Genomic DNA, 72,089 nt, shown 5'->3' on the forward strand with positions numbered 1-72,089 from the left:
GGAAAAATTGTTGTATTGTTATTTTGTTTTTGTTTTTTTCATTTTCACTTTGACATGCAACATATAAAAGAAATATGAGTAAAGTAAATGTTTTGTTAGGATAATGCAAATTTAACATAAGGATAATGCCAGTTACACCAAAACACATAACAGGTCTAGATTTCTAAAAATATATACTTTAAAAAAATGTATTTAATTTAAATTGACTTTTGAAAAGTAAGCCATCATGGGATAAGAGGGAAGTCCTCCCATGCATCAGTAACTGGTTAAAAGATGGGAAACAAAGGGTAGGAATAAATTATCAATTATCAGAATGGAAAGACATAAATAGTGGTATCCCTGAGGGGTCAGTACTGGGACCATTAGTGTTCAACATATTAGTAAATGATCTGGAAAAATGGGTAAACAGTGAGGTGGCAAAAGTTGCAGATGATACAAAACTATGCAAGATAGTTAAGTCCCAGGCAGACTGCAAAGAGTTACAAATGGATCTCACAAAACTGGGTGACTGGGCAACAAAATGGCAGATGAAATTCAATGTTGATAAATGCAAAGTAATGCACATTGGAAAACAATCTCAACTATACATACAAAATGATGGAGTCTGAATTAGCTGCTAACACTCAAGAAAGAGATCTTGGAGTCATTGTGGATAGTTCTCTGAAAACATCCACTCAATGTGCAGCGGCAGTCAAAAAAGCAAACAGAATGTTGGGAATCATTAAGAAAGGGATAGATAATAAGACAGAAAATATCATATTGCCTCTATATAAATCCATGGTACATGCACACCTTGAATACTGTGTGCAGATCTGGTCACCCCATCCCAAAAAAGATATATTGGAATTGGAAAAGGTACAGAGATGGGCAACTAAAATGATTAGGGTTATGAAACAGGAAGAGAGATTAAAATGACTGAGAATTTTCAGCTTAGAAAAGAGATGACTAAGGGGGGATATGATAGATGTCTATAAAATCTTGACTGGTGTGAAGAAAGTGAATAAGGAAATGTTATTTAATCCTTCACATAACACAAGAACTAGCAGTCACCCAATGAAATTAATAGGCAGCAGGTTTAAAAAAAATGAAAAGAAGTACTTCTTCACACAACATAAAGTCAACCCGTGGAATTCTTTGCCAAGGGATGCTGTAAAGACCAAAACTATAACAGGATTTTAAAAAGAACTAGATACATTCCTGGAGAATAGGTCCATCAGTGGCTATTAGCCAGGATGGGGAGGGATGCAACACCATGCTGTGTCCGTGAGTGTCCCTAGCCTGTTTGCCAGAAGCTGGGAATGGGCAACAGGGGATGGATCACTTGATGATTACCTGTTCTGTTCATTCCCTCTGAAGCACTCGGCCTTGACTGGGCTATATGGACCATTGGTCTGACCCAGTATGCCCATTCTCATGTAAACATTAATTAAAATAATAAAAATGTTTAGTACAGAAACTCCCCAACATAATGACCTCTCAAGATAGCAACAATGTGAGACAAGAACCTTGGCAAATAATGCATTTTAAAAATCTTGGCCTACTAGGAAACATATTTATAGACGTTTCCATTCCCAGTCACAAATCTAGAATTCTGGAGCAAAGTCACTAAAATATAGTCCAACAAACAAATGTTTATTTAACTTTTCCCTCCACTGCACCCCAATTACCGGTGTTGTCCTTGGTCAGTGGAGACTCAGAGTTCAGAGGTGCTTTCACGTGAGTTCACCTCCGAGGTGGGGGGCAAGAAGGGACCTTGCTCATTCCTCCAGCTGGTCACTGTTCGCTCTGGCCACTGCTGTTTGTTGTGCCACCGTTCACTCCATCGCTCTGTTACCAATGGCCCTGCACAGTCACCTTCTGCTGCCACCTGCCACTGTGACCTCTGTGAGTTGGTCTCTTGAGGTTCCACCCAGCTCTCAGTGATTTCAGCTGAGCTCTCAGTGAGGGAGCCTTGCTGCTAGGGCAGTCTGGGCTGTCTCTTCCACAGAAACACTGTCCCCACAGCAGGACTAAACACTTAGACCTGATTATCAGTGATTTCAGCTGTAGTGGTCACTTAACAGAACAAAAGACTCTCTATGGAGCCTAATCAGCTCTGTCTTTAAACAGTGGAGAGGGACAGGTCCCCACCCTTTCTCTTGATGCCTTCAATCAGCACAGGCTAAGTACAGTTCTACTGCCCTTTACTCATACAATACATTTTGATTCCTGAACTCTGGCTCCTCATACGCACGGACTTCCTGCTGGCTCTCTTGGCTTTCATGGATTTCAGTTAGCAGTCAACGTTGCCAACTAGCTGTCAGGCCTCCTTTCCCAGTGTAAAACTGTATCCTTCAACAAGTGCATCCTCCAGATGTTCTTTTCCCACCACAAAGTCATTTTTTCTTGTGGGGATTGTGTAAGATAAAATTCCTTCCCATCCCCAAATATGGTAATCAGTTAGATCATTCACCTCTATGTCTTAATTACTTTCTCTTTCAAAATGTGTTCCAAAACCTAACATACAATTGAGGTCAAACTAACAGGCTTGTAGTTTCTTGGATCACTTTTCCCCCCTTTCTTAAAAGTAGGAACTGTATTAGCAATTCTCCACTCATAGGGTATGACCCCTGAGTTTATAGATTCATTAAAAATCCTGGTTGAAGATATTTGTTCATCCAGTGTGGTCTGCAACCCTTCCCAGTTCATTAGTTTGTTTGTTTGTTAAAAAATTTCTTGGGAACTTTTTGGAGGTGTCATAACTATAAAGGGAAGGGAACAGCCCTCCTGTGTACAATACTATAAAATGCTTCCTGGCCAGAGACACCAAAATCCTTTTATCTGTAAAGGGTTAAGAAGCTCAGGTAATCTGGCTGACCCAAAGGACCAATAAGGGGACAAGATACTTTGAAATCTTGGTGGTGGGGGGGAGGCTTTTGTTTGTGTGCTCTTTGTTTTGGGGGTTGTTCGCTCTTGAGACTAAGAGGGACCGGACATCAGTCCAGGCTCTCCAAATCTTTCTGAACAAGTCTTGCATATTTCAAACTTGTAAGTAACAGCAAGGCGTGTTAGTTTTATCTTTGTTTCCTCAACTTGTAAATGTTCCTTTTGCTAAGAAGATTTACCTCTGTTTGCTGTAACTTTGAACCTAAGGCTAGAGGGGGTTCCTCTGGGCTCTTTGAATCTGATTACCCTGTAAAGTTATTTTCCATCCTGATTTTACAGAGATGATTTTTATCTTTCTTTCTTTAATTAAAAAGCCTTATTTTTAAGAACCTGATTGATTTTTCCTTGTTTTAAGATCCAAGGGGGTTGGATCTGGACTCACCAGGAATTGGTGGGGGAAAAGAGGGGGAATGGTTAATTTATCCTTGTTTTAAGATCCAAGCGTTTGGATCGGTGTTTACCAGGAACTTGGTGGAGAAGTCTCTCAAGGCTACCCAGGGAAGGGTTACAGTACTTGGGAGGAAGATATTCTGACGGGGAGGTAGACAGACTTTCCCAAATGACTCATAAATAATTTGGGTGGTGGCAGCAAAACCAGATCTAAGCTGGTAGTTAAGCTAAAAGGTTCTTATGCAGGTCCCCAAATCTGTACCCTAGAGTTCAGAGTGGGGAACGAACCTTGACAGGAGGTTGCTTCAAAAAGTCTAAAGACAAATAATAATAAATAAATAAACCAAACCAAAACCTGTATATATATTACAAAAAACCCAAAAAATGAATTAGAGGGAGTTCACTTGAGAATGGAAGGGACTTCCGTGAACGTAATCAGTACAGTGACATCTGGTCTGATTCTGCAGAGAACCTGAGAATCATTCTGAGAGGGAGAAGCTGCCCCATGCATCTCAATGGGAGTGTTAATTCCCAGACACTCTGCCCCCAGGATCTGCACCGATCCCACCCCAGCCTGGGGCCCTGTGGGTGGCAGGCAGTGAATAGCACAGCAACCCTAACACCCCACCCAATCAGGACACACCAGATATCAGGGCAGGTAACCCGGCAAGAACAGGGGCCCTTAGGGAAAGAGCCATGGCATGGGGGGTTAGCCAAAGAGCAGGGACACAGCCTCAGTGGGTCCATGGTTGTGGCAATTGCTCTATTCCAGCCCTGATATTCACAATGCTTCCTGGACTTTAAACAGCACTGAAGTTTCAGTGTCTCCCAACAGATGAATTATGGATTTTCCCCACTGATGATAAACTTCGAGTGGGACGTTTCTGTTTCTGTTTCAGGTTTTGCTGCCTGCTTCAAGATCACCCAAGCTTCCCGTTGGAGTTAGTGACATGGAGCAATCCAGAACTCGGCCATGTAAGTGTGACATTATCAGGTGTCCATTCCCATACACTACTTGGCTGTCTAACGGAAGATGGAAATGCCAATTACTTCATTCCATCAGAAATTCCTGCTAGAGGCAGGATGGAGGGAAAGGGCTCCTCTGCACATCAATCTGCAGCACTGGGGGCTCTCAGAGGTGTGAGGAGGCAATCACCTCAATGTGATGGTCTCTGTTGAATGAGAACACCCCAGGTACAGTCTATGACAATAGCTCTGAGACATGGGAAATGCTCCCGTCACCTCAGTGGCTCTTATCAGCCCCCTGATGAGTGCAGGAGGTTTCCCTGTTCTCAGCTTTCCACACAAAGGAGCGGGGCTCTGTAAATTATGTATATGATAGATAAAAGCACAATGTGAGATTAGATAGATAGGCAGACGGATAGGAGTATACAATGTCCTAACACAACCTCATCTTTTAATAATAATATGTCTGTTTGATTATGAATTATGATAGATAGATAGATAGATAGATAGATAGATAGATAGATAGATAGATAGATAGATAGATAGATGCGATTTATTGTGACTCTTCTCCTGTTCATGGTTCTCTATGTCTGGATAATAATTCTCTTGCAGTATTCATTGTTAAAAATTATTCACCAGATCATTTCTATGAATGTTTCTTCTCCACAGCTCATTTATAACCTAGCTCTCTCTCTGCTCCTCAGATCTCTGAGCATTGGAGCACTTCCAGGCTCACCTCAGACTCTAGGCCTCTCTGAAAAGATCTCTGCTAGGTCTCTACTACCCACTGGATCAGGCTGTCTCATGTGATACATGGTCCACTGACTCAAGCACAAGCATATGAGAAAAACCCATCAGCTGGGATCAGATGACGACCACAGGTGTGGGTAAACCCACCTTGTCTTACAGGGCCAGCCCACTCTGCAGCAATGGCAGCTAGCCCCATGCGGATCTGAAATCATAGGTCCTTGGGAGTTAAGTGGAGCAGTTTGCTCACCAAAAGATGTACTTGCTAGCCACAGCCTGCATTCATCTTCCCTCAAAACAGATTTCTTTTTGGTGGCTGTGTTACTAACAGGGATGGTTTTAATGAACACACAATGAAGCAAGGATGTAAAAAAAATATCCTAACTAAGGCCTGGTCTACACTAGGAGTTTATGTCAAATTTAGCAGCGTTAATTCGAATTAACCATGCACCCGTCCACACCAGGAAGCTAATTAGTTCGACCTAGAGGGCTCTTTAGTTCGAATTCTGTACTCCTCCCCGACGAGGGGAGTAGCACCAAATTCGACATGGCTATGTCGAATTAGGCTAGGTGTGGATGGAAATCGACCTTAGTAGCTCCGGGAGCTATCCCACAGTGCACCACTCTGTTGATGCTCTGGACAGCAGTCCGAGCTTGGATGTTCTGACCAGCCACACAGGAAAAGCCCCGGGAAAATTTGAATTCCTTTTCCTGTCTGGCCAGTTTGAATCTCATTTCCTGGTTGGACATCGGGGTGAGCTCAGCAGCACTTGCAATGATGCAGAGCTCTCCAGCAGAGGAGTCCATGCAATCTCTGAATAGAAAGAGGGCCCCAGCATGGACTGACCGGGAAGTCTTAGATCTGATCGGTGTGTGGGGCGAGGAGTCTGTGCTTTCGGAGCTGCGCTTTAAAAAACGGAATGCAAAGACCTACGAGAAGGTCTCCAAAGCCATGACAGACAGAGGATACAGCCGGGATGCAACGCAGTGCCGTGTGAAAATCAAGGACCTGAGACAAGGCTACCAGAAGACCAAAGTGGCAAATGGACACTCTGGAGCCCAGCCCCAGACATGCCGCTTCTACGAGGCACTGCATGCCATTCTCGGTGGGTCTGCCACAACTGCCCCACCAGTGACCGTGGACTCCGATGATGGGATAGTGTCGACGGCCAGTTCCTCGGCGATGTTCGCGGACGGGGAAGATGAGGAAGGAGATGAGGAGAAGGAGGCAGGCGACAGCGCTTACAACGCTGGTTTCCCCGACAGCCAGGATCTCTTCATCACCCTCACGGAGTTCCCCTATCAACCCTCCCCAGCCGTTAACCCGGACCCTGAATCAGGGGAAGGATCAGTCGGTAAGTGCTTTAAACATGTAAACTTTTATTATTAATGGAACAGGAATCTGAACTATGTGAAAAGGAGGTCTATATATATGGGGATAGAACAGAAATCCTCCTGGGAGATCTCCACGAAGCTCTCCTGGAGGTAATCGAAAAGCCTCCGCAGGAGGTTCCTGGGGAGAGCTGCCTTATTGGGTGCTCCGTGGTAGCACACTTTTCTGCGCCAGGCTTTCATGAGGTATTCTGGGAGCATTGTCTCCACGAGCATGGCAGCATAGGCCCCTGGTTTGTGCTGGCTTTCACGCAGCATGCGCTCTCTATCTCCTTCAGTGACCCTCCTCAGGGTGATCTCGCTCGGCGACTCCTGCATCTAATTAGGGGAATTACTGTAATGTTACACCTGGTCCAAAGTATTTTTAAAAAATCTCCAGACAGACGGCGTAGCAGAGACTCAGCATGCTGCTGCGTGACAAGCGTAATGGAAAGCCAAAGAATCAAATGGACGCTCATGGAGGGAGGGAGGGGGGACTGAGGACGCAAGCTATCCCACAGTTCCTGCAGTCTCCGAAAAGCATTTGCATTCTTGGCTGAGCTCCCAATACCTGTACGGTCAAACACATTGTCTGCGGTGGTTCAGGGCATAGCTCGTCAATGTACCCCCACCCCCAGAAGGAAAAGGGAAAAAAATCGTCTCTTGACTCTTTTAAATGTCACCCTATGTATACTGAATGCTGCTGGTAGACGTGATGCTGCGGCACTGTACTGTAGCATCCTCCCCCCCCCACCTCACGGGTGGCTGACAGTACAATACGACTGATATCCATCATCCTCATCAGCCTTGTGGCAGATGGTGTAGTGCTGTAGGACTGCACTCCCATCCTCATCATCAGCCTTGTGGCAGATGGTGTAGTGCAGTAGGACTGCTATCCGTCCTCGTCATCAGCCCATAAGTAGACGGCCTGCTAACCGTCTTCATCATAGCAACAGGGGGCTAAGCTCCATCAGCCCCCGCCCTTCATGTGTAAAGAAAAGATTCTGTACTGCCTGGACTATCATAGCAGCAGGATGCTGGTCTCCTCTCCCCCACACTGCTTAATGTCCTGTCTGGAGTATCATAGCAGCTGGAGGCTGCCTTCCCCTCATTTCATTTCACTAACAAGTCACTGTTTCTTATTCCTGCATTCTTTATTACTTCAGCACACAAATGTGGGGACACTGCAATGGTAGCCCAGGAAGGCTGGGGAAGGAGGGAAGCAACAGGTGGGGTTGTTGCAGGAGCACTCCCTGTGAATGGCATGCAGCTCATCATTCCTGCATGATCTGACACGGAGTGGCTGTGCTCTCTAGTTCTCTGATACACTGCAACCCTAGTACACTTGCCCCATATTCTAGGCAGAACTGATTCTATTTTTAGATACCATAAAGGAGGGATTGACTCGGGGAGTCATTCCCAGTTTTGTCTTTTGCGCCCCCGGCTGATCTCAGCCAGGGGCACCTATGACAGCAGCAGAAGGTATAGTGCAGTAGGACTGGTAACCGTCATCACATTGCCAATTTACAATGGCATGGTAGACGGTACAGAACGGCTGCTAACCATCTCTGCTGTCATGCAAAAGCAAATGAATGCTGCTGTGTAGCGCTGCTGAATCGCCTCTGTCCGCGGCATCTAGTACACATACGGTGACAGTGACAAAAGGCAAAACAGGCTTCATGGTTGCCACGCTATGGCGTCTGCCAGGGTAATCCAGGGAAAAAGGCCACAAAATGATTCTCTGCCGTTGCTTTCCCGGAGGAAGGAATGACTGACAACATTTACCCAGAACCACCCGCAACAATGATTTTTGCCCCATCAGGCACTGGGATCTCAACCCAGAATTCCAAGGGTCGGGGGAGACTGCGATGGGGTGGAACAGGGGCAGAGTTTATGCTTTCAGGATTGCCTGCAGCAGGACTGCACACGAGATAGGTTCTGTGCATGGTCTTGTTCACAGACACAGACTAGACTGTGTTCATTGTTCGCAAAAATGTATCTTTGCAAGGAATTCACTCCCTTTTTCCCATCACACAGCTTCGACTGTCTCCAGACCTGCCCCCGCATCCCCCTCACAGAGGCTGGCGCAGATTAGGCGGCGAAAGAAAAAGACACGGGACGAGATGTTCGCTGAACTTATGGGCTGCTCCTGAGCCGAGGCAGCCCAGCAGAGCCAGTGGAGGGAGACCCTCTCTCTGTACCAGCGCTCACACAGCGAACGGGAGGAGAGGTGGCATGAGGAAGACAAGCAGGCGACTCAAATGCTGCTTGGACTAATGAGGGAGCAAACGGACACGCTCCGGCGCCTTGTGGATGTTCTGCAGGACCGCAGGCAGGAGGACAGAGCCCCCCTGCAGTGTATCTGCAACCGCCCTCCCCCGCCACAAAGTCCCATACCCCCCTCACCCAAAATAACAAGAAGGAGGGGCGCCAGGGGCCGTGAAAACTGTCACCGCACCCCAGCAGAGTGCTCAAGTACCCAAAAGCTCTCATACCCTCAATTTTGAGAAGTCCTTCCCTTCCTGACTCACCCAAGCCCCAATCCAAGTTTCATCCCCTAACTGTCTAGTTAATTATTAAAAATACTTTGCTGTTAATTACTGTTTCCGTCATGTTTTTTTACAGAAGACTGTGTTTGAAGGGGGGGTGGGGAAGGGGGTTGGTAATTGCATAGGACAGTCACCTTTACCAGGGTACAGACACGGGGGCAGGATCTGCAGCAGGTCACACACACAGTGCAGTCAGTAGGCACCCTGGTTGGTATGGGAGGTGGTTTCCAGCTTCTGTGTGGGTGGGGGGGTACGTGACTTTGTAGCGGGGGAGGGCGGTTACAGATCTTATGTAGCGGTCCTTGTCCTGGACCACAGAGCCACGCAGCAGGGGAATCTGTATCCGTCCTCCTCCGCAACAAGGTCACATAGCCCCCGCACACAGAGTCCCGAAAAGGAGGGGTGGCAGGCTCCGTTGAAACAACCAGTCTGGCACTGCGGACCGCTTTAGGAGCAGGAGCCTGTCATTCCTCGAGTTTAGAGGCGGTCTTTACATCACCGCACATCCTACCCAGCACAGTCTGTGTCCCAGTTTCAACCCTTTAACGCAAAGTCATTAATAAAGAAACCTTTGTTAAGTAACAATGGAACATGTATTTTATTTTTACACGTGTGTTGGAAGGGGGGAAACGGGGTGAACGGGGTATGTAACTGCAGAGGATAGTCAACAGTAACTGGGTAAAGAAACAGGGGCAGGTTCAGCTTCTCTGTAAAAAAACTGAACAGTCACAGGTCACGCTGCTCGCTGAGGAACCTAGGTTTCAAAGCCTTCCGGATGCACAGCGCTTCCCGCTGGGCTCTTCTAATCGCACGGCTGTCAGGCTGAGCGTAATCAGCAGCCAGGCGATTTGCCTCAACCTCCCATCCCGCCATAAAGGTCTCCTCCTTGCTCTCACAGAGATTGTGGAGCACACAGCAAGCTGCAATAACAATGGGGATATTGGTTTCGCTGAGATCCGAGCGAGTCAGTAAGCTTTGCCATCTCCCCTTGAGACGTCCGAAAGCACACTCCACCACCATTCTGCACTTGCTCAGCTGGTAGTTAAAGAGTTCCTTGTCACTGTCCAAGGCGCCTGTATAGGGTTTCATGAGCCAGGGCATTAGCGGGTAGGCTGGGTCCCCGAGGATCACTATAGGCATGTGCACATCCCCAACAGTTATTTTGTGGTCCGGGAAGAAACTACCTTCCTGCAGGCATCTAAACAGACCAGAGTTCCTGAAAACATGCGCGTCATGAACCTTGCCCGGCCACCCGATGTTGATGTTGGTAAAACGTCCCCTATGGTCCACCAGTGCTTGCAGCACCATTGAAAAGTAGCCCGATTTCTCAACAGCTGACTGTGGAAGAGGTGGACGATAAGGTGCGAGGAGTTGACAACAGCCATAACTGCAGCGGGCTCCATGCTCGCAGTGCTGTGGCGTCCGCGCTGTCACTGACCAGAAAAGTGCGTGAACAGATTGCCCGCAGGCGCTTTCAGGGAGGGAGGGCGGGAGTGACGGTTGAATGATGACAGTTACCCAAAACCACCCTCGACACATTTTTTTCCCCCAGCAGGCATTGGGGGCTCTACCCAGCATTCCAATGGGCAGCGGGGACTGCGGGAACTGTGGGATAGCTGCCCACAGTGCACCGCTTCCAAAGTCGACGCTTGCCCCGTTAGTGTGGACTCACAAAGTCGAATTAGTGTCCTTAGTGTGGATACACAAATTCGACTTCATAAGGTCGATTCCACAAATTCTACTTAAGTTGAATCGAACTACTCTTGTAGTGTAGACGTATCCTAAGAGTCAATGAAATTAACGTTTCAAATGAAATTGATCAGGGTTCCTTCATATTGCCAGCTGTCACTCCAGATCTTGGATCAGACATATAGAAACAGTGGCATCCTTAAGGTCAAGAACCTTACACCCTATAGACAGATTCTTCATTGCCATGATCAGCCAGCAGGGTCCAAAATAACTGTTGTTAAAGTTTATCCCTTTGCCAAGGTTGCCCTTAGTAGAGTGTTATAGTCATACTGAAAGCCTCTTGTCAGCGCCAATTCCCATCTACTTTGACTATGATATAAGCTGCAAATGGAGTGAGAAGGAATATATTTCACTTACCAAAAATCATGATAGATTTTTCAGTTGAATTTAATGTCTCTGAGACTGTGAAATGTACCCATTCAGTATCCTCTGCCAGCAGTGCCAGATGGGTCAGAGGGACTTGAACAGAACAGAGACATCGAGAGCATGAGGTTGCATCCCTGACCATCTTGGATAATAGCCATAATGGTCCTATCCTCCATGAACTTATCTAATTATTTTTGGAACTCAGTTATACTTTTGGCCTTCATCACATTCCCTGCAACAAGTTCCATGGGTTGATTGTGCATTGTGTGAAGAAGTCCTTTGTTTGTTGTAAATCTGCTGCCTATGAATTTCTTTGAATGATCCCTGATTTTTGTGTTATGTGCAGGGGTAAATAAAACTTCTTGATTCACTTTCTTCTCATCATTCACAATTTTATAGATCTCTATCATATCCCCCCATAGTACGCTCTTTTCCAAGCTGAAAAGCCCCAGTCTTTTTTTAACTTCTCCTCATATGGAAGCTCTTTCATACCCCTAATCATTTTTGTTTCCCATCTCTGTACCTTTTCCCATTATAAAATAGATTTTTTGATATGGGTGTGACAATGGCAGACCAGGTGCCAGCTCATGTCCAAGCCTCAGGTCAATTCACTTGTGTGTTAGTATAGATCAAAGTAATTGTTAAATCTACCAGAATGTATTTGATGTTTAAGCTTCATGAAAACGAATGGGATGTTACATGCATTGTTTTCACTTATCTGAATCCTGTTATCATGTAGTAGAGTTGTGGAAAATTGCCCACACGGTTGATTTTGGATCAGACAGCCTGAGGCTCCTTTATTGATCACGCAAACATGCATGCATGGCGGAGTCAGCCAAGGCAGCCAACGCCCTCCCATCCCCCCGCCCCCGACAGATAAAATGAGAGAGCTTCTATAGGATAAAAACCACAAAAATTACATATACTTCCTTAAAGTTTTACATCCATACAAGGAATAAACCAAAGCAAGCCTTTTCTGTTTTTCCTTACTTTTGCCCTTTGCTGTTTCTTGCTCTGTCACCTGGCAGCTATTAATCATAAACTGTTACAAAAAGTTAATTCTACTTTTCTAATTTCTACAGTTAGTTCTGCTTTAGTAGTTTCTGTCTACCCTTCTCCTTTTACCCCCTTCCTCCTTCCTCCAGGCCACACACATACAGGTCACCTGACCATACATACAGTTCACTTGACCAAAGTTTAAGCCTTAGGCCATTTTCCTCCACAGTAGCAAACACTTACACTGTGTCAACCCCTGTAACTAAATAACCTATCAAGCAAGAAAGAAGCCTTGTGGAATGCAAATGATGACCTTTAATAGAAGGTAACTTGGAGTTATCGTGGATAGTTCTCTGAAGATGTCCACGCAGTGTGCAGAGGCGGTCAAAAAAGCAAACAGGATGTTAGGAATCATTAAAAAGGGGATATAGAATAAGACTGAGAATATATTATTGCCCTTATATAAATCCATGGTATGCCCACATCTCGAATACTGTGTACAGATGTGGTCTCCTCACCTCAAAAAAGATATTCTAGCACTAGAAAAGGTTCAGAAAAGAGCAACTAAAATGATTAGGGGTTTAGAGAGGGTCTCATATGAGGAAAGATTAAAGAGGCTAGGACTCTTCAATTTGGAAAAGAGGAGACTAAGGGGGGACATGATAGAGGTATATAAAATCATGAGTGATGTTGAGAAAGTGGATAAGGAAAAGTTATTTACTTATTCCCATAATACAAGAACTAGGGGTCATCAAATGAAATTAATAGGCAGCAGGTTTAAAACTAATAAAAGGAAGTTCTTCTTCACGCAGCGCACAGTCAACTTGTGGAACTCCTTACCTGAGGAGGTTGTGAAGGCTAGGACTATAACAATGTTTAAAAGGGGACTGGATAAATTCATGGTGGCTAAGTCCATAAATGGCTATTAGCCAGGATGGGTAAGAATGGTGTCCCTAGCCTCTGTTCGTCAGAGGATGGAGATGGATGGCAGGAGAGAGATCACTTGATCATTGCCTGTTAGGTTCACTCCCTCAGGGGCACCTGGCATTGGCCACTGTCGGTAGACAGATACTGGGCTAGATGTACCTTTGGTCTGACCCGGTCCGGCCTTTCTTATGTAAAAGTGCTTATTTTTGCTGTGGTCATTGTGTGTAAAGATTGGAGATCAAAGACTCAAAATGCATTCCTCACTCTCTGTTATCAGAGGAAAAGCCCACACTTTCAGCTTCTTTTCTGTGAAAAGAAACTATAAGAGTGGATTAAAGGAAAGATCCTTCATCTCTGACCTATTTGGATTCTAAGATGGCGGAATAACTGAACAAGAAGACAGAGATTATTCTGAGTAGCCCCAAGAACCTTTTTGGAAACTTGCAGATTACTAAATCTCTGCTACCATTTGGAATTACAAACTGTGACTCACCTGTGCCTATATTTTTACCTACTTTAACCTCTCAATAATTCTCATTCTTCTTTCTTAGCTAGTAAACCTTTAGTTAGTTTACTATAGAGTTGGCTACCAGCATTGTCTTTGGTATGATCTCTAGAGAACTAACTGATCTGTGCTAAGTGACTGGTCTCTTGGGACTGGGAGCAACCTGAATATTTTGTGTGTTTTGGTTTAAGTGACCATTTATCTCTAAGTCCAGTTTGTTTGGGTGGCAAGATAGACTGGGGGAGGGATAGCTCAGTGGTTTGTGCATTGGCCTGTTAAACCCAGGATTGTGAGCTCAACCCTTGAGGGGCCCATTTGGGGATTTAATTGGGGATTGGTCCTGTATTGAGCAGGTGGTTGGACCAGATGATCTCCTGAGGTCCCTTCCAACGCTGATAGTCTAAGTCTATGACTGGAGCATCTAAAGAGACTATCTGTGACTCCATGGTAAGACCGGCATAATGATCAAGGTGTTCGTATTTGTTAAAGGCTTGGTGAAATCTAATTATAGATCACACCACCAGTTTGGGGCCTCTGACCTGTTTTCTGATAGTCTGCCCAGTGGTAGGCACTCGCACTTGTGAGCCATTCCAGACATTGTGACAATGGGGAAACAAGAACTGCACATAGTATGCAAGGTAATGGGATATCATTGATTTGTATAGTGGCACTATAATATTTACTGTCTTATCCCTTTCCTAATCGTTATTAACATTATTTTCAATTTTTTTTACTGTTGTTGCACATTGAGCAGATGTTTTCACCCAACTATTCACAATGACTCCAAGTTCTCTTTCATGACTGCCAGCCTAGCAACTGGCAGGCAAGCTGCCAGGCACAATACCTGTCCAGGTCCCAGGAAACTTGCTGGAAATTAAGCCTCACTGGCTTCACAGCACCCCACATTTTGGGCAGACACTCCCCAACTCTCTGGATAGCCACCTCCTTGACTACCTGGGTAGCCATCAATTTGACTTCTTGGACTACCTGGACAGCTCAGTGAGGCAGTGGGGAATTTCCCCTTAGTTTTCCCGAAGAGGAATTTTTTTGATACTTTCCCTCCTGTGAACACTTTTTGTTCCTGGTCCCTGTTGACTTGGGATGCAAAATTGTTCAAACAACCACAGGAGGAAAATTCTGTTTTCCAGGCAGCTCTAATCCCTGCCTTGTTCAGTGCAGAAGCTGGAAAGAATGTAGTCAATGGTGCATAGGCCTACTGGAAGAGAAGGGATGGTCTGGTGGTGTCAGACCAAGGAAAATTGGCTTCCAGTCCTGGTTCTGCTACAGATTTCAGAATGTCTGCTGAGTCACTTCCATCAGAATTTTCCTGGGTGACCATTAACCATGTGCGCCTCGTTTCCTAGGTACCCCACGTGAAAAACAGAAGGGCTGAGTACTGATAACAACAGCAGAGGACACTGGTAGTACCAAGGCACCCTCAGAAATCAAGCCCTAGGAGTCTCAGCTCAGTTACTAAGGCACCCAAAACTAATGGGTGCTTCTGCAAATTCCCCCCACCCCACCCTCCGAGCAGTGTGATTATTCAAAAGTCACATTCTCAGAGGCAGAAGAGTCTGGAAAAGCTGTTTGCCACTCAGCGATAGCAAGGAACCATTTTGTGCCACATATGTCTCCTCAAGGCTGTTTGGATTTCCCTGTTCCTTAGGCTGTAGATAAAAGGATTCAACATGGCAGGCAAAACAGTGTAAAACAGGGAGAGAAGTTTACCACTGTCTGGAAACTCACTGGACCTGGGTTGTAAATAAAGGATAATGCCAGAACCATAGAATAAAGCCACAACGATGAGGTGGGAGGAGCAGGTGGAGAAGATTTTCCTCTTGTCCTCAGCTGATGTCATCTTGATGATGGTGGCGATGATCTGGATGTAGGACAGCAGGATCAGGGCAAAGGGCACCATTCCAAAGAAAGTGACCACCATGTAAGTCAAGGTTTCATTCATGGAGGTGTCAGCACAGGCCAGCAATAGCAGAGGGGCTGAGTCACAGAAGAAATGGTTGATCTTTTTGGAGCTACAGAAGGGTAAGGTGAACACCAAACTGGTCTGGACTGCCTGGGCCGGGATGCCGATAGTCCAGGAAGTGGCTGCTAGCAGGACACACACCTTCTTGTTCATAATCATGGGATAACACAGGGGGTTGCATATTGCCACGTAGCGGTCATATGCCATGGTGGCCAGAAAAGAAGATTCTGTGATCCCAAAACAAAGGAAGAAGAACATTTGCACAGCACAGCTAGTGAAGGAGATGCGTTTGTCCCCTGAGATGAGGCTCAGCAGCATTTTTGGGACAGTGACTGAGGTGTAACCAACCTCTAAGGCAGATAAATTAGAGAGGAAAAAGTACATGGAGGTATGAAGGGTGGAATCCAGCAATGTTACAAGGATAATGAGGAGGTTTCCCACCACAGTAACCAGATAAATGGCTAACACTGCAACAAAGAGTAAAATCCGCCTCTCTGGGGAGGTAGAAAATCCTAGGAGAAGGAACTCAGTCATCACTGTTTGATTCAAGCTCATTGTTTCTTCATAGGTTTTCAACTGGAAGACAAACAGAGACAAGCAAAACATAGTGTATCTCTAGCTCTTATGTCAATAAAGACTGGATGCCTTTCTGGAAGATAGATGGGCTGATGGGAAACCTAGATTTCAAGGGGCTGTCGCTCTAGGGCACCCCAATGGGGCATGCTGCCCTAAAAACAGGGCTCCATTCCCTTCTACAGAAAATGTCAAAAATGGTGGTTTTCATTCAAATAAAACCTGCTTTTGAAATATTGAAATCTTTCATGAAACAGGCTCATTTTTCTCCGGCATAACTAGAGCTGGCCAAAGTATTTGTTTTAAATCACACTTGTTTCAAATGGGCATGAATGAAGAGGGGAAAAAAGGACCAAGTATCAGATTCTACTGCTCTTGTCAATGGTACCTGAGTCACTGATGAGTGCCATTGATTTCAAATAGAGAGATTCCATTACATTTTCACTCAGGCTGGGATTTTCAACAGAACCTAAGAGGATTATGCTTCTAAATTTCAATGAGATTTGGGCACCTCATTCCTTTATACACTTGAAAATTCCAGTCTCATGCTGATTTAAATGAGACCATTCAAACATGGAAGCACCAACTCAATGTGTATAAGAATGCCAGCTTTTGCAATCAAGATTACTTGAGACAAAAAACTCATTGACTTGGATCATTATTTTCTGGAGTCTAATACTAGAAAAATCATAAATATTTCAAACTAAATGTATGTATGCTCCATTTCTTAGGCCCTGATTTTATAATCAGATTCATGTGGATTTTCCTGTATGCCCATGTTGAGATCACAGAAGTCAATGTTTTCTCTCTTTCCCCTGCATTTTATCTGTCTTGTCCAGTTAAAGTAAAAGTTCTTTGGGGCAGGGACTTTCTTTTATTCTATCTTTATACAGTATCTAGCACTACAGGGCCTGTTCTAGGTTGGTCCCTAGGTAGTAGCATAACAAATATGGTAATTGCTGCTAACAATAATGTTACTCTGCACGGGCACAAGAGAGTGTCTGCATGAATCCTGTTGCAGAAGTAGGGTCATAGCTTCAGCTAGATGGTTTGATTGATAGAACCCATTTGGAAAAAAATGACCTATTAATAATGATGATCACAGTTCAGGGATAGCTGTAGTTGGCAGAACTCTCAACTTCTCCCTGAGTGCAACCCATTTCAGAGACAGGCCTCTTGCCTTCACCTCTCTGGTGTGGAATCCTACAATTCTCCCACTCTCAAATGAGGCTACAGCCTGCTGGGTACGAACTGTGTTCGCTCCACAGGCCTGGACGGATTTGGCTGCCCTGCAAGGCTTCCCTTTAAGATCTGGGACTAGTGGTGAACACAGTGAACAGAAAGCAGCCTTTTCAAAACAAAGTATTGTTTAATCTCAGCAGTAGGAATCAAAACATAACAAGAGCAGAAAGTTAGACAATACAATGCTGGCATGCACCTGTTTTACTTAAAGCTTATCCAGACACCCATGCTTCTGAACCAGGGGTTAAGTCTGCTTCCCCCTTCTCCCTGCTCTGAGCTCAGAGGCTCCATTTTTCATCAACTGCAGAAGTTGTTTGATTCAGTTTTCCCACTTGAAACTCTTCTCCCCCACCCTTGTACCAAGCTGGGAATTATGACTCAGTATGGTCAGAGGTAAATTTCAAAGGAATTGACACCTGAATTGGCCTAAGTATTGGTGAATGATGCCATATGAAACTTATACCTCCCTTCCTGTCTACCTGCTGTCCACTTGTGTTAGAGTTAAACTCTTTGTAACAATATAGCTACCAAGAAATACACAAGCAAACAAATAGATGAAGGAAGAATATTCATAAAATAATAGAGGCATCTTCCATATCCTGCACAATGATGATAACTTTATTTACCACTATCAACTTTGGCAATTATCAGGAATGGGAACTCTTACTTTTACATATAAAAAGAAATGAAAAATACCTAGAAATGCTGGTAGCTTTTATTGAAATGACAGCCATAGGTTAACATTTACAGTAATCAAACAGTTTGCCCACTTCTTTAGTTTAATTATTAGACATCAGAGGGGTAGCCAATACTTCTGTTAGTCTATAAGGTGCCACAGGACTCTTTGTCGCTTAATTATTAGATAGATAGATAGATAAGATAGAAATTGTTGTCATATATTAAGCTATTTTTTCTTCTTTCATGGTCTTTCTCTTCTTTTTTTATATTGATTATAAAGAACAAAGAAAAAAATAACATATTTTTAACCTGCTATATAATTTTACAGTAATTATCCAGAACACTTCAGCTTCATTATAGGGATAGTGCAATATTTTTGGCTATTGCTCTTGAACAGAATATTTAACCCTAGTTCCTAATATTGTATGTTTAGCTTCCCATACCTCCTACTCACCTTTCCCTTGTTATTGATGTTGATATATATCATGACCACAGCAGTCTCTGAAATCTCTGCTGGGGAGGAGACCTCTGTGGATTAGAGCTGGTTGAAAGTTTTTCAACATAACAGTTTTCCATCAGAAAATGACGACTAATAAAAAATATGAGACTGTAGCAATTTTGTCAAATTTTTGACTGAAAAGTTTCAAAATGTTTAAATAATATAATATAATATAATATAATATAATATAATTAATATAATATAAATGTTGACATGATAAAATCATAATAAAGGGCTTCAAACTTAAATAGGAAATGCATTAACCTGATTGAAATATTTTGGTAAGGTTGTTTCAATATTTCCCAAATGAGGGGATTTTTAGAATGTTAGTTTCATGGGATATTTCAAAATTATGAGTTTTTCTTCCAGTTCAGGATGAATGAAGACAAAATGTCAGAATTTCTAATTTGACAGGCTCTGCTGTCAACTCTATACGGTCTACAAACAGACCCATACTCCATTTCAAATTAAACAACAAGCCATTTGACCTATATGTAGCATTTTCTGTACATTTATCTGGCACCAGATAAAAACATTCCCAAGGAAGAGTGGGTTACAAAACATATGTTTACTCAGTCTTCCCAGCTCCCTACTTGGCTATACAATACAAGTAGTAATAGCTGTAGCACTGTAGCATATAGTGTCCTAGTCAGCAATCAGTTCCCTGTTGTGCTGGGTGTTTCACACATATGTAGTAAAGTCACAGCACCTGCCCAGATAACTTACTGGCAGGATGCAACAAGTAGACCAAAAAAAAAGTTTAGATATCAATGAGTAAAGAAAGGAAGAGGTCCCCATGTCCCTCACCCTTTTCTTTTGCAACCCCTCCAGATACACCAGGTCTATCACCAGCTAACAAAAAACATCTTCTCTCGGGCTGCAAGGCTGAAATTTTCAAAGCTGCCTGGAAGTTTGGGCACCCCTTTCCTGTTACATTTTCACTGGAAGTGGCACCCAAATCCATGAGCTGCATTCCCTGAACCAGTTCTGCTCAAAACATCTCTCTCCTCCTTCATTTCAGTCTTCAGAACAACGCCTTATTTTAGAATCCCTCCAACAATACTTCCAGGAAAGAAAGAAAGAAAGAAAGAAAGAAAGAAAGAAAGAAACTAGGATATCTGAAGAGCAAAGACCATGTTTTACTCCCATTGTAAAGCACTGTGCACCCCAAATAGCTCTCAATACACAGCTTAAAGAACATAGTGAGCTAATATTGTTATCAGTTCTCTAATAAAATCAAGAAAGTCTCTCACCTGCCTTGAGAACAAAGGGCTGTTTCTTTGGTGACTCATCGGGCTGCTATAAGTATGAGCCAGTGAACATGTCTAGGGATACTAGGCCCTATGGGTGATCTCACTGATCTCCACAAACAGCTTCAGCCTCCCCATGGCATTGTCTGCCTTGAACACCAGTGTGAACTGGTGGGGATCTGTGATGTTTAACATAACCATCTAATGTTTCAGCACTCAAGTGAATAACTCTTCTTCTAACAGCTAGTCTCAGAGTTCTCCTGGCCTCATCAGCAAGGATTATGCATTGCCCAAAATAATAAAGGTTTCAGGATTGGTCCTTAAGGGAATGTCTATAACTTAGATAGGTGATAGCTTGGGTCTAGCTAGGGCACTAAAACTAGCAGTTTGGACCTTGCAGACACTCAGGGGGTCAGCTGAGTTTGAGAGCCACAATGTTCACATTGCTAGTCTTAGTTTCTGCGTGGCTAGTGCAAGTCTGCCTGCCCAGGCTGGGAGGGGGGCTCAGGCCCAGCTGCAGTGTAGACCTAGCCCTAAGGATCTTCTTCAATCTACCAGGTCCTCCATTGAGATTTGCTTTGGACTCTGGGCCTCTGCTTCTGTGCTGTGCAGTGCTCCAGGGAGTAGTTCCTGGAAGCCATTCGGAATAGATGCAGATAGATATCCTTCCAACAGCACCAGACATAGCCACACACAGCTTGTCTGCAGAAAGACACGTTTTTTTTCTCCTGCACTTCCACCTTTTCATGTTCTCTGTTTGTATAAATATCTCCTGTCTGTGTGTTCCATTCTATGCATCCGAAGAAATGAGCTGTCGCCCACGAAAGCTTATACTGAAATAAATGTGTTAGTCTCTAAGGTGCCACAAGTACTCCTGTTCTTTTTACAGGTCTCAATATATTTCCAGCAGGCCAGGCTCAGTGCGAGGCGAAAATGGTCTCTCCAAATACAGTGATAGATAGATAGATAGATAGATAGATAGATAGATAGATAGATAGATAGATTCTGAGGTTAGAGGACAGAAGAGTTGGGAGGATTCCACACACGCCAGCATGGTAAGTTTGCTGTTACAATGAATTCTATGTGGGGTTTACAGAGATCCTCTTTAAGGAAAAAAATACGAATGGACAATGTTTATATTTTTCAGACTTTCTGTCTTATTTCAGTTTTGCCATGGAAAACTGAAGAAGTCTAAATCGCAATTTACATTAGGAAAGAGATGATAGAATGTTTGCAGGGACGGCTCCAGGCACCAGCTAAGGAAGCAGGTGCTTGGGACGGCCAATGGAAAGAAGCGGCACATCCGGGTATTCGGCAGCAATTCGGCGGCAGGTCCCTGTTATATCCTTGGGGGGAGCTGGGTTAGGAAGAAATCACTTGAGGCCAGAGAGCAGACAGCTAACAAAACCACCATTTTATTTACAGAGACAGAGAGCTCACTCAGCCGGCTGAAGCTGGCTGAGCTAACCCATAATAAACTAACTCAGTTGCCATAGCAACAAAAACCATGACAACCAAATACACAACATATTCCTCCCCCCCTAATAAGAACATCCCCTAAATAAAACACACACTAGACTAGAGAAGGAGGGTAGACTGCCTCCATTCCTGGCTAAACCCTGGGGATTATTTTGCCCCATAACCGTGGGTTCGCCCTAGCTAAAGATCCAGCTGATGAGGAGGCCTTCTGTCTCTAGGTAGATTACGGCGAACTTCTGGTGTTATTGCACCAGAAAGCACTAGGGGCTCAGGGTCTGCAGCACGAACGGGTGAGGAGGTGGTATCAGCTCGTGCTGGGCAAAGGGGTATCTCAGCTGCCGGCAATAATGGAGGAGAACAGTCAGGACCAGGTGACTCGTGATTCGATCCCTCACCAGAAGAGGTGAAATCAGACCCCTCAACTGCAGATGGGTCCTGAGGACTGGCATGACCTGGCAACAGCTGATCTACATGTCGCCGCCAGGTAAGATTCTCTGCAGTCCGGACTGTGTAGGAAACAGGTCCTGTTTGAGTGATGACTGTGGCCAGGACCCATTTAGCTCTGGAAGTATAATTCCGAAGGGTAGGCGACAGTATCGATAAAGCCCCTTATGAGTCACAATAGTCAACAGATCTTGGGACTTTTCATCGACATGCATCTGTAATTATGCTTGACTCAGATAAATCTTACTGAACTTTTGTCCCCCAGCCAGGCCTGCGAAGAGGTCATCGATGCGGGGAAGTGGGTATTGCTCTGCACACAACACTGGGTTGACAGTGACTTTAAAATCACCGCAAATCTGGAGAGAGCCATCTTTCTTCACGATTGGAACGATAGGATGACTAAAGAAGAAACCAGTCTAACCCCTATACTAAGGAAACATGCTGCTGTTTTTGGAGATGATTTGGGAAGTATGAAGGGAATCACTGTGACATTGAACATTATACCTGACAGTCCACCAAAATATCTGAAAGCCCGAACTGTGCCATATGCCATCAGGCCAAAAGTTGAAGCAGACCTGGAGCGCCTGGTCACCAATGGAGTCCTAATACCAGTTACCCATAGCTCATGGGCCACTCCTATCATTCCAATCGTGAAAAAAGATGGCTCTCTCCGGATTTGCGGTGATTTTAAAGTCACTGTCAACCCAGTGTTGTGTGCAGAGCAATACCCGCTTCCCCGCATCGATGACCTCTTCGCAGGCCTGGCTGGGGGACAAAAGTTCAGTAAGATTGATCTGAGTCAAGCATATTTACAGATGCACGTCGATGAAAAGTCCCAAGAGCTGTTGACTATTGTGACTCATAAGGGGCTTTATCGATACTGTCGCCTACCCTTCGGAATAACATCTGCTCCCACCCTGTTCCAGAGGGCTATGGACCAGATCTTGTTTGGCTTGTCAGGAGTTCAGTGCTATCTGGATGATATCCTGGTCACTGGAAGAAATGAAGAGGATCACTTAAAGAATTTAGAGGCTACCCTACAAAGACTGGAAGAGTATGGCCTACGAGTTCGCAAAGACAAGTGTGAATTCTTCAAGCCCTCTGTTGAATATTTGGGACACATCATTGATTCTGCAGGTCTTCATAAGGCCCCTGCAAAAGTTAAAGCTATTGTGGAGGCTCCCCCACCTTGAAATGTAAGCCAGCTGCGCTCGTTTCTAGGACTCCTGAACTATTATGGAAAGTTCATCTCACAGTTAGCCACACTGCTAAAACCACTTCATGAGCTTCTTGGGCAGAAAAAGGCCTGGAAGTGGACTGAAGCCTGTGATGTTGCATTTAACAAAGCTAAGGATGCATTGCTAAATTCTGAAGTTCTAACGCACTTTGATCCATCCTTACCACTGCAATTGGCCTGCGACGCCTCCCCTTATGGAGTGGGAGCAGTCGTGTCACATATTATGCCTTCAGGAGAAGAGAGACCTATTGCTTTTGCTTCACGCACTCTAAGCAAAGCAGAAACTAACTACGCCCAAATCGAACGTGAGGCTTTAGGAATTGTTTTTGGAATTCGGAAGTTTCATCAGTACCTGTTTGGGCGAAAGTTTACTCTTCTCACAGACCATCGACCTCTGACATCAATTTTTGGACCTTTCACAGGCATTCCCCCATTAGCTGCTAGTCGTATGCAACGTTGGGCATTGTTACTTTCAGCACACACATATGAAATCAAATATCGGAAATCCACTCTGCACGGCAATGCAGATGGCCTCTCAAGGTTGCCTTTGCCGGTCAAACACCAAGATAGTGCCCAAAAGGAAATCTTCTACTTTGAACAGGTAGAGAATACACCCATCACTGCTACTCAGATAAAGAAGGCAACTCAGTCCACTTCTGCAGAGAGTACTATCCAAAAACTACGAGGACTCTTTAGTCGTTTTGGTCTGCCAGAACAACTTGTGAGCGACAACAGACCGCAGTTCGTTTCTCAGGAGTTTCAAAATTTTATGAAGGCAAATGGGATACACCACATCACGTCAGCACCATATCATCCATCCACCAACGGATTAGCTGAAAGATTTGTGCAGACAATGAAAAACGCTTTGAAATCAGCAAGGGGACAACACTCCATTCAAAAGCGTCTGGATACCTTTTTACTTTCCTACAGAAACACACCTCATGCTACGACCCACGCATCTCCGGCCTTTCTAATGATGGGACGACAGCTGCACACTTGCTTTGATCTGCTGAAACCTTCTGAACCCCAACAAATTGTGCAACATCAGCAGCAATATCAAGTCATCAGACGGGCACCCAGAGCAAAAGACCGAACCTTTAGCCCGGGACAGCCAGTTTTGGCTCGGAATTATACTTCCAGAGCTAAATGGGTCCCGGCCACAGTCATCACTCAAACAGGACCTGTTTCCTACACAGTCCGGACTGCAGAGAATCTTACCTGGCGGCGACATGTAGATCAGTTGTTGCCAGGTCATGCCAGTCCTCAGGACCCATCTGCAGTTGAGGGGTCTGACTTCACCTCTTCTGGTGAGGGATCGAATCACGAGTCACCTGTTTCTGACTGTTCTCCTCCATTACTGCCGGCGGCTGAGATACCCCTTTGCCCAGCACGAGCTGATACCACCTCCTCACCCGTTCGTGCTGCGGACCCTGAGCCCCTAGTGCTTTCGGGTGCAATAACACCAGAAGTTCGCCGTAATCCGCCTAGAGACAGAAGGCCTCCTCATCGGCTGGATCTTTAGCTAGGGCGAACCCACGGTTATGGGGCAAAATAATCCCAGGGTTTAGCCAGGAATGGAGGCAGTCTACCCTCCTTCTCTAGTATAGTGTGTGTTTTATTTAGGGGATGTTCTTATTGGGGGGGAGGAATATGTTGTGTATTTGGTTGTCATTGTTTTTGTTGCCATGGCAACTGAGTTAGATTATTATGGGTTAGCTCAGCCAGCTTCAGCCGGCTGAGTGAGCTCTCTGTCTCTGTAAATAAAATGGTGGTTTTGTTAGCTGTCAGCTCTCTGGCCTCAACTGATTTCTTCCTAAACCGGCTCCCCCCAAGGATATAACAATAGCAACAAAAACCATGACAACCAAATACACAACAGTCCCTCAGTCCCTCTCTTCCTCTTTGAGCTGCCACCAAAGTGCCACTGCAGAGGAAAAGAGGGAGCGAAGGACCTGCTACCGAACTGCCGCCGAAGAATGAAGAGTGATTGAGCTGCTACTGAAATGCCACTGATCGGCTTTATCTTTTTTTTTTTCCACTTCACTGCTTGGGGCAGCAAAAAAGCTGGAGCTGGCCCTGAATGTTTGTGCCTGTTTTCTCCCATGGGAAGTGGAGGAATTAATCAAAATGACTCACATTTTTTAAAATGGATTGAGAAGCCCAAATGAAAATTGTCTATAAGCATTACATGCTGGTGTCTTGAGTCTGACAGTTCATGGGGAAAATTATGGGGCCTATGTAGAAATGACTGGGAAAGAGTTAGGGGAAGAGGGAACAATTCCAATACATGAAAAACAAGGCACAGATAAAAACAAATGGAGAATCTCTCTCTCTCTCGCTCTCTCTCTCGCTCTCTCTCTCTCTTTCTCACTCTGTATTTCTGTTTAACAGGGTCAAGTGAAAAACAAATGTAATCTATCTATCCATGTATTGATCTAATTATGTATTGTTACTTCTTTCTCTCTGTATGTTTGTTTTTAGTTTGTTCTTTCTATTAATTTATTTTTACTTCCATCCAGGGCTGCCCGGGGGTGGGGGGAGCAGGTGGGGCAATTTGCCCCAGGCCTCAGACCTCGCAGGGGCCCCCACAAGAATATAGTATTCCATGGTATTGCAATTTTTTTATGGAAGAGGCCCCCAAAATTGCTTTGCCACAGGCCCCCTGAATCGTCTGGGTGGCCCTGCTTCCATATACCTTGCTAGCTATTTGCTGGTACTTCTGTTTCTTTCTATTAGTCTGAAGCTTTATGTTCCTTTTGTTGGCATACATTGTCCCAGAGAGTCAAAGGTACTGACATGCCCCTGTCAATGTACAACACTGAACAGTTAAATGTGGTCTAGGTCGTGACTACAGACACCACAGTCTGTTTAGTCCCATGGCACGTGCACTGGAAAATCAATGCCAACATTAGGAAATATATTGATTGGGATAAACAAGATATGAAGTGTATTGAAACCTGAATGGTTCTGTTAAACAGCCTTAATTAAAGCTCAGCCTAGCATCAGGGAGAGAGTACCAGTTAGAGCTTGTCTGCGTTGTGCAGTAGTCAATGGGAGAGGGGTATATATTCTACAGTACAGTAGCTTGTCATACACCCAAATGTCCCTAGGGCACACTGATCATAGAGTATCAGGGTTGGAAGGGACCTCAGAAAGTTATGTAGTCTAACCCCCTGTTCAAAGCAGGACCAATCCCCAGACAGATTTTTGCCTCAGACCCCTAAATGGCCCCCTTAAGAATTGAATTCACAACTCTGCATTTAGCAGACTAATGCTCAAACCACTGAGCTAGCCCTCTCCCTAAGTTCCCTGTCAAACAGCCCTGTGTTAATGTGTACTAGGGAACTTTTAGTGCAGGCCAACAGACTCCACAGGGACCAGTTAGTGCACAACACACTCAACAAATTTGTTAGTCTCTAAGGTGCCACAAGTACTCTTGTTCTTTTTGCGGATACAGACTAACACGGCTGCTACTCAGAAACACACTCAAGTGCGCTAGAATTTACACCCTTTAGTGCGGACTAAGGCACCGTGTAGACAAACTCTTAGAGTCTCTTATTGTGTCAGGCAATTCACATTAGTGGGGAAGGAAGAGTTAATCCTGCTGCTGAATTTTGAGTGAGCCACTATGAATGGTGGTTACATTTCCTGCTGAGAAACATAAGAGCGGCCATACTGGGTAAGAGCAGCCCTCTGCCAACCTGAAGCATATTCTCACCAGCAACTGCACACCGCACCATAGTAACTCTAGCTCAGGAACCAATCCATGCAACAAACCTCGATGCCAACTCTGCCCACATATCTACACCAGCGACACCATCACAGGACCTAACCAGATCAGCCACAACATCACCGGTTCATTCACCTGCACTTCCACCAATGTAATATATGCCATCATATGCCAGCAATGCCCCTCTGCTATGAACATCGGCCAAACTGGAAGTCTCTAAGGAAAAGGATAAATGAACACAAATCAGACATTAGGAATGGCAATATACAAAAACCTGTAGGAGAACACTTCAACCTCCCTGGCCACACTATAGCAGATCTTAAGGTGGCCATCCTGCAGCAAAAAAACTTTAGGACCAGACTTCAAAGAGAAACTGCTGAGCTCCAATTCATCTGCAAATTTGACACCATCAGGTCAGGATTAAACAAAGACTGTGAATGGCTTGCCAATTACAGAACCAGTTTCTCCTCCCTTGGTTTTCACACCTCAACTGCTAGAACAGGGCCTCATCCTTCCTGATTGATCTAACCTCGTTATCTCTAGCTTGCTTCTTGCTTGCTTATATATACCTGTCCCTGGAAATTTCCACTACTTGCATCCGAAGAAGTGGGTATTCACTCATGAAAGCTCATGCTGCAAAACGTCTGTTAGTCTATAAGGTGCCACAGGATTCTTTGCTGCTTTTACAGAACCAGACTAACACGGCTACCCCTCTCATACTGGGTAAGACCAACTGTCCATCTAACCCAGTGTTCTGTCTTCTGACAGAGGCCAGTGCCAGATGCTTCAGAGAGAATGAACAGAACAGGGCAATTTTTGAGTGTAACTAGCTTCCTCATTTTTGTGTAGTTCCACTTTTTGAAGTTAAATGCTACTGTCATGGGCTTCTTTGGTATTTCCCCTCCACCAACCCGAGAATATTAGATTTAATTATATTCTGGTTGCTATCACTGAGCAGTTCAGCTATAGTCACCTCTTGGTGACCTCTAAGAAGCAGTCATTAATGGTGTCTAGAAATTTTCTTTCTGCATCCTGTCCCGATCTGATATGTACCCAGGCAACATGGAAATAGTTTAAATCCTCCATCATTATTGAATTTTCTATTGTTTTAGCCTCTGTAATCTCCCTGAGCATTTCACAGTCACCATTACCATCCTGGTCAGGTGATCAGTAGTATATTCCTACTGCTATACTCTTATTATTCAAACATGGAATTGCTATCCATATACATTCTATAGTTCATTTTGATTCATTTAGGACTTTTACTATAATTAACTCTATGCTTTTTTTCATGTATAGTGCCACTCCCCCAACAGCCTACTTTGTCATTCCTAGATATTTTATACACTGGTCCCATTGATTATTATCATTCAACCACATTTCTGTCCTCATGTAATGCCAGGCACTCACGTTCATCCATCTTAGTATTTAGACTTCTGGCATTTATATATAAGCACTTATAAAATTTGTCAATATATATTTGTCTACCTCCAGGTGATGTAATTTAATGGGATTCTTTCATTTGACTATCAAGTATCAGAGGGGTAGCCGTGTTAGTCTGGATCTGTAAAAGCAGCAAAGAATCCTGTGGCACCTTATAGACTAACAGACGTTTTGCATCCGACGAAGTGGGTATTCACCCACGAAAGCTCATGCTCCAAAACGTCTGTTAGTCTATAAGGTGCCACAGGATTCTTTGCTGCTTTCATTTTACTGTTTCATTTCAGTTCCTACCAGTCCTTTATCAACTTCTTGTCTCTCTTTATGAGGATACAAAGAATCTTTGTTAATAAATCTTTCCCTAAGGGATGTCTCTGTCTGAACCATGTGCTCCTCTGCACCTGTTGGCTTTCCCCAAGCCCTTAGTTTTAAAACTCTTTTACAACCTTATTAATTTAATGTGCCAGCAATATGGCTCTGTTTTGGTACAGTGGAGCCCATCCATCCCGTATATGCTCCTCCTTTCCCAAAAGTGTGCTAAGAAACCTAAATCCCTCCTCCCAACAGCATCATCTCATTCAAGCATTGACACCCTGCAGTTCTGCCCATCTTCCTGGCCTTGCCCATGGAACTGGAAGAATTTCATAGAATGCTACCATAGAGATCCTCAACTTTAAACTCTTACCTAGCAGCCTAAGTTTGCCAGTCAGGACCTCTCTCCTTCCTTTTTCTGTATCACTGGTACCTACATGTACCAAGACCACCAGTGCCTCCCCAGCCCAGAACACAAGTCTGTCTAGAGAGCTCTAGAGATCCTCCCCCTTGTCTTCTTATGTTACACCCAGGCCTGGCCAGCTTTGGATAGTGCATGTGTGAGTATGAAAGTAGGTTAGTGCTTGGGGCTCTAATACTTTCTTTCTTCCCCTGAGTGATGTGGGAGCATTCCCAGCACTCTCTGCTGTATTTTATTATTTTATTAATGAAGCTTTAAAATTTAAACCCTTTCTGTGTTACGTCATCCCCTCCCCAAACGATCCTGCAGCGTCAGCCTGATTACTTGACGCTTCAGGCAGACTGTAACAAAAATCTGTCACAGGAGCCCCTGGGAAGCTAATATGAGGGAGCAAGGAGTGCAGAAGAGCTGGCTGTATTTTAAAGAAACCTTATTGAGATTGCAGGAACAAACCATCCCGAAGTGCAGAAAGAATAGCAAATATGGCAGGCGACCAGCTTGACTTAACAGTGAAATCTTTGGTGAGTTTAAACTCAAAAAGGAAGCTTACAAGAATGGGAAATTAGGACAGATGACTAGGGAGAAGTATAAAAATATTGCTCGAGCATGCAGGGGTGTAATCAGGAAGGCCAAGGCACAGATGGAGTTGCAGCTAGCAAGGGATATGAAGGGTAACAAGAAGGGTTTCTACATGTTAGCAACAAGAAGGTCAGTCTCACTTCAGTCCCCAGCAAAATCATGGAGCAGGTCCTCAAGAAATCCATTTTGAAGCACTTGGAGAAGAGGAAGGTGATCAGGAACAGTCAACATGGATTCACCAAGGGCAAGTCATGCCTGACCAACCTGATTGTCTTCTATGATGAGAAAAATGGCTCTGTGGATATGGGGAAAGTGGTGGATTTGATCTACCTTGACTTTAGCAAAACTTTTGATACAGTCTCCCACAGAATTCTTGACAGCAAATTAGATTATTGGGCTCAATGGGTGGTGATGAACAGCTCGATGTCTAGTTGGCAGGGTTGGTTCTGTGGTCAGTTTTGTCCAACATCTTTATCAATGATCTGGATGATGGGATGAATTGCACTCTCAGCAAGTTCGCAGATGACACTAAGCTTGGGGGAGAGGTATATATGCTGGAGGGTAGGGATAGGGTCCAGAGTGACCTAGACAAATTAGAGGATTGGGCCAAAAGAAATCTGATGTGGTTCAACAAGGACAAGTGCCGAGTCCTGCACGTAGGAAGGAAGAATCCCATGGACTTCTACAGGCTGGGGACCAACTGGCTAACCAGAAGTTCTGAAGAAAAGGACGTTGGGGTTACAGTGGATGAGAAGCTGGATATGAGTCAGCAGTGTGCCCTCGTTGCCAAGAAGGCCAACGACATATTGGGCTGTATTAGTAGGAGCATTGCCAGCAGATCGAGGGAAGTGATTATTCCCCTCTATTTGGTACTGATGAGGCCACACCTGGAGTACTGCATCCAGTTTTGCCCCCCACTTCAGAAGGGATATGGACAAATTGGAAAGAGTCCAGCAGAGGGCAATAAAACCGATTAGGGGGCTGGGGCACATGACTTACAAGGAGAGGCTGAGGGAACTGGGATTATTTAGTCTGCAGAAGAGAAGAGTGAGGGGGGATTTGATAGCAGCCTTCAACTACCTGAAGGAGGGTTACAAAGAGGATGGAGCTTGGGGAGTGTAGTGGGGCAGCTGCCCCACCCCTGGGTAAACAGGGCTGTGGCCGGGTGAGCCAATTAGCTAGGCTGATTGGCCTAGCAGCCTCAGCTGTAACCATGCCCCAATCAGGGCCCAGCTGGCCCTTATAAGAGGGCAGTGGTCCAGGAGCAAACTTCTCCCTCTAGCTGAGGAGGGGGAATGGGATTGCCTGCCTGGGAAGCCTAAGGGTACTGGAGTAAAGCAGGGCTGGGAAAAGGCCAGAGGAGCTGGGGAGCTCTTGGCCGGTAATTCCTCAGGCTGCAAGGCCTTGTACAAGGCCCCTGGAGATACTGGGTTGCAGGGAAAAGCAGTAGGTCAAAACCTCCCTTGCCTATGATGACTGGCTTATACAGACTGCACTCAGCCCCAGTGAAAGGGGGCTAGATGGTGACTAGCAGTAGCCCATAGACTAAGGCAAGGTGGTGATAGAGGGTCGGGGTTCCCCTGGGGAGGGGAGACCCAGCGAGACTGCAGGGTACTGCAGGGGGCAGAACCCCAAGAGAAGGGGTACCGGGGTCCGGGAGGGACACCAGGACCAGCAGCAAGGCGAGACACTGGTGTACAGAGGGTGCTCTGGAGGCTGGCGAGCTAATTCCCTGGATGACCAGCAGGAGGCGCTGCAGGGGTGAGTTGTCGCACCGCTACAGGGAGGTCTAGGTTGGATATTAGGAAACACTATTTCACTACGAGGGTGGTGAAGCACTGGAATGAGTTACCTAGGGAGGTGGTGGAATCTCCATCCTTAGAGGTTTTTTAGGATTTTAGGATTTAGTTGGTATTTGTCCTGCTTTGAGCAGGGGATTGGACTAGATGACCTCCTGAGGTCTCTTCCAACCCTAATCTTCTATGAAAATATAATCCCAAATATACATACAAAATGTTGGGGTATAAATTAGCTGTTACCATTCAAGAAAGAGATCTTGGAATCTTTATGGATAAAAAAGATATATTAGAACTGAAAAAGGTACAGAGAAGGGCAACAGAAATTATTAAAGTTATGGAACAGCTTCTGTATCAGAAAAGATTTAAAAGACTGGGACTTTTTAGCTGGGAAAACAGACGACTAAGAGGGAATATGATAGAGGTCAATAAAATCTTGACTGGTGTGTAGAAAGTGAATAAGGATGTGTTATTTATTCCTTCTCATAACACAGGAACTAGGGATCATCCAATGAAATTAACAGGCAGCAGGTTTAAAACAAACAAAAAAGGAAGTAGGTCTTCACACAATGCATAGTGAACCTGTGGAACTCATTGCCAGGGGATGTTGTGAAGGCCAAAATTAGAATTGGCTTAAAAAAGAATTAGATAAGATCATGCAGGATAGGTCCATAAATGGCTATTAGCCAGGATGGGTAGGGAGGGTGTCCCTAGCCTCTGTTTGCCAGAAGCTGGGAATGGTCAACAAGGGATGGATCACTTGATGATAACCTGTTCTGTTCATTCCCTCTGGGGCATCTGGCATTGGCCACTGTTGGAAGACAGGATGCTGGGCTAGATGGACCTTTGGTCTGACCCAGTATGGCCATTCTTATGTTCTAACTCATGTCCAGCACAGCCAAAGCCCAGGAAGGCAACAGAACCAAAGGACTGGAGGAGTTTCAAAAGGGTCCTTCCCTCAGGACACAGGTTTGGGGGAACCAGACTGACACACAGGGACCCTCTGGGGGTATCTGAACAAGCTCGGCCTGCTTAGGTGCTCACAATGGGATGGGATGGCTTTGGCTGGGATGCTTTGTTCCTGCTGTTAAAATAAATCAGAGTGGGATAAGGAGGCTGCATGTATGAGTCTTTGAATTCACTGGTCTTCCAAAGGGCAGAGCAGCAGGTACTAAACACAGTCCATATGGTTAAGCAGGATGAATACACAGTCTAAGCCCAGACCTAAAGAGCTCTGTGCTTGTCTCTTTCACCAGCTGAAGTTGGTCCAATGCAAGATGTTACCCCACCCACCTTGTCTCTCTCATTTTTTCATGAACATTTTCATCTTTGATGAACTCCCTTATTGCAACAAAAATACCGTTTGTCTCAAAAAAACAGCTTACGAGGGAGAAAGTTTTGTTTTGTTGAATGGGCCTTAAATAAACAGGATGAGATTTTTCAGAGTTGCTTAAACCAATTCCCATTGGTTTAATTTAAATGGCATTGATTTCACCAGTGGAAGATCTGACCCTATGAATTATTAACTCCCCTAAAACTTGATTAAGGGAGAAGTCATGTTGTCCAGTGCTGCCTTGTGCCCTTACACAATGTAGAAAATGGTGAAACATAAACCCCTGGAATCTAGATTTACACCAGCTGAGGATCCAACCATAGCCAATTTTTCTAAGTGCTCTAAAATCTACCTGCTGAATCACATTGTCTTGGAAAATTCCTGTCTCTCCTTGTTGCCTGAGCTAGGGTAAGTGGTGCAAATTTGGAGTCACTTGTACCAGGGATTCCGGAAATAGAACTCCCCTAAATAGGGTCCCTGAGAATGGAACATTGCAGTTCGTTTTGGCTTGGCTCCTGTTTTGATTTCAGATTTGGCTTTCGCTCTCTTCTTGCTCAAGGATGCAGGTTGTAAAAGGAAAATTGATACACTCGGGACAGGCCTGAGGCAGTGTTTACAGAGTATAAACAATGATTCTCTTGGGAGATGGCTCTGCAATAACTTCTGAGCCCAGAGTCTCCTCGGATGGGAACAGAGCGGGGACTGGGGATGTTGGTGGGTGAGGGGCAGAGAAATGCTTGCTTTCCAAAGCTCTCTTCAGGGCAGGACGGCAGAAGAGCTCTGAAGAGAGACAGTGAGGCAGGCAGCCGGGGCAAGAGAAGACAATTCCTGCAACGAATGGGCTAAGGATTTCAAGCTTGAATCTCAAATCAATTTCCTTCCACGGGAACATACTTACCAGACTGGATCATCAATCCATCTAGCTCGGTACTCCCTGCTATGCTGGATCAAACCCCTGTGTGCATCTAGCCTTCTGTCTCCCCACCCCTTTCCCTTTGACCCCAGAACAGACCAATGTGACCATCCAGCCCACTTACCCCAGCTAGCAACCCCCTGATATATGCTGCACCAAAACAGACCTACAGTCCATATATTGCAGCCATTAATCGTGACCATGTCTCTTCTGGGACAATTTGTCCATTGAGCCTAGTTTCACCTCTGCAGCCATGGAGGATCAGGACTGAGAGCTACGGAGATGGTGAGCTCAGGCCCAGGAGAGGAATGGGCAGCGGGTTAGGATTGAGCGGCAATGGGAGAGCTCCAGAGTGTGCGGGGTCCCTGGGATGGGAGAGCAGAGAATGTAGGTTGGGATTGATAGGAAGCATCAGAGCAGTGAAGGGAAGCCCTGGGGTATGATAGCGGGGGGTGCCGGTCAGGATTGAGGGGCAGAGGCAGAACAGAAGGAGCCCAGAGCCAATAGTGCATCTTATTCCATCCTCAGGCTCCCTCACTAGAGCTTTTCCAATGCCCTAGAATCCTTAAGGAGCAGTGAAGGGAGCAAATGGCTGTTCTCCAACCTCCCCTTCCAGAGCTGGGATAGAACTCAGGTGTCCAAGTTCCCATCAGCCCCCCTGACTCTAACCACTAGACCCCACTCCCCTTTGAATGCAATCTATATTACGGTAATTATAACAGAGAACAGCAGAGATGCCAGCTGTCCATCTTGGAGATTATATTTTCCCTTTTGTTTTTATGTTGGCTTGTTCTCCAATAAATACCTAGGCAGGATCAATGTCTTTCACCTCCCCGCACTGTGGCTACAGTTCCAATATTAAGCCACTGCTCAGCTGGCAATCCAGTTTGGGGAAAAATGACAAAAATCATTTGATGTGAGGTCTCCCTCTTAGTCTGAAGTCTGGGAGGATGGGGGCTAGAGCACTGGGGGCTATGAATCAGGATTCCTCGGTTGTGTCTCTGGGAGGGGAGTGGGGGCTAGTGGGTTAGTGTGGGGGAGGAAGGTCTGTGAGACAGACAGAGCAGGAACTTGTACCTGTGTCTCCTACACCCCAGGAAAGCACCCTGGCTCCCTTGCTATTCTGGTACCTCCTTGTCATCTGAAACTGCATCCTGGACAGGAGAATCATTCTCAATCACTTTTTGTGTTGAAACTGTTCCATGGCCGGGAAACTGTGGTTTTGACAAAATAACTTAGTTTTTTATAGAAAAAAGTGTTGCCAACTTAATTAATGTATTTATTTATTTTGTGGTGGTGGGGCGGGGGTTGACCTGCTATCACTAGGGACTTAAGGTCAGATATTGTAAAGAATTTAGGTTCTTCCTGAAATCTTCAAACACATCTAGGTGTCTAACTCCCTTTGCTGTCAGTGGCTGTTTTTGAAAATCCCAGTAGATGCCCAAATATCTTTTAAATCTGGCCCTTAAACATATTTGAAAATCTGGTCCTAAGTCACTCCATAGCAGCACAAGTAACTCAACTTGAGTTTTCTATATACCCACCAGCTTCCTAACTGTTTGACTATATTGTATTAATACAGATGCAATAAATGGGCAAAATCTGTTAACAGAACCCAGCCACTGTCCAACATTAGACAGTGTTAAACAAAGTCCAGTGTTTGGTAAAGATGCCTCAGACACCTTAGTGCTATAGCTGACACACCATTAAACATCCTTTTATTAAAGATACAGAAAAGGAGGAAAAACAGTTAAAGAAGCAAGGTGGATGAGATAGAACTCTGCATGGGTTGAAAGCTTGTCTCTCTCCTCAACAACAGTTGGTCCAGTAAAAGATATCACATCACCCCATTTGTCTTGCCAATATCCTGGGACCAACACGGCATACAGAAAACGGTTAAAGCATTTTAAATATAAAATATTAAATAAGTCTTTTATTGTAAGAACAGCCCTTGCTCCCTGGACAGAGTTTCAGAAGAAACAAACCCCCTTGTTTGGCTGTCTCTTAGATGGCATCAAAGATTATAATAATTCTTGTTGGAGAAAAGAAAAACAATCAGTTGAGAAGGGCTGAAATTATTGTTGTTTCTGCTGTCTGATCTATTTTCATCTCAGGTGGTGGTTGGGATTCAGCGGGAGATGTTAGAGGTGGTGATGTCGCCTTGGTCCATATCTCTGGTCCAGTCTGGTCAGGGCATCGCCTTGAATCAGGATGACAAAGGTCTGGGGTCCCAGGAATTGGTCAGGGTGGCAGTCATGTTGGTGAACCTCATTCCAGTAGCCTCTGTCTGTTCTTCCAACAAATCTCTTTCTTGAAGGACCCCAAAAGGAGGTAATGGGGGGATAGCCCATACCCTCATTATTTTGTCCCCCAATCAGGCCTAGTTTCCGACACTCCACTGATTTCCCACCCCACGCTTTTCTCGTTTAACAAGGATGATCTGAACACTGTCCTTGAATTCTACCAGGAAACATTTTTGTTTGGACTAACTCAGTCTCTGTCTCCTGTTCATACCTTTTCCCATCACCATTTGTTACAGTAGGTTATGATATCTTTTTAACGTTCACATACTTTTTACAGTTAAGTTCATAATAAGGCTAAATGTCTCAGCTCAACTATCACACTACTGCCTTTCCTCTGCTTGTAGGGGATGGACCTCGTCCAGCTGATGGGGAGGGAAAACAGCACCTCAGTGACCGAATTCATCCTCCTAGGTCTCGCCAGAAACCCAGAGGAGCAGCTCGTCCTCTTTGGGGTCTTCACAGTCATTTACCTGGTGGCCCTGATGGGCAATATGCTCATCTTACTGCTGGTCAGCCTGGACTCTCGGCTCCACACGCCCATGTACTTCTTTCTGGGCAACCTCTCGGTGGTGGACATTGGCTACATCAGCTCCACCGTGCCCAAGATGCTGGCCAATTACCTGTCACAGGACATGTCCATCTCATGGGCTGGTTGTGTCTCCCAGCTGTTCTTCTTCATCTCTTTTGGGGGTATCGAGTGCCTAATTCTAGGGGTCATGGCCTACGACCGCTATGTGGCCATCTGTCACCCGCTGCACTACTGTACATTCATGAGACGGCGGGTGTGTGCCCTGCTGGCTGCAGCTGCCTGGGCCATAGGCTTAGCCAACTCAGCTGTGCACTCATGCTTGGTGTCCATCCTGTCCTTCTGCCGGGTCAACATCCTCCGCCACTTCTTCTGTGATATCCCCCCACTCTTACAGCTCTCCAGCTCTGACACGCAGGTCAACCAGGCTGTCACCTTTGCCTTGGGTGGTGGCCTTGTCTCGGGCTCTTTGCTGGGGACCCTGGTGTCCTATGTGTACATCGCGCTGGCAATTCATAGGATCCGCACAAGGGAAGGGCGCCTCAAGGCCTTCTCCACCTGCGCCTCCCACCTGACTGTGGTCAGCCTCTACTTTGGCACGATCCTCTTCACCTACTTACGCCCCAACGCCACCTACTCGCAGGAGCAGGACCGGGCACTGCCTGTGCTCTATGGCATCATAATCCCCATGCTGAACCCCATCATCTACAGCCTGAGGAATAAGGACGTGAAAGGCTCGCTCCGAAAAGTTTTGGGCAGGAACTAGGCAGGTGAAGGGGAGGCGTTGTCTTCTAATGTATAGTGAACTAGCTTAGGAACCACCTGGGTTCTATATGCAGCTCTGGGATGGGAGTGATGTCTAGCGGGTAGAATGTGGGGGTGGGAGTCAGGACTCATGGGTTCCATACTCATTTGAATGAAAGGTTCTGTGTGTGTGTACACAGGGATTGTTATTCCAGGTGCCAAAGATTTCTCTGTTTTTATCTGAACATTTTTTAGTTTTCATCTGTATTAGGCGTAACATTTAAGGAGCATAAAAGCTTGTTTTTTCTTTGCTGAAAAGCTTAAAACAATTCAGAAGTCAATTTTCAGTTTCTTAACATAACATCAGCAATTTCTAAGGAGTAATTTTCCCACTGGGGAAAGAAATTGGTAGAACAGAGCTTTGAAACACCTTGTTTCTTGTTCCTGCCTCAGTTGTTGGAATTTATAGGTGGGAAACATCAATCAACATGCTCCCCAAGGACCCCATGGTGATAAATCCATAGCTTGTGTGTCTTGTATACTGTTGTGCATCTGCTTTGCTAACTGTAGAAACCTGTAGCACTAGATAAAAAAGGCCCATTATTTTCACAGGAAGTAAGTAAATACATAAATAAAGTTTTTTGTTTTGTAAGAAAATTTCCCATGAGAATCTTTTGGTTCTGTTTGTTTTGGTTTTTGCAACAAAAAAACAAAACTCCAAAAATTATTTTTCAAAAACATAAAAACATTTTTGTAGAAATGTTGAGTTATCAGTAAAATCATGCAGTGTTTGTATACATGTTCAGTGTTAAAAAGCATTTTGGGTAAAATGTTTCAGGTTTCTGTGAAAAAGTCCAGTTTTCAGTAAAAAAATTTTTTTTTGAAAACCTTTTTGTTTTTTTAAAAAAGTATGTTTCTGAAAATGAATTGTTTAAATAGACTTTTTCTTTTTAAAAAATTGTCCATTTCTTCATTTAGAATGAAAAACTGGAAACTGTCAACAAAAATGACAATTTCCTGCACACATTTCTAATTTGATCAAAAATCCATTTTTCCTTGGAACTATTAGGAAAGATAGATAATAAGACAGAAAATATCATAATTCCACCATTTAAATCCATGTTATACCCACACGTTGAATTTTGCATGAATTTCTGAGCATCTCATCTAAAAAAAAAAGATTTATTAGAAATGGAAAAAGTACAGAAAAGAACAACAAAAAAGTTTACGGGAATAGAACAGCTTCCAAATGAGGAGAGATTAAAAAGTCTGAGACTTTTCAGCTTGGAAAAGTCACAGCTAGGAATTGATATGATAGAGGTCTGGGTCAGACCAAAGGTCTGTCTAGCCCACTATCCTGTCTTCTGACAATGGCCAAAGCCAGGTGCTTTGGAGAGAATGAACAGAACAGGCAACCATTGAGTAATCCATCCCCTGTCATCCAGTCCCAGCTTCTGGCAAACAGAGGCTAGGGCCACCAACTATGCCCATCCTAGCTAATAGCCATTGATGGACCTGTCCTCCATGAATTTATCTAGTTCTTTTTTGAACCCTGTTATAGACTTGGCCTTTACAACATCCTCTGGCAAGGAGTTCCACAGTTTGGCTATGTGTTGTGTGAAGAAATATTTTCTTTAGTTTGTTTGAAATCTGTTGCCTATTAATTTCATTTGGTGACCCCTAGTTCTCCACGCCAGTCATGATTTTATAGACCTCAATCATATCCAACCTGAAAAGTCCCAGTCTTATTAATCTCTCCTCATACGACAGCCGTTCCATACCCCTAATCATTTTTTTTGCCCTTTTCTGAACCTTTTTCAATTCCAATATATCTTTTTTGAAATGAGGCGACCACATCTGTATGCAGTATTGAAGATGTGGGCATACCCTGGATTTATATAGAGGCAGTATGATATTTTCTGTCTTATTTATCTATCCCTTGCTGAATGATTGCCCATATTCTGTTCGCTTTTTTGTCTGCCGCTGCACATTGAGTGGATGTTTTCAGACGTTGTGGAAAAACTGACCACACATTGAGTTTGGATCAGATCATCCTGAGGCTCCTTTATTGATACAAGTGCAGGGGGGTAACAGCTCTCAGTAGCTGCCCCCTGATTCAAGGAACACACAAGCTTTTTAAAGCTTAAAACCACAGACAAATTACACACACTTCCATATTAATGGTGTCTTCGACAAGCATACAGATGTCATTTGCTGGGGAAAGTAGGTGTCCTGTTAGGGTAGTTTTTTTGTCCTATACCCTCCCAACAAATGCTGTCATAAACTGTGACAACTTTTCCTGGCTTCAGTTTACATACACACTGAAGCTGTGGGGCTCTAATGGCCAGACTGTTCATTGATTTCCTATCCAGATATCGGGCGTTATTTCAGGAGCACTGACTATAAATTGGTTAGGCCTACCAGGTGGTTTAATTTCCCAAATGTCTTGGTGAATTATCCAATTCCACATGCATCCTCCCCACAGACCCGGCAGGATTCGGGATTGGGATATCTCCAATCATTATTATTATTATTATTATTATTATTATCCCTTCAACCAGCCCGTATGCTTGGAAGGATCACTGCGAACATTTGCATCCCCACCCAGAAAATCTGCTTGATGTAAATAAGAACAGAACCTCTGTGTTTCCATACACATTTTTGTTTTAAGGATTTATACTGCCACTATCACCATGCTAGCTGAGCACCTTTCATGCAAAATCAATAGCTACAGATGAATCCCTAGTGAATATCATGTTGTGTCTGCCTCTCCTCTTACTTCAAGGTATAATTTTTACTTGGGGTATGAATGGTTTTGTTTCTCTGCTTGATTGTCTCTTCTTTTGTTTATGTTTTGTTTATTGGTTTGTTTGTTGATTTGCTTCTATTTTTCTAAATTTGGTTTGTTTTTTTGAAAGGAGAGATATGGTTAGATGTCTGGATGTTGGTTCTTTTTGGCCATATATTTGGGGAGTCTCTTTGAATCTCTTTGAAAGGTTTTTTCCTTAGAGAGTTGCAATTTTGTTTCCCATAATGATGATGGGCAGAAAAGAGTTTCTGTAAGTGTCATAATGCCTGGGTTCCTGTTCTGATGATTATTTTAATGAAATTGGGATTTCAGTGTGATATTAATAATGTGTTAGGGCATCTAGAGCTGTGCATTGGCATATTTTAAAATATTTTTATCTAAATAAATAAATAAAGTGCCATTCTTGCTATGGTCGAAAGGGTTTCGTGAAGTAAAAAACATTGCCATGTTTCATAAAATAATCTGAGCCTGGAGTATGAGTCAAATGTTTTATTCCATTGGGATTTTTAGTGTGATGGACATGGAGTTGCGCTGTAATCATTTTATCTTTTCGGTGGGTTTTGTTTTGTTGTGGGCTATTTTGGTCCTTCTGTGGTAAATGAACGATTTATTGAGAGAAGGCTCTCTGGTTACCCAACTCAGCACTGGTCACAGCTCCTCAGGGACAAACTTCAGTCATCAAACCCAGTCATATCTTTGAGGGGGGGGAGGCATGGATCAGTGTTCATGTCTCGCTCCCCATCCGTACCTGGCCTGGACGGGGAAGTTAGTGACCCAACCAGTGAACCAAACTTATTGATGAAGGTTGGTTAGATGCCACCTGAGGCATGTTGCCCATACACTAAGAAGAAGAATAGCTTTCGGAAAATTACAGCCAGGTCACAGGGTTCTGTGGTAGGGACTCAGTTTCAGAGGGGGATAATTGCATGATTCTACACGAAGAGTGGGACAGGCTCAAGGCCAAAACCTGAAAGGTGCACTCAGAGAGAGCAGAGAATGGGGGTAGAAGTGCAGCTAGCTCTATACTATAACAGCTGGGATTTGGACATTCACATCAATGGGGTCTGGATTTGGCCAATGGCCTCTCAGCCGCACAAGGATTCCAGTGTGTCTGGATCCTAGAGGTTGGTTATTATTATTGTTATTATTAGAAGGACCTCAGAGTATTGACTGATCACAGGATGACTATGAGCCGCCAATGTGATATGGCCGTTAAAAAAGCTAATGCGGTTTTAGGATGCATCAGGCGAGGTATTTCCAGCAAACATAAGGAGGTGTTAGTACCGTTATATAAGGCACTGGTGAGACCTCTTCTGGAATACTGTGTGCAGTTCTGGTCTCCCATGTTTAAGAAGGATGAATTCAAACTGGAACAGGTTCCGAGACGGGCTACTAGGATGATCCGAGGAATGGAAAACCTGTCTTATGAAAGGAGACTCAAAGAGCTTGGCTTGTTTAGCCTAACCAAAAGAAGGTTGAGAGGGGATATGATTGCTCTTTATAAATATATCAGAGGGATTAATATTAAGGAGGGAGAGGAATTATTTAAGCTTAGTACCAATGTGGACACAAGAACAAATGGGTATAAACTGGACACTAGGAAGTTTAGACTTGAAATTAGACGAAGGTTTCTAACCATTAGAGGAATGAAGTTCTAGAACAGCCTTCCAAGGGGAATAGTGGGGGCAAAAGACATATCAGGCTTTAAGACTAAGCTTGATAAGTTTATGGAAGGGATGGTATGATAGGATAGCCTAATTTTGGCAATTAATTTTAGCAACTGATCTTTGATTATCAGCAGGTAAGTATGGCCAGTGGTCTGTGATAGGATGTTAGATGCGATGGGACCTGAGTTACTGCAGAGAATTTTTTCCTGGGAGCTGGCTGGTGAGTCTTGCCCACATACTCAGGGTTTAACTAATTGCCATATTTGGGGTTGGGAAGGAATTTTCCTCCAGGGCAGATTGGCAGAGGACCTGGAGGTTTTTCGCCTTCCTCTGCAGCGTGGGGCATGGGTCACCTGCTGGAGGATTCTCTGCACCTTGAGGTCTTCAAACCACAATTTGAAGACTTCAATAACTCAGACATAGGTTAGGGGTTTGTTATAGAAGCGTATGGGTAAGATTCTGTGGCCTGCATTGTGCAGGAGGTCAGACTAGATGATCATAATGGTCCCTTCTGACCTTAAAGTCTATGAGTCTATGAGAAGGCCATATTTGTGCATGGGAGTAAATTCTAAATATATGACAGAGAAAAGCACTGCTTTTTGACTAGTTATATTTTAACAGGCTTTGTTTCTCTTTCTTGGTTGGATACACTGATTAGTTATGAACAAGTTTCTTATAAATGAAGGGGCAGCTCCTCATCTGATCTAGATTATCATAGCTTCTGGTCCAAATACAGTGATTATTAATTTAAAACTCAACACCTTTGAATATTCTGAACTAAGGCACTGATCTGGACAACCACTTCAGCAAGTCCTTAAATTTAATAAAGGGAGTTGTCCCCTGAAAGGCTCTAAACATGCTAAAGAGTTTGTTTGTTTGTTGGATTAGGGTGTATGAATGAGATTTTCATCTGGGCCAGTAGTAATTAGACATCCAACTGCTATCCATATTCAGAGGAATTCAGCAACTCCCCTTGGGCCCCTTTGAAAATCCCAAACCAGCTGCTTCAAGTTCACTGTTTCCATGAACATGAATGTCTTCTTTGCTGGAGTATTCAGGGAATCTAAACACAAAGGAGACATCCATTCAGCTGATAGAAATGTAATTAAAAAGAAAAATGACTATTCACAGAAATTTGTTTTTCCTGTATTCTTTCAGTTCTTCAATGGGCAGCAGGTAGGAGCTCACTCTGGCTTCTGGGAGATTTAAATAAAGGTGCAGATCACCAGTTTTGTATTTTGCAAATGTATGCTGTATATTTCATTAAACACCAATGTCCAGTCACCAATCAGGGCAAATTCCTGCCTACACAACAGTAACACTTCCAGAAATTAGGCCTCGTTAAAACCACCAAGGTACTGAGTCTCTTATCTCATCTAGTAATCTATACCTCAATACAACTATAATCTGCAGACGCCACTGAGCAAACAACTCACGGTTCATTGACAGTGGAATGGTCTTCTCATGTGACACCCAAAGTCTGCTGACCTACAAGATGTGTCCAGTGGCCTACCTGTTCTCCCAAGCTGTCCTCAAAGAGGTGGATTGAGGATATGAAATGACTAAGTTGATGGGGAAAAAACAGATATGGAACTTCTCTTGTTGGAGGAGGGTGAATGTTTTGATCAAGCAATGGTCCACGTTCTGATGATGAATGAAAAGGGGAGAGGCCTAGAGTGAGGTTGTGCTCTTGTACACGAGGACTGGATTTGACTCTCCAAGGACTACAGCACCTGTACTACCACCCTTTGGTGGGGGGGGGGGGGAAGCTGTTCAGCTGTTCTCGCTGCCCTCATTCAACAATTAGGATTTGGGGACCTGGATGTGTCCCTTACTTTACACACCATGCTGATAGTGGAACAGAGAGCGAGATGAACATTGACAAGGGCCTCCATGGAGAGCATGCAGTGCCACTGCCCATGTCATAGCTTCTGATTAGATCTCTAAGGCTAAGATTTTTCATAGATTTCAAAGCCATTTTGATCCTCTAGTTGGATCTCCTGTAGGACACAGGCCATAGAACTTCTCCAAATATTGCTAGAACAGATCTTTTAGATCTTTTATAAATCATCAGTGATGGAAAATCCTCCAGGACCTCTGGTAAATTGTTCTAATGGTTAATTACTCTCACCATTAAAGATGACCACATTATTTCCAATCTGTATTTGTGTAACTTCAACTTCCAGCCACTGGATCATGTTATACCTTTCTCTGCTTGATAGAAGAGTCCATAATTAAATATTTCTTCCCTATATATAGACTGTAATTAGCCTTAACCTTCTCTTTGTTAAGATAAATACATTAAGCTCTTTGAGTATATCACTGTAAGGCAGGTTTTATAATCCTTTATTCAGTCTTGTGGGTCTTCTCTGAACCCTCTCCAATTAAACAACCACCTTCTTCAATTGTGGGTGCCAGAAATGGACATGGTATTCCAGCAGCATGTCCAGCTTCCTAGGTAATTTCAAAGCTGCCAGGCAACTCAGGATCCCTGTTCCCATTAATTGAATTGAGAACCAAATGTCCATAATCCCCTAAATGGTTTTGAAAATTTCAGCCAAAAACATTAGAGAAAGGTGTCTGTTACAGCTATCCCCCTATTCCATTTTGTTTCTTACATCTGTCCCCCTACTCCATTTTGTTTTTGTTCTCATCCTGTGGCTGCCCCTCCCTGGCTGTTAAGTTGTTTACCAGGGCCACTGCCCTTCTCAAAGGGAGGGCCCCTTAAGTTGTTTACCAAGAGCCATTGCCCTTCTCAAAGGGATGGCCACTTGTGCTGCGTACTAAGTGGGACCACTGCCCTGTTCAAAGGGTTAGTCCTGTTATCACCTTGTTAAACCTGGGCTTGGTGTAGGGTAGGCAATGTCCAGAGCTGCAAGACCTAAAGGCAAAATAGCTGAGCATATGAGTCATACCTGGGGGCTCAGAACTTGCCCAGACATGTTCTATGCCTACCTGCAGTCTTTTCCCTGCTTTCTCTCCTCCCTGTGAGAAGGGGAACCAATCAGAGTTACTGGCGGGAAGCTGCCTAAGTTTGCCTTTATAACCAGACATTTTCTGATCAAACCTCAGAAAGGTTCTTGCATTGCTGCCTGGTCTGATCAGTCAGGGGTTCTGGGGGTCCTTTCCCTGTTCTCGTTTTATTTTTGAGCGTACCCCCGTTTTTAAACCCCCCCACGAAGAACGAATTGCTGCCTGAGAGATCTCCTGATTATCAAGACCGTACCGAGACTTCTGATGTTCTTGCTGCTTCTGCCTTTGCTGCTGCCTTGGGGACTGGTAAGAATCCCTCTGTGAAACTTTCTATACTTTTATTTTATTATTTTAGCTGCTGGCTCTGTCTCCCCAGCACACAGACTCAAGCTAAACCTTGGTCTGTGTCTTAAAACCTCTCTTAAACTCTAAAAAATAAGTTTGTGCCGCTGCTAAGCTCTGCTCCTGTGGGCTTTGCCTCGGGCTCACTGCTTTCAGCTGTATCCATTGCTGCAGCCACCATCCCTTGGCTTCCTTGGGGGCTGCCTTGGGAGCTGTATCCTGGGCACATACCACTCTGCCTCTGTAACTTCCCCATAGCATAAGGTGCACCATAGGTTTTGTTTATTTTGTTTAATAAGTCATAGTTTGTTAGGATTGTAAAGCTTGTAAGTCTCACCTGCCTTGCTATAGTTCATTGTTTTGTTGCTCCGTATAGTTGCTTGTTATAGTTTTGCTTAGAATTGTGATATTTGTTGTTTTGCCTAGTCGTTGGTTAAGATAGATTTAAAAAGCCATTGCCTGGTTGTATTCTGTACCTGTTTTGTTACTTTGTATAAGCTGCTTGTCATTTTATATAAGTTTGATTAAGTTAGAGGATAGATAAGGTTCTTGCTGCTCCAATCTCCCCCTCTGTGTACTTCTCCGTGTCTCCCGGTTGTAACCCCCTTGCTGCTTTTTCCCCTGCGTCTGCATCACCCTCCGAACTTCCCAAACCCTTTGCTGCTTTTTCCCCTGCGTCTGCATCACCCTCTGAACTTCTCAAACCCCTTGCTGCTTTTCCCCCCGCGTCTGCATCACCCTCTGAACTTCTCAAACCCTTTGCTGCTTTTTTCCCCACGCCTGCATCACCCTCTGAACTTCTCAAACCCCTTGCTGCTTTTTCCCCCGCGTCTGCATCAGCCTCCGAACTTCCCAAACCCTTTGCTGCTTTTTTCCCCGCGCCTGCATCACCCTCTGAACTTCTCAAACCCCTTGCTGCTTTTTCCCCTGCGTCTGCATCACCCTCCGAACTTCCCAAACCCTTTGCTGCTTTTTTCCCCGCGCCTGCATCACCCTCTGAACTTCTCAAACCCCTTGCTGCTTTTCCCCCCGCGTCTGCATCACCCTCCAAACTTCCCAAACCCCTTGCTGCTTCCCCCGCCCCCAACACTGCTCCGTTGTCCTTACCCTGCAGGGCTTCAGAGACTCTCGCTGCTTGCAACTGCACCTCTCATCAGTTGCCACTAATCATTCACACCCCCCCCTCCTGTTTCTTGACCCAGCCTTTGGGTACACTCTTGCTATCACAGCCTCACAAATTAAGTCAGTAATTTTCTACATTGCATAATTTCACTTATCACCCATATTGTATTATTGCACTGTGATTCACATTTTACTTGTAATTATAACACCCCATTGGTTGCCTCCACCTTTCTGATATACTTTGTATTTGCATTGATACTATTGTGTTACATTGTGTATAAGGCCACTAACCACTTAATACATTCTATCTAAGATTGTTGACCATTCTATATAGAAGCTACCAGTTTATTTTGCATCTCCTTTTGGTATGTTTTACATTCCACACTGTATCTAGAGTTGTTCCTATATAAAGTTGAGTTGCTTACTAACTGTACTGTATCCCATTGTGCTAAACCCCACTTACTGTACCCCACTGTTAGAACTCCCTACACTGTTCAATAAGAAACCTCCCCCCACCATCATTGTCTATTGTAAACCCCCTATACACCCCATCCCATCGTATTTCATTGTTAAATTCTCACCACTCCCTTTTTCCTTTAATAAAGAAATTAATTGGCACCCCACCCATGTGGTAATTGCTCCCCAAGATCCCATATACCTGCAGGCAGGGACAGATACCTGACACCATCCCATGACAATGCTACACTGACGACAACCTCGGACTCTTGCACAGAAACAGACAATTACATTGCGTGTTTCTGTTCTACCCTTCGCCCTCTGACCTCATCCTCTCCTGTTGTTGTGGATGTCCTTCCTCTTGCAGATGGTGAAGCTGCTGTACAATATTCACTACTCAGTAGTGTTTCATCACCACTGAAGTCTCTCTTGATTTTATAATAATGTCTCTCTCTGTATGTACAGATAAATGCAAATGAATTGATAAGAGAATGTGTATAACTGGCATCCCATCGTATTTCATTGTTAAATTCCCACCACTTCCTTTTTCCTTTAATAAAGAAATTAATTGGCACCCCACCTGTGTGGTAATTGCTCCCCAAGATCCCATATACCTGCAGGCAGGGACAAAAGGTCCCCCCAGAAAACCTCCAAAACTATCGCTGAGCCCTCCCAGACATTAAGGATTTTCTAAACTGCAATCATGGTCAGCTAGGAGTTCTACAGAAGGCCCAGTCTGTTTAAAATGGGACAAATCCAGAGCCCAGTACCAACACCTCATGAGCTTTACAAAATGTCGGGCTGTTCCCAGCTCAGCTCTGATACTGCCTATTTCACCACTAGATCATGAAGTACGATCTGATTGCAGGTTGATACAGGACAAAAGATTATTCCATTTACCGGATTTTTGTGTTTCAGTAATAGCTGGGCCCCTTTGAAAACAAGGCCTCTTTGAAAATGCCGGCTGAGCACTCTCTCCAGCCTCTGATTTTACAAATGTCCCCTCTCTTTATCATTGGACAAACAAGACCAACAGATAAAAACATCACAGAACTTTGGGGTGCTCATCATCCAGGCTTGCATCCATCTCTACCAGCACTGCGGTCATTCGCCTTCTAGGCCACTAACAGTAGTGTTAACACAAGCATCAAAGCTCAGTTAGTACCTTCTAATGACTTTATGGTGACCTCTGTGCAATGGTCTGGGGATCTTTGTGCAGTTCCCACAGCACATGTGTCCCCATCACTCAAACAGCAACATTACTGGCAATACTTTGTTCCCTTGTGGTCTGTCCATGGACATGGAGAAGGAAATCCTCTGTCACTATGGCAAGGGGCCCTCTTGGGAAGCACGGAGGCACATGTCCAGGAAATGGTACATGGGCGAAGATTGCACAGCCACTACTTGGGCTTCTGTGTGTTTCACTGAAAAATATCAGATGTCAGACTCTTGGGGTAATCATCTGGCCACTCAGAATTCAGATTAGTATGAAACAAACCAAAAAGGGACTGTAGGGTAGTTTGGCCGGGCCTCAGCCTGGAGTGAAGATCTGAGATAGCCACATGCAACCAGATCCTGTCAGGTAACTTCTGTTTACAGGGCAAGTGTGTCAGATGGGGCTTCCCCTTTTAAACTCAGTGGGAACGCTTCCTTCTTCCCTCCTGCCCACGTTTTATCCCCACTAAGCACCAAATCCTCATCTATGTGATAGGGGTCTCCATGGAGGCTTACAGGAGGCACTGAATCATTCCCACCTCACCCAGTTTAGAGTTGTGGCTCCAGGCACCTGACACAGGTGAGCCAGGGGTGCTGTGTCAGCCCCAATGCCGTTCTGTTTCCTCGCGGCTTGAGGTCAGTGGAGCTATACTGTGCACATGTTAACTGCTGGTCAATGTGTATGATGCGCCCCCCTTTACCTGAGCTATACAAGGCACATGTCTGAGGCAGCTGTCGGAGCACAAGCTGTCACAATGTATGCTCTTTAGCTCTGGAGGCCCCTAGTCCAATCCCTGGTGTGTCAGCCAAAATGGCATTTATCACCCAAGCGGGATTTAAACTGCTGTTGTCTTCAGGTGCTCGGTTGAGATTCCTCTTCTCAGAAGAAACATGTAAGGTCCTAATCAGGCCACATTACCTGTCCCCCCAATGTGTCCAGTCCACAGAGGATGAAAAAGTTGTATATGTTTTGGCTAGAATCTAGTGGCTCGTTAGCTCAAGAAGCCAGGAATGACTCAGACTCTGTGGAAGTCTCAGGTTCCATCTCTGCTGGTGGGAAAAAATGAGGGCTGAGTGACCAGAGTGCAGGGCGTGGGCAGGTGAACCTGCACACTAATCACAGATGTTAATTAGCTCCCCTTGAGAAAGCCAACAGAGATAATCAGACAGTTGGACCAGGTTGCTGGGATAAGGAGCCCATTATCCCATCAGTCCAAGTCTGTTAAAAAGTCAGGAAGACAGTCCCAAAGAAGACGAGAGCAAGGGACCAGGGCCTGCTCAGCTCAGTTACACTGAACCCTCAAGGGAGGGAGACCTTGGTTCCCCTCAAGTCCTGGGAAGAGGGACAAAAAGTGCTGTGGGTGCTGTAAATATATTGTTGCAAGGGATGGTTGTGGAAATGGTGGCGGGAACTTTAAAATAACAGGGTACGGCGAAGGCACAACCAGTGGAGTCCATACAGTTTCTGCAGGGAAGAAGAGGGGAGAGAAGCCATGCCTCGTTACAAGCTGACACACACAGACCTACCAACAATACTGTTTTGAATGGAGAGATGCTGTGGTGACATGATCGACTGGTGTCCCCATACAACATAGGTCGGAGACAGTACAAATCTATGGCTTTTGTCAGCAGATAATATAACAGCATTCGACAGCATGGCATCCATCCTTGCTGAACACCCATGGAGAAGAGTAGCTATAATCTTAAATAGAAAACCTAGAGTGTCAAGGATGTGCTCTCACACCAAAATCACAGAGATCCCACCCCAAACACTGCAATAAAATATACACGGTGTAACCAAGAGCTGGTTAAAGCTACCTAGGAAATGGAGGGTAGACGGGGGAGAATAACTTGGGAGCAGACTGCGGTGGTGAAAACAAAGTAAATGGAACTACACTGGTTTTTCTCCCTCTGAGGATCTGAGTCTTGATATCTATGTATAAATAAGTTAAGATATCTATGTATAAATCATGTTTGTCCTAGGATTTTACTTAAGGCTGCAAAATGTAGGAGTTAAAACATTTTGATTAGTTATTGAGTGACAATAAGAGTGACACATGAGAAACTTCAGGGACCAATTCCAAAGGGAACCTGAGGATTACCTTAGCCATTAACCTCAGCCATTATTCTGGTATAAATTGTACGTCTTTCACTGAGAGGAAGGGAGCCTCTTAATCTCTTAGCCAGGGTATATAAGGGCTTTGTGAATGAAGTCTACCATCAGTGATGTCCCTTCAGTGATTTGCTGGTTCTGGGTTATGCTCATTTCATATCCTTTAACAATCGATTTGTAAGACAGAGAATGCATTTATTTATATGAGTCCAAAAGCTACAGGTCAGGGTGAAAACTTCACATTAGCATCAATCCTCATATGGAGTCCAGGTGAGTCTGAGACTTTTTAATCGGCTGAATGTTTTTCCTGTTTCAAAGACATTTTACTGATGAGCTACTGGAGTCTGGGACAGGTGTGTGGATTCTGTACCTGACTGTCATTGGCCTGTGCGTTTTAGTCACAGGCATTTTGTTTAGAACAGTGTATATATTTCTTACATTGTAGCCTGCAGTTGGGCTTCTCCTAGGTGATAAAGCAGGAAAACATCAGTATTGTTTCTTTTTAATATTATGTATAATTTTGTTTCCTGGTCAGTTTGGTATTATCTACCTGAATGCATGAATTCCAATGGAAGAAGGCTGTAATAGAGAGGACGGGGTGCTAAGGGAGGGTACAACAATGGCAAAGATAGAAAACGTCTCCTCAAACTCAACTGCCAGGTTTATACCTATTTAGAGGGACCCACTCAGCCTCTACCCTGGGGAGAGGGCTGTTTGACCAAGGATGAGCAGAGAGAGATCAAAAGGCACTGAAGTTCTAGAAAGTGTCCCTTTTGGTGGGGGGCAGAAGCGTGGGAATGGTCAGCATGCTGGAGGCTGACAGATGAACAAACAGATTGACTGTGAGTCTGGAACTGCAGCGAGCAAGCCTGGTGCCCAGAAAGAACAGAAGACAGCCAGGCTGGGTTATGTCTAGCCAGGAGCCAAGGGGAATGCCAAGCATAGGGAAGACAATATGAAAAGAGGTCTCTGTTATTTTCAGATCTGCTTCTCTAGGCACTATGGACAATTGGGGCAAAATTCCACAAACCATGGTAGCATTATTGATATTAATGGAGTTTCTCCTGATTTACATCATTGTACACAATACCTCAGCATAGAGGTGAACACCAGCAGTCATTCAGGGTGGGGGGAGGATGGAGTAAAGGGTTGACTTTGACTAGCTACATGATGATCTACCTGTGACTTGTCTCTTTAAATGGCGATAGCTATCTCAAGTTATCTATCTCAATGAAAAACACGCTCCTTTGTTCAGCAAAGATGAAGTGTGGCGGGGGTAGGTATCTAAAACATGTGGGTGCTGTAGCTCCAAGAAGTGAGTGCAGGGCAAGGGTTCTACCCAGGGGCGGCTCTAGACATTTCGCCGCCCCAAGTAGGGCGGCATGCCGCGGGGGGCACTCTGCTGGTTGCCGGGAGGGCGGCAGGCGGCTCCGGTAGACCCGGAGGGTCCTCTGGTCCCGCGGTCCGCTGGTCCCACGGCTTTGGTGGACCTCCCGCAGGGATGCCTGTGGAGGGTCCGCTGGTCCCACGGTCCTCTGGTCCCGTGGCTTTGGTGGACCTCCCGCAGGGACGCCTGTGGGAGGTCCACCGGAGCTGCGGGACCAGCAGACCCTCCACAGGGACGCCTGCGGGAGGTCCACCGGAGCCGCCTGCCGCCCTCCTGGCGACTGGCAGAGCGCCCCCCATGGCATGCCGCCTCAAGCACACGCTTGGCGTGCTGGGGCCTGGAGCCGCCCCTGGTTCTACCCAATTCAGGGAATCTCTGAGATCAGGGATTGTGACCGTTACTTGGGGAGTGTCCAAAGTGAAAGCTGCATCTTAGGAAGTGATGCAGAATAGGGAAAGCTCTGAGAACTACCCAGCTGAACTGTGTCACTATAAATGATTACTATCCGTGTTAAAATGCCTGATTCCCTTTGATAGCAATGCATACAGGTCGTCACATTCCCTGGTTTCTTATAGCTCAGATCACCCCTTTCAGGATGTCAATTAATTTAATTTAATTTTTTCCCCATTCTCTCAGCTCATCGCTTCATGTGTAACAGCCAATGGAAAGTCAAAACAATGTGACTGAGTTTATTCTTTTGGGACTTTCCAATGACCCATGGCTCAAGATTTTCCTCTTCCTGGTATTTTTAGTTATTTACTTATTTACCCTGGTGGGGAATATGGTGATCATGCTGGCAATAAGGACTGATCCTCAGCTTAATTCACCCATGTATTTCTTCCTCTTCTGCCTATCCTTCCTTGATGTCTTCTACTCCACTGTCACCATCCCCAAGATGCTGGACAACTTACTATCAAAGCGGAAAACTATTTCTGTCTATGGCTGCTTTGCACAGATTTTCCTTATTATACTGTCAGGGTGTACTGAAGGTTTCATGCTTTCAGTGATGGCTTATGACCGACATGCTGCCATATGTGATCCACTGCACTATGTGAACATCATGAACAAGCGAGTCTGCCATCAGCTGGTGGCTGCTGCATGGACAGTGAGTTTTTTCTTTGCACTTGTCAACACTCTTTTTCTATTAAATGTAAATTTTTGCGGACCCAATGAAGTCACTCATTTCATCTGTGAGCTCCCTTCACTGCTAGCTCTGTCCTGCACCGCGACTTTCACCAATGAAATGGTACTTCTTACATCCGTTGTGATATTTGGATTGAGCTCCTTCATCCCCATTTTGGTCTCTTATATTCACATCATCTCCACCATCCTGAGGATACGCTCCGCAGAAGGCAGGAGTAAAGCCTTCTCCACCTGCAGCTCCCACATCACCGTGGTGTGTTTATTGTACCTGACGGCTCTCTTACAATATATGAAACCCAATGCAGCACCCTCTGTGATTCTAAATGAACTCTTCTCCATCCACTACAGCATCTTAACTCCCATGTTAAACCCCATTATTTACAGCCTTAAAAATAAAGAAGTGAAAACGGCTCTGTGGAAAATATACTCAAGTCGTGTTAGTGATGTTCGTTAGCTAGCTAATAAAGATGCACAGAAGAACTGAGTGTTTCAATAGCCTGAGCTCATAATATGGACTGAGAATGTGTATTCATGTAAAAAGAACAGGAGTACTTGTGGCACCTTAGAGACTAACAAATTTATTTCAGCATAAGCTTTCGTGGGCTACAGCTCACTTCTTCGGATGCATAGAATGGAACACACAGACAGAAGATATTTATACATACAGAGAACATGAAAAGGTGGAAGTACGCATACAAACTGTAAGAGTCCAATCAATTGAGATGAGCTGTCATCAGCAAGAGGAAAAAAAACAACCTTTGAAGTGATAATCGAGATGAACCATAGAAGGTGTGAAGATTATCTATTATCACTTCAAAGTTTTTTTTTCTCCTGCTGATGACAGCTTATCTCAATTGATTGGACTCTTACAGTTGGTATGCGTACTTCCACCTTTTCATGTTCTCTGTATGTATAAATATCTTCTGTCTGCGTGTTCCATTCTATGCATCCGAAGAAGTGAGCTATAGCCCACGAAAGCTTATGCTGAAATAAATTTGTTAGTCTCTAAGGTGCCACAAGTACTCCTGTCCTTTTTGCGGATACAGACTAACACGGCTGCTACTCTGAAACCTGTATTCATGTAGTTTCATTGAGAAGTACTTTATTTTTCTCTTTAATGATATCTGTGCAATTTCCTGCAATACCTTTGGGAGATTGTATTGTAGTAAGTTGATGCATCATTGTGGGCAAGGCATTGTCTGTAATTCCATGTGGGAGGGTGACATCAGCCCTGCAGGAACTAAGAATGAGGTGGGGTGGTGATTAGGCAAATTCACTCATGTGTAACACCTCCAGAGAGGTAACCCCACCTGGAAAGTCTCATGTATACTGGATCAAACTGGATTCTCCACCACCTAACAGACCAAGAAAAGACTTTTGGACAAATAATCTAGGTTTTAATCAATTCAGGGCTTTCCTTCTGATCCAGCAAAGGGACAGGACCTTCAGTTTCCGGGGGTCTCAAATCCTTCCTAATATGGGGTGGAAGGACTTTGGCCTACCAAAGCCCCTTAAGATTGAAAGGTGACCACTGGTAAACTAACATACATATAGGGAATTTAATTTTTGTATGTGTTTTCTCTGTAAGAATAAACGTATGTGCTTAGAAAGGGATGTGCTGCCTTACAACTGCTGTCAATTATTTTCTTCGTAAGCCTTTGGAGAGAAAGCAAAATACAAAGGCAGGCCGGCTTGCTGGGGATATCACCGTGTAGGCAGGGAACAATGCAATCTGGAAAACCCTTTGTCAAGTAGGATTGGGACCTCCGCCACTGCCCAAGAGAGGTGACAGCTGGAAGCCTAGAGTGGGTGCCCTCAAGGGGCCATGGAGGGGGAACACAGGTGCATTTGCCCTGAACTGTATCAACAACCTTTGAGTTGGAAAGGACTCGGTAGTACCCAGCCTGCATATTAAGGCATGAGCTACTGTCTCTAAAAAGAAATGTGGTGGTAGGAAAGTCTGTCAGACTTTCATCTTCACTCTCCTCAGTTTTTACACATGCACTTTATGGTGAATGGGTGAGAAAGGAGCTGAATACAAACTCCCCTCCCTTGATATACCCCCAGATGTCCCCTGAGATCCCTTCTGCATAACAGAATTTGCAAAAACCTGCTACGTTCCACCCCAACTTATGCAACTGATGTGGCCTTATGTGCACAAATGTACTTGGACTAACGTGATATTTTAAGTGAAATGCTGACTTGAAAGGGAATGCTTTGCAGGCAAAAGGAGGCAAAAGATGGAAATCTGACTCAACCTGCTCTAGCCACTGGACAGTCCTCACCCACTCTTTCCTCATAATGTAGAGTGAATTTGTATCTGGTGTTGTAAAGCAGGAAGGATGGTTGGAGCATTACAGAGCTAGCTAGATGCCTGGGAGACTTACAGGCCATTCACGGCTTTGCCATATGACTCCTATGTGATGTTCAGCAAATCACATAAGGGCAGATTTTCAAAGGTTTTTAGGTAACTGAAGTTGCAGATAGCCACGTGGTTTTCTAAAGCTTAATTTGAAAGCAATGAAATTTAAGCATCTAGGGCCTAGTGGGATTTTTTTAAAGTACATAGGCACCTAAATACCTTTAAAGATCTGGTCACCAGGCACTTTTGAAAACCTTGCTAATCACCTACCTGCAATGATAGGCCAAACACCTCTATACATTTTTACAAATCTGGCCCTTCGTCTCTTTCCGTAAATCAGGCTATAACAGTAACTGCCTATCTCACAAAAGCATGATGAGGACAAAGACACTGAAGACTGTGAAGTGCTCAGATAATACCATAAGGAAGGTTATGTAGGTATAGACCATAGACAGATAAGTGTGTATAGGATATTATGAGTATGTCAACACTGCATAGTTACCCCAGGCTCAGATTCAGGGTTAAGCCCAAGGTTCATTACCATCCACACACAAATCAGTTTGACTTCAGTCAGCAAGCCCTCAGGACTCAATCCTGCAGAGTCTGGAATGGGGGTGTATCTGCACCTGAGTCCCACTGCAATATGGGCCCAACCCCTATCACTTTGCAGCATTGACGCAGCTCAAGCCACAGACCCAAATCAGGTCTGCATAATGCAGTATGGATGCATTATCCTGGTTGTGAGACCCAGGTAAACCCAGGTTTACAATGCAATATGGATGCTTAAGTAGGGGCCTGGAAACATTAAATCTACAAGCCCAGATCCCAGAGACCTGGGTTTACAATGCAGTGTAGACATGCCTTAGGAGTCCAGATTTCCATTATTGTGTCAGAGAGAAAATATTTCCTAGGGACAAGAGTTGGGAACTGGGAGCTAATACCCTTCTGGACCAATTTTTTTAAATTACACCAGAAGCAGGAAGCCTGTTAAACAAGCAGTGAGACCACTGAAAACACAGTGCTAAAGTAGCACTCAAGGAGGATGAGGCCACTGCGGAGAAACCAAATGAATTCTTTGCATCGGTCTTCATGGATGAGGATGTCAGGGAGATTCCCCAACCTGAGCCATTCTTTTTAGGTGACAGATCTGAGGAACTGTCCCAGATGGAGGTGTCCTTAGAGGAGGTTTTGAAACAAATTGATAAACTAAACAGCAATAAGTCACCAGGACCAGATGATACTCACCAAAGAGTTCAGAAGGCACTCAAATATGAAATTGCAGAACTACTAACTGTATTATGTAACCTATCATTTAAATCAGCTTCTGTACCAAATGACTGGAGTATAGGTAATGTGATGCCATTTTTTTTTAAAAAGAGGTCTGAGTTATTCTCAGCTCCATTACTGTCTTACTACATCATCTCATTACTAGAGTAGATCATAGAATATTAGGATTAGAAAGGATCTCAGAAGATCATCTAGTCCAACCTCCTGCTCAAAGCAGGACCAACCCCCAGATTTTTACCCCAGTTCCCCAAATGGCCCCTTAAGAGCTGAACTCATAACCCTTAGTTTGGCAGGCTAATTCTCAAACCACTGAGCTATCCCTCTGCCCAGCTAAGGCAGTGTTATTTACTACTTCTCATAACACAAGAACTAATGGTCACCAAATGAAATTAATAGGCAGCACATGTAAATATTTCTTCACACAACACACTGTCAACCTGTGGAACACCTTTCCAGAGGATATTGTGAAGGCCAAGACCATAACAGGGGTCAAAAAAGAACTTGATTAATTCATGGAGGATAATTCCATCAATGGCTATTAGCCAGGATGGACAGGAACGGTGTCCCTAGTCTCTGTTTGCCAGAAGCTGGGAATGAACAACAGGGATGGATCACTTGATGATTACATCCTCTGTTCATTCCCTCAGGGGCACCTGGCACTGGATACTGGGCTAGAAGGATGTTTGAGGTGGCCCAGTAGGGCCGTTCTTATTTTCTTATGAAATATTTCTTCACACAACCCACAGTCAACCTGGGAAATTCTTTGCCAGAGAATGTTGTGAAGGCCAAGACTATAATAGCATTCAAAAAAGAATAGATAAGTTCATGGAGGATAGGTCCATTCATGGTTATTAGCTAGGATGGGAGGGATGGTGTCCCTAGTCTCTGCCAGAAGCTGGGAATGGGCGACGGGATGGATCACTCAATGATTACCTGTTCTGTTCATTCCCTCTGAAGCACATGGCATTGGCCAGTGTCAGAAGACAGGATACTGGGCTAGGTGGACTTCTGGTCTGACCCAGCATGGCTGTTTTTATGGATTAAAATTGCTATTTATTTATTATTTCTATTACAGGAATAACTAGAGACACCGAACAAGAGCGGGGGTCCCATTTTGGTAGGTACTTTTTAAGCACATAGACCATATTTTCAAAGGTGTATAGATCCTCAAAGAAGCAGATAACTGCTTGGTGGGCTTTTCAAACATGTCTATATGGCTTGATTTTAATGGTAGGTAGACATCTAGGCACTTTTTATAAAAACACTAAGTACCTATCTATATCTTTAAGCACCTAAATATCTTGTAAAATCTGGGACTGGATGTGTTTCTAAGCATGATTATAGTTCAGCTGGATGTTATAGCCTGTGTTATGCAGGAGGTCAGATTAGATGATCAAGATTGTCCACTCTGGCCCAGAGAATTGATATGACTTGCAGCAGGTCAAACAGAAAGTCAATGTCAGAGCTAAAAATGGAACAAAGGAGTCCTGATTCCATGATCAGGTCTCAGTCCACTTAATCACTACTGATAGACCATGAGATCTCTTCCATGTTAATGTCCATCCCTCTGATTCTCCTTTTACCTGTTCAATTACTTTGCCTGCCAAGAGAAGAGCAGAGAGGGCGGGTAGTGGTTGGAAAGGCCATTATCACTAATTGATACATTTGTTAATACCAGGTGATTTTCAAGGACTTTGAAAGAGGCATAGATAACCCAGGTCAGCATTTGACCCAAGTGTTACTCGGTGTCTTTCACCAGCTATGACAAGATTCTACAATGGATCGTGATTGGACAGAAATCTGAGCCTTTGCTCTGTTCCATAAAAATGTATGGTACTTCCACATGGGTGCAAAGGTTTGTATTAATAGATATCAAGACAATATCAGTGTCAAGAGCACATCACTAGAACTCCCTTATAGTGCCCATAACTCACTTTTGATACCCACTCACTGAGCTCTAATTATCATCTTCTGCAACAGAAAAGCAGACGGGGCAGAAATACATGCTTAATGTGTTTTCCAGCAAGGGATGGCTGTCTTGTGGTTAAGACATAGGTCTGAGAATCACAACTCTTCATTTTTCTTCCTAGATCAGCCACCTACTGCCTGTAGTCCAGAAACTTTGTCACAAATTAATTCATCCATACGCAGAATGTGGGGTATGGAAAACTGTGTTTAAATTACAAGCATTTTTTTTATTATTATTTGTTTGTTTGTTTTGTCTTTGCTGCTGCCTGATTGTTTACTTCCAGTTACAAATGCGGTGTGTGGTTGACTAGTCAGTTCGTAACTCTGGTGTTTGTAACTCTGAGGTTCTACTGTAATAACCTAATTACCAGAATACATAAACTACAACATAGCTCTTTCTAAGCAAATACATTTATTCTTAAGGGAAAAGCTTTAAAAAGAGAACATAAAGCAATACAAGACCCTACACGCATGCTAAAATGCTTAACAATAGAGCATCCTGGCCCCACCAACTCCCACCTTGGGCTCTGGTAGGTGTCAGTCCTTCAGAAACCACAACTGGGTTTTTCCCATGATTACCATCATTGTCTCATATTCAGAACCAGAGCAAGCATGTATAGTTCAGTTTCTATTTTACACAGCACTGGTTTTTGATGTCCAGTCTCTGGGACCAGATAATCGTCAGACAAAGGTTTCCAAAGGCAGTTGTTTTGCATAACCAGAGATGAGGAATTTCCATTAATCATTTCATCGGCCTGAATTTCACAGACTGCTCTGAAACTCCATACACAAAAAGAGAATACAAGTCCTATTTGAACCTTTTTGGCAAAACATTTTCTGATGAAAAATATGTTATTCAACAAAAAAAAAAATTTTCAGCCAGAGTTTCATTATTTTCAGTTTTGCAACAACCACCAAAACCAAGAAACAAAGCCAAAAATCAAAAAGACAAATTGCTATTGATTTTTTTTATTTTGCTTTCCTATACAAATTACTTTTTAAAAAAGAAATGTAGTTTTGGTTTTGGGAAAGCAAAAAAATTTCACTGAAAATATTTTTTTTCCCTGAAAAATGTTTCATTTTTAAAAACAACTGACACATACTTGTTTTCTATCGAAAAAAAAACAGCAAAAGGAATCAGTGATATTCAGAAAAAAAGTCCAAGTATTACATGAAGTATTACTTGAATGTTCTTACCCCCTCCAATTGTAAACTAGTTAAGAAACATCATCTAGAGCAGATATCCTCACTAGGGCTGGTCAGGATTTTTTGCTATACGAAAAATCTTGAAATTATAAAACTTTTTTCAAATTAAAACAATTAAAAACTCAGTTTTTTAACAAGATTTCATTCTTACTTTCACTCACTAGCTAAATATGACCACCCTGATTGCATCTCTGACTCAGTAAATCAGTTCTGATTACCTCAGTTTCATGTTAACCTCATAACATTAAATCTAATTTGCTACATTCTTGTGAAAGCTAAACATTTTCTGGCAGCTTTTCTCATGGCCTCCTTCACCTCTTTGTTTCTCAGGCTGTAGATGAGGGGGTTCACCAGTGGAGTCAGAACTGTGTACAAGACAGAGAACACTTTGTTCAGATCTCGCAGGGTGTCAGTTTTTGGCAGCATGTAGACAATCATTATGGCCCCATAGAAAACTGTAACTACGATGAGGTGAGAGGAACAGGTGGAAAAGGCCTTTTGCTTTCCAGTGGTAGAAGGGATTCTCAGGATGGTAGATATAATATAAACGTAGGTTGCTAGGGTTAATAGAAATGGGGGCAGGGTGGTTATAAATGTCAGCATGGAAGTGATAAGTTCCATCATGTGAGTGTCACTGCAGGATAGTTTTATTATTGGGGTGAAATCACAATAGAAATGGTCAATTATACTGGGGCCACAAAATGTTAATTGTGACATTAAAAATATGATGATGATGCTAACTAAGAATCCAGCCAGCCAAGATCCAGCTGCTAGTTGGCTACAAATTGCATTATTCATGATGGCTGCATAATTGAGTGGTTTACATATGGCTAAGTAACGATCATACGACATTGCAGATAAGAGATAACACTCAACAGTCACTAGGAAACCGAAGAAATAAAACTGTGCAATACAGCCACTGAAAGAAATGGTTCTGTCCCCAGTCAGGAAACTGGCCAGCATCCTGGGCAGGATGGTGGAGGTGTAGCAGGTCTCCAAGCAGGACAGGTTTCCCAAGAAGAGGTACATGGGGGTGTGAAGGTGCTGATCAGCTACAACCAGCACCACAATGAGGATGTTCCCAGCGACAGTCACAATATAGATCACAAAAAACAGCAGGAAGAGAAAGATCTGCAGGTCAACGAGTTCCCCGAATCCCAAGAGGATGAATTCCGTGATAGATGTTTGATTTCCCTGTTCTATGTCTGCCATGGATTCTGTCTCGGGCAAAAACAAAAAAAGAATATATTACATCATTATAATCTGAAGGAGATTAACTCTATTGCTATATCATCAATTAACTCCATAAATGTGCTAAACCTGCTTCACCCAATTTTTGTATTGTGTCATTAACTTAGTTGAGGAGACAAAGTTCCCTAATTGGAAAATTGTTCTGAATTCAACAAGAGGAAATTCAATAAAGAAAAGTGCAAAAAAAATGCAGAACTACAAAATGAGGCATAAATGGTTAGTTATCACTAGTACTCCTGAAATGGATCTTGGAGTTACAGTGGATCACAAATTGAATATGAGTCAACAATGTAAAAAATTCTAGTATCATTTTGGTTTGTATTAACAGGACTCTTGTATCTATGACACAGGAGGTTATTGTCCTGCTCTACTCAGCACTGGTGATGCCTCAGCAGGAGCATTGTCTCCAGCGCTAAGCACCACACTTAAATGATAAAAGGTTTAGAAAGCCTGACCTAGGATGAAAGGTTAAAATAGCTGTGCATGCTTGGTCTTGAGAAAAGCAGACTGAGGGGAACCAGCTAACAGTGTTCAAATATATTAAGGGCTGTTATAAAATAAGGTAAACAACTGTTCTGCATGGCCACTGAGGGTAAAACAAGGAGCAATGGTCTTACTCTGCAGCAAGGAGATTTAGGTTAGATATCGGAAAACTTTCTAACTCAAAGGGTAGTTTAGCCCTGGAGCAGGATTTAAGGATAGGCTGTGGAATCCCTACTATTGTAGTTTTTTAACAACAGGTTGGGTAAACACCTGTCAAGAATAACCTAGGAGGTCCTGCCTCAGCACAGGCAGCTGGATTTCATGCCTCTTTTTGCCCTATAGTTCTATGATTCCGTGAATAACAGTATTTGAATCTGGTTTGGAATTAGAAAGTCAGTGCAATGTGTGCCCTAAAATAACTTTAGGTGCTTTTGAAAATCTCACCCCTACCACATCTCTTAACCACCAGGGTTGTCTCATTGTTTCTTTGTACTTCCCTCTCAGTGTTGACTTGCAATCTATCAGTCTTACACTAAAGCCCCAATCCTGAAAACACTTACACACAGACATACTTTTACTACTGTGAAAATTCCCAGAGAGCAAGGACCAGCTTTTTGCTCTGCTTCTCTTACAGCTAATGTAAGATAAATTCAGCTAATAAAGTATAAAAATATCTACGCTACTTAGGTGCTTTTGAAAATTGTATCCCAATTTCTAATCAGAGGACAAACACGGGGACTTGTCTTTTCAGATAGAAGGGTGCAGAATATAAATTCATAGTAAATAGATTGAAAACCGAGAGGGTACAGGAATAAAGAAGTAACTGAGTGAGAAAGAAGAAGAAACTGAGGGGTCATCTACACACAATATTTGTACCACACTGGTATTATTAAAACTGTACAACCCCACCCCACACACACCTCCCCGCCGCCGCAGTGCAGCTGCTATGATACCAGTATGAAGGTGCTAGGTTATTACCAATCAGGGGCAATAAGCTATATCATCAGTATTAGACACCTTTATATCCATATATCAGTGTCCACACCAGGAGTGGTAGTGTTATGGCTATTTAAGTAGAAAATTACACTCCTAGCAGAAATACAGAAATACATGCAAAGTATTGTGACCAACAGAAATAATGGAGAGGTGTATTCTTTGTTCTTTCATTACATGTGTCTTTCTGTACAGCCTCTAACATTTACCTCTATTCAGTGTCATACTATCAGTAAAGCAAACACATTCTTTCTAGCAGCGCAGAATAGGTACTTTTCCTTCTCTAAATCAGTATTTCATTTAAACTGGAAAGAGTGAATGAAGTTGTTTACCTATCAGACAGTAGCCAACTGGAATATTTCAGGTAACTTCTTCATTCAGAATATCAGGTGCCAGGTTTTGTTTTCCTTTCCCTTCTACTTTATAAATGCAAATGGACTCAGCCAGGAGACTTGCAGAGTCCCCACTGAACAACCCACCTCTGCCATCCATCTTGGTTCACTTTTATTGTATGCTTTCACTGAAATTAGCATGTCATTCTCCTCCTCCTTCCCACGAGAAGGTTCAAATGTCCCTCGGCATTTCTGATGATGGGACTTTGAAATTACCTGAAAAAGTAAAGGTAATAATATGTCTATAATTTCGTTTAGACATGAAAAAGTAATGAATCAAAGTTCCAAACTCAATGGGTATGCATTGGAATGAGGGGAAATTTCTGACTGGGGTGTCAATTAAATGCAGTTAACTCATGCAATTAACTCAAAAAATTAAACACAATTTAAAAAAATATTTGTGATTAATCACAGTTTTAATGGCACTGTTAAACAATAATACCAATTGAAATACAAAATCACATTGTTTTATTTTGAGTGCAGTTATATAACAAAAAAAAATCTACATTGGGAAGTTGCACTTTCACAATAAAGAGTTGGCACTACAATACTTGTCTGAGGTGAATTGAAAAATACTATTTCTTTTGTTTATCTTTTTTACTGTGAAATATTTGTAATAACAATAATATAAAGTGAGCACTGTACACTTTGTATTCTGTGTCATAATTTAAATCAATATATTTGAAAATGTAGAAAAACATCCACAAATATTTATAAGAAATTTCAGTTGGTGTTGTATTATTCCAAAGTCCAATGAAGTCAATGAGTTTCTACCAATTGATTTCAACACAGAGCTTGCAAAACATGGGCATTGGACAGAAAATTGAGGGGTTGAATGTTTTGAAATACGAGTAGGGTAGGACAGGAGCAGCCACAAGGGAAATGGGGGGGGGCCCACAGAGCCCCAACTTGGACTCATGGTCTCTGTGTTTTGAAGGTAGAAATGGGAGGGCAGAAAAAGACCCTGGAATGAGGTCAGAGTGGGGCCCTGGAATAGGTGAGGGGAGATGAAGGGGCATACAGAATTCACATAGCTGAAGTCAAAGTATTTTAGTTCGACTTACCTGGCTGTCCTCATGGCGGCAAGTCGACTGTCACAGCTCCCTCCGTCGATGCTGCTTACTCCTCCTGCCGAGGTGGAGTATGGGTGTCGATTTGTGGATCGATTTATCGTGTCTAGACAAGACGTGATAAATTGATCCCTGATAGATCAATTACTACCTGGCGAGTAGTATAGATGTACCCAAAGGTTCCACCAGTGCCCAAGTCTCTGCAATGGCATGGTATTGATTAATTGAGGTATACTCAGTTGATCCCAGCAGGTGGCCCATGTCTCATGCTGCGGAGAAAGGTGAAAACCCTGAAGGTCCTTTCCCAATAGGAGCTGAGGGAAAATTACTTCTCCGTCCCATATCTGGTGATTCGTTAAGTCCCGAGAATGGGAGCAAGACCCACCAACCAGCCATCTAGACTGACTAGTTTCTGAACCAGCTCAGAGTTCTGTCCCACCCTGTTCTATGTCGCATCTCCAGCTCTGTTCAATCCCTGAAGCTTCAGAGGAAGGCAAACCCGCTTTCCCTTCCCCATTGCCAACATCTGGCCAATTGCACACTGTTGAAAAAAATCATCATAGAGTCTGAGCACCTTACAGTGTTTAATGTAACCTCTGCACAACACCCTTGAGAGGTAGGAAGTTAAAAGGCAGCTTGAGGATCACAACACTACTTCATCTATTCCTGGTTCTCTCCCCATAATCGGAAATGCACCAACTGGAAACCACCTATTCTCCCTCCTAGTCATATTCAGTGTGATTCTTCTATTGGAGCTGAGAATTATGATGGGTTGGAAATATGACCTCTAACTAACTGACATTGCAAGTTAAGCAGGTTCTTTCTCCCCACTTACAGCTCTGGTTGAAGAGCCTGGCTCTTTAGCTTTCTTGCTGTAGAGATTTCTGCTTTCAGCCCTGGAGGTCCAAGGTTCAGTTCTTGTTGTTCACGAAGATGATGCCTGTCACACGTGTACCCCTTAGATCTATCCTAAACCCATGGTGTAGTACCTAGGCCTTGTGCTGCTCCAAAGCTCAGGGGAGAATTTTACGCATTGAGAGTCACTAGGTCACACCCCAATGGCCCCATCCCTCAGGGAGCCCCTGGGAAGGCAGATCAGCATTGTATGTGGGTAACGCTGTTGCAAGCATCACAAAGCATTTTGGAGTGGGTCAAAGGTGTGTAAGTGAAGAGTGGAAGTTTCCTTTGCAGAGTACGAGAGGCCTGGGGGGAGGTCAGAGGGGGGAGAAATAAGAGCAGAGAATGGGTTAACTCAACATGGCAGCTAGCAAGCTCAGTCCAAAGATAAGAAGCTGACTCCAGCCCAAGGCCAGCTGCTACCTGCCAAGACAGAAGGGGGGAAATCCAACCCTGCCCTCCGACAAGCTGTGAAAAGAAAATAAGACTCAACATTGATGAAATAACAGCAAGAACAGTGAGAGAAAATGAAATGGCAACAAGGCCAATAGAAGGGAAAACAAAGTCTACAAAACTGGGATGTTTTGGGAAACTGAGGCGGCCACAGAAAGCCAATTTGGACTGGCACAAAAAGCACCAGGAGCAGAGGTTCCCTAAGTGGAACACCCACCAAGGAGCAGAGAACTTAAAACCCTCCTAAGAGCTGAAGCACCTGGAAGAACACAGCGGATTCTTGGGCGGCCTGGGCCCAGGACAGCACTCCCCATTCCCGCCCCCTTCTTCTGACATTACACCTGGACTTGGCCAGTCTGGGTCGTGCATGTTGTAAGTATAAAAGTGGCTTAGGACTTGGGGCTTTAGTGCTTTCTTCCTTCCTTTAAGTGATGTGGAAGCATTTCCAGCACTTTCCGCTGTTATTTTATTATTTTATCAATAACACTTTAAAATTTAGACACCTGGGTGTGCCTCCTCCCCAAAAAATCCTGCGGCCCCAGCCTGTTCTACTGTGGTCCCAGGAAGATTGGTAACAAAACTCTGTCACAGTTTTGGTGGAGAATTGCAAGGCATGGGGAACCCTGCAAAGCTCACCAACTGTTTTGTCCTTGGTATTTCATGTTTGCTTTGTCCGGCACTGTTGGTATTACATATTGAAGATTTTGTGATTAAAGGTGTGCCCACTCTCAGCTGTATTAGGTCTGAGAACCAAAAAGTTGTTTAGCATTCCTTTATCCACCCCAATTGGCGGGGATATGGTGCAGGTGGGTATACTCCCAGTTGTAGAAGTCCAGGTAATAGGAACGGAAGACTCAGGGAGTCTCACTCCATCCATATAATCCTCAGTGCATACAACCTCAATCGTAGAATGACTGAGTAAAAGGGGAGAGCTTAGGGTTTCTCACTCAGCCCGAGTGGGCACTTAAAGAGGAGAGCTTTGGGCTTTTCGCTCAGCCCAGGGGGGCATTTGGTGTATAGACCCTGGGTGGCAATGGACCGAGTAATAGCAGGGGGAGGCTTAGTGTTTCTCCCTTTAGCCTAGGAAAGGTAAGCATTGTTAGCCCCAGTGCCCATTGGTAAAAGTTACGTAAAATCTCACATAATTAAAAAATCTTAAAATTTGTACTAACAAATTGTAACAACAGCATGTTCAAAAAGCAAAAGGGTGCAGCTGCGGACTCGGGAGTCCCACAGTCATGGGAAATGACATCAAATGTTGTCAAAACAGCAAAAAAAGTTGGAAAAAAGGGAGGTGTGCACTCGACAGCCAGTAAAAGTTAAGCAATTAAAAGCACAAATCACTAACCAGGCAGCAAACCAAGCCTGTGCCCAAAACAAGTTCAAAGCCTTAAAACAGGAATTCCAGGTGGAAAAGGCGAAATGCACCTGCCTGGAAGCACTGGCTAAGCAAGTACCAGTCCTTCAAAAACTCGTCAAAAATGTAACCATCAGTGCCCAGCATATTCCGCAATGGCAGTGTGCTTGCCATAAAAAAAAATGAAGCAGTTAAAACGCCAATTGGTCGTGTGTTTTGTCCAGGTGGCAAGACTCATGAAAAGTAATTCGGGTAACCCTTGTAAGTAATATAGTTTTTAAAAAACCCTAAAGGGGTGGGGGGGGCTAGTTAAAAAGCCCATCCTGCTTGCTAAATTGGTGATAAAACAAAGCCTGTGCACATTAAAAAAAAACGGTTCGGCAAAAAACCCACAAAATCTGTGTTGCCAAACACAGGTAACTAATGTTGTTTCATTTTAATATTTAGCATTTAACCCTTAAGGTAACTCAAAGCCGCGATCCCAAGCGGCGGTAGCCCCACCACGCTGCTTTCTTCTTTGGCAGCAATTCAGCGGCAGGTCGGTGGCTTTTAGAAATGTGCTGAGGAACCTGTCAGATAGACGGATGAGCAGGATGAAATCCAGGCTCAAAGGCTTGGATACACAAAGGGGTTGAGGTGCCTAATTCCCGATTTAAGAACCGGCATCCTGTTTTTAGGCACTACCAAAATCCACAAAATGACATCTGACAGGTGCCTCACCCAATAGGTGCCTAAATTCACTCAGCGCCTACATTTTTGCACCTATCTTCCTGCCTTTGCGCACGTGCACTGCTGCTTTTATCTAGGCCTCAGGGCACCTATCTTCTCCCTCATAACCTTTAGCCCTGGGTTTCGGGCACTCACCTGGGATGTGGGAGAACCCCTGTTGCAGTTCCTGCTGTGCCTACTGGGGTAAAGAGATTGAAGAGGAATCAACCACTTCTCAGGTGAGTGCTCTAACCACTGGGCTATAAAGTCTTCTCACTCTTTTTATGGCCCAATTAATATGTAATTATTCAATTATTTAATTAAAGTGGAGCCACTCTGACAGGAGCGATTGAGGGAGACCCACATCTGAATATCCCATAGCCCAGGGGGGCTCCCGGCTATAAGGTTGCTCAGTGTCTCAACACCTTTGTACATCACTTTGTGGATCTGGGCCAAAGTTCCTTAAGACAAATGGAGGGAAGGAAGGTTGGTTGTGTAGGAAATATGAGACAAAGACTCAGGCTGGGGTTTTCAAAGGAGCTTAAGGGTCTTAGGCATCTAACATCTATTGCATTTCAGCTTGGACATCTAAATCCATGGCATTATTTGAAAAATCCCAGCAGAAATATAGAGCAACTTATGCATGTATCTGTTTGTATCTAATGCATTATATGTATTATAATATTTTAAATATTTTTAAACCTCTATTTCCAGTGAAAATAAAATAACCTTTCCCCTGATATCTTACAAGGCATGTTTTACATGTGAGATCATGATTATATGAAAATGAGGAATATGGGGGTTACAGTGCACTCACCCAAGGTATAGAATGTCACACACACTCCAAGACAATTGTGGATTTGGAAATACTGGCCCTTACATTATCTCAAGAAAATCAGTTCTATGAAGTGTAAAAAAGAGCACGCTTTAGAGGATCTAAAACCACGCGGAAGAGGATAGTGGTTTATGCAGACAGAAACACATGCACATTTGTGTGTATGCACACATCAATTAATGTAAAAATTCTAGCATAGTTCATCACAATATATTGTCCACATCTGGGGAAAGCTGTCCCACCTTGACCTGAATTACGCTGATGTTTTGAGGGAAGCCTAAGACTAACAATTTCTTTCTTATTGCAAATCCTGTGGGGAAGATTGTTGTTCCCAGTCCAGTTCGAAGTTTTTAATAAGTACAATCAAGTCCCAAAACTTTTTAATAAGGTCTCACTTCAGCCCATCACCATTAAGCTTTTATGTCTCCAAAGCGTTGTTTTTATTAATTCCTCATGCCACTGTCTTGTGTTTTCCCAAATGTAATTGCATTTAGTGAAATAACCTAATGAGACTCTCGGGGGAAATATGTTACCTCATGATGAAGCACTAGTTTAACTTTCGGAGTGATGACAATGGGCCAGATTGCCAGCTGAATTACATTGACGTTAACTCCATTGGTGTGAGTGGGCCAGATCCCCAGCTGGTGTAAACCAATGAATCTGCAGTGGGGTTAGTGAACAACATTCTCCACTGATGTAAATTGATGTAGCTCTGCTTGATCCATGGGCCAGATCCCCAGCTGGTAGGCATAAGCTGTAGTTCCATTGGAGTCAATGGGCCAGATCCCCATCTGATGCAAACTGATGTAGCCCCATTAAACTAAACAGAGTTATGGGTTTACTAGAACTGAGAATCTAGCCCTATAGCTGCCCCTTTCTTATTTTCTGCAGCCATGTAGCGCTCTGGGTATGGTATAGCTACCCCCTTTTTCCTCCATAGAGCTTCTGCTGATATCTGGGCAACATTATGCAATATAACTGCTCCTTGCTCATATCAATCATGCAGAACAGTATGTATGCTAAGTTCTCATCAGTGACCCTATGCAGCCATGCAGCATGTAGACAGCATAGCTGCCATATCTCCTTCCTTCCCAGGCTGAGGCAGGAAGGTCTGGTGGATTAGGCAATAGAAAAACTAATTTGTTTTCTAGCTTTGTCACCTATTTTCTGTGTGGCCTGCTAGGAAAGAAGTGGAAATGGGTATGTCCAGTGTTCTCCATCCTTGGGCTAGTGGGCTTGGGATCCTGGATAGCACTCCCCTTGTGGTGAAATCCTATTTTTTTCATCTCATGACTATGGCCACAGTTTGAGGTGCAAGAGATATGAGTCTCTATACATGTTTTTGCCTATATAAAACATGCCTAGTCATTCTCCAGAACCTGTCTGTCACCATCTGAACCCCACAGAGGTCCACTGCAAGTTGTGACTTTCTTTGAAAATGTGTTTTTAATGGCATCAAGCAAGATTTTTACACACAACCTCCATGAAAATGCAGCCTTTTGTGTAAACTAATTTTATTTTTGCATGAATTTCCTCTCAAGGTAGCATCTTCTGGCACAGAGAAATTTTGCAATGCAACCAGTCAAATTAAGAGGCCTTGCGTTTTATAGGGGTAGCAAATTGGTGAGAGGCCATGAGACGGGAAAGGGGCCTCTTGCTCTCTCATTACCAAGGAATGGAATGCTGCTCTTTTACTCTCTCCCTTGTTTCTATTAGCTGGAATGAAGCTACAGGAGGCTCTCACTTGTGATGGCTGCTGAGAGGTGCATGGAAAGAGATACACAGAGGAAGCTATAGGTGTTCTATGCTAGTCTGAGCCCAGTCAACCCTCTCAGGTATAACCCGAGAAACAAGGAAGTTGATGCTGTGAGTAAAGCTCTCAGTGAGTTTGTGAATTTGTCAAGAATTCAGATGCCCCTAGCAAATTGTTTTAGGCTGAAAACAAATGAGGAGGATCTCAGATAGTTTACTGAATCATAACACTGTGGCATGCTGTGGAATCTTGGTTCCCTTAATGTCAGTGATAAATCTTGCCTTGATTTCAACAGGGGCTGGATTTTTGCCCTTTTCTGAACCTTTTCCAGTTGGAATATATATTTTTTTCAGATGGGGTGACTACCTCTGCACTCAGTATTCAAGATGGATTTATACAGAGGCAATATGATATTTTGTCTTATCATCTATTCCTTTCTTAATGCTTCCCAACATTGTGTTCACTTTTTTGACTGCCACTGCACATTGAGTTATAATTACTGTCTAATTTTCTATTCTTTTTCTGGATGTGATTAGAAATTCAGGCAGAGAAGCATCAGGGAACAGAACACTGTTAAATTCTGGGATTTTCAAGACAAGGTGATTGGGTAATAATTGGAGATATACCAATCTCCTAGAACTGGAAAGGACCTTGAAAGGTCATCTAGTCCTGCCCCCTACCTTCACTAGCAGGACCAATTTTTGCCCTAGATCCTTAAGTGGCCCCCTGAAGGATTGAACTCACAACCCTGGGTTTAGCAGGCTAATGCTCAAACCATTGAACTATCCCTCCCTTTCAAGGGGAGGTGCAACATCAGGGATCCTGAAATTCAAAGGACAGCTTCTGTGCAGGCAGGGCTGGTGCAAGGATGTTTCACGCCCTAGGCAAAACTTCCACCTTGTGCCCCCCCGCCCTGAAGCACCCCCACCCCGTGGCAGCTACCCCCCTGCGCCCTGAGGTGCCCACCCCGTGGCAGCTACCCCCCTGCACCCTGAGGCACACCCCCGCCCCAGCTCACCCCTGCTCCGCGCACAAGCACGAACACCCCGAGCGCGCCATCGCTACTTCACTTCTCCCGCCTTCCAGGCTTGTGGCGCCTAAGCTAATTGGCACCGCAAGCCTGGGAGGCGGGAGAAGTGAAGCAGCCACGACGTGCTCAGGGATGAGGCAGGGCAGGGGTGAGCTGGGATGGGGAGTTCCCCTGCGTGCTGCCACCCCATCCTTACTTGCTGCCGGCGGACCTCCCTGCGCTCCCCTGCCCCAGCTCCCTCCGCCTAAATGCCGGCGGCGACAGGGGTGGCCAAAGATCTGGCCGCTGCAGTCGCTGCTGAAGAAAATGGCGCCCCCCCAAATCCCAGTGCCCTAGGCGACCGCCTAGTTCGCCTAAATGGTTGCACCAGCCCTGTGTGCAAGCTTCTTGTCATATGTTAATATTTCTTTGGTACCCAACTCTTAATATTGAAAAAAATAATGAACACAATGGCTGCATTTAAACTGTGCACCTGTACATTTTAATGTTATGCTTGCAAATGCATTGGGAAAGCAAATCATGATTGGAGTTCAAGTCATTAGTGTCCAACTGAACTTGGCCAGCTGGGAATGCAAGAGTGGAAGTTTTGGCCAGAAAAGAATTGACAATCAAATAATGTTCACATCACCAGCTAGAGCTGTTCAAAATTGCTATGTATGTGCCATAGGAAAATATCAAATTAAATCTTCTTTTAAAAATATATATTTTCAAATTTTTTGATTAAACAAAAAATGTTTTTTTTTATTCCTTGCATTTTGAGGATTTCCCCTCTTCTTTCTTTTCCCTTTCAACTGGAAAAGAAGGGTGGAGGAGAAAAAGGGGGGGGGAAAGGATTCATTTTTTATTTCTAAAATGAGAAAGAAAGAAAGAAAGAAAGAAAGAAAGAAAGAAAGAAAGAAAGAAAGAAAGAAAGAAAGATTTATTTCACAGACGCAAAGTCATTTCATTTTGTTAGAAAGTTTTCATGGATTTTTTTTAGTGTTTTTACACTTTTCTCACTGGAGAAGGAGGGATGGAGAAAAATGCCCAAATTATATTTTTTTCAGTTTTTGAAAATAAAACAAAACAAAAACAGTTTTCATTTAATGAAAAGAAATGACAATGCTCCAGAACACTTTTATTTTTTTATGATAAAAAATCAATTTTCACCAAAAGAAATGTTTAAAAAAAAAAGAACAATGACTACCTCTGTCAAAGTTGTGAGTGAACTTCAGCCCCCAAAAGCTGTGGTATCTGCAATTATGCCAGTTAGGCAGGGAGGATTGTACTTAGCCATGGTTATTTATGGAAAATTTCCACTGAAGACAATGAGACAACTGATGTGAGTAACGACTTCTCGGCAGAGTCAATGTCTGCAAGGCTATGCACTCCCTGGGCACTGAATTACACTTCAGCCATGCAGAGCAATGACCACCTCCCACAGGTAGCAGAAAGACAGTTCCTCTGGGTGTGGGAGGTTGTTTGCATCAGGACAGTTGTTTGTACTGTCGTCACAGAAAACACAGCTTTAACTCCCCAGGCTCAGCCCCTTCAGAGGTGGAATTAAGGGAGAAGCAGGCTGCCATGGACAAGGATATAAGTATGAGGTGAACTCTGGACTGTGTAAACAGAGGGGGAAGATCATGTTCTAAGACAGACTGTGGCAGCGGCTCATACATTCAGGTAAAGTCAGGTGTCTTTACAGAGAAAATCCAGTTTCTACAGAAAGAAGAGAGCCAAGAACCTCAGCTGAGGGTCTTGAGTCTGGGCTGCTGTACCTGAGAAATAAGATCTCACTCTTCAAGCTTCACCTGTTTTATGGTTACAGGTGAGCATCATCTTCCTGGCTGTGTTTCTATATCTCACC

At 43.9% G+C, this 72,089-nt stretch overlaps 4 protein-coding genes across 4 annotated transcripts; 2 read left to right on the forward strand and 2 right to left on the reverse strand.

Annotated features, from left to right (window-relative positions):
* Window positions 1–15,085: 15,085 nt before the first annotated feature.
* On the reverse strand, window positions 15,086–18,452 carry LOC123348395 (olfactory receptor 10A2-like). Its single transcript, XM_044985915.1, has 2 exons — window positions 18,420–18,452; window positions 15,086–16,048 (listed from the first exon to the last, which is right to left on the reverse strand). The coding sequence occupies exons 1-2, from the start codon at window positions 18,450–18,452 to the stop codon at window positions 15,086–15,088; spliced, it is 996 nt and encodes a 331-aa protein (XP_044841850.1).
* Window positions 18,453–36,066: 17,614 nt separating this feature from the next.
* LOC123348886 (olfactory receptor 1019-like) lies at window positions 36,067–36,993 on the forward strand. The gene has a single exon (XM_044986572.1). The coding sequence runs from the start codon at window positions 36,067–36,069 to the stop codon at window positions 36,991–36,993; it is 927 nt and encodes a 308-aa protein (XP_044842507.1).
* Window positions 36,994–51,716: 14,723 nt separating this feature from the next.
* LOC123348396 (olfactory receptor 8S1-like) lies at window positions 51,717–52,652 on the forward strand. Its single transcript, XM_044985916.1, has one exon. It carries the CDS (start codon window positions 51,717–51,719, stop codon window positions 52,650–52,652), a length of 936 nt encoding a protein of 311 aa, XP_044841851.1.
* A 6,627-nt stretch (window positions 52,653–59,279) lies between these two features.
* On the reverse strand, window positions 59,280–60,233 carry LOC123347228 (olfactory receptor 6N1-like). The gene has a single exon (XM_044984621.1). The coding sequence runs from the start codon at window positions 60,231–60,233 to the stop codon at window positions 59,280–59,282; it is 954 nt and encodes a 317-aa protein (XP_044840556.1).
* Between the last annotated feature and the right edge of the window lie 11,856 nt (window positions 60,234–72,089).

Source organism: Mauremys mutica, chromosome 13, assembly GCF_020497125.1.
Source record: "Mauremys mutica isolate MM-2020 ecotype Southern chromosome 13, ASM2049712v1, whole genome shotgun sequence".
Lineage (NCBI taxonomy): Eukaryota > Metazoa > Chordata > Testudines > Geoemydidae > Mauremys > Mauremys mutica.

Coding starts and splice junctions, on each gene's coding strand:
- LOC123348395 (XM_044985915.1), bottom strand. CDS start 18,452: ATGATATATATCAACATCAATAACAAGGGAAAG. Junction 16,049..18,419: donor ACATCAATAACAAGGGAAAG/GTGAGTAGGAGG, acceptor TTTGTCTTCCAG/TTGAAAACCTATGAAGAAAC.
- LOC123347228 (XM_044984621.1), bottom strand. CDS start 60,233: ATGGCAGACATAGAACAGGGAAATCAAACATCTATCACGGAATTCATC.
- LOC123348396 (XM_044985916.1), top strand. CDS start 51,717: ATGGAAAGTCAAAACAATGTGACTGAGTTTATTCTTTTGGGACTTTCC.
- LOC123348886 (XM_044986572.1), top strand. CDS start 36,067: ATGGGGAGGGAAAACAGCACCTCAGTGACCGAATTCATCCTCCTAGGT.